This window comes from Nuphar pumila, chromosome 5 (genome assembly GCF_984573655.1).
Source record: "Nuphar pumila chromosome 5, dmNupPumi1.hap1.1, whole genome shotgun sequence".
NCBI lineage: Eukaryota > Viridiplantae > Streptophyta > Magnoliopsida > Nymphaeales > Nymphaeaceae > Nuphar > Nuphar pumila.
The window spans coordinates 95,585,023-95,657,111 of NC_143253.1; the positions used below are offsets into that span (position 1 = coordinate 95,585,023).

The 72,089-nt window shown below is 36.7% G+C and overlaps 2 protein-coding genes across 4 annotated transcripts; one reads left to right on the top strand and one right to left on the bottom strand.

The window, feature by feature from the left end:
• Positions 1 to 27,559: 27,559 nt before the first annotated feature.
• LOC149837857 (OVARIAN TUMOR DOMAIN-containing deubiquitinating enzyme 6-like) lies at positions 27,560 to 45,001 on the bottom strand. 3 transcript variants are annotated; one of them, XM_090006231.1, is made up of 8 exons: positions 43,731 to 45,001; positions 43,311 to 43,472; positions 39,322 to 39,399; positions 38,717 to 38,795; positions 38,458 to 38,603; positions 33,817 to 33,882; positions 29,170 to 29,347; positions 27,560 to 27,960 (listed from the first exon to the last, which is right to left on the bottom strand). In XM_090006231.1, exons 1-8 carry the CDS (start codon positions 44,436 to 44,438, stop codon positions 27,719 to 27,721), a joined length of 1,659 nt encoding a protein of 552 aa, XP_089862357.1. In that variant the 5' UTR covers positions 44,439 to 45,001; the 3' UTR covers positions 27,560 to 27,718. The 3 variants fall into 3 exon arrangements, with proteins under 3 accessions (XP_089862357.1, XP_089862359.1, XP_089862358.1); XM_090006233.1 differs by having other exon boundaries at positions 27,875 to 27,991; XM_090006232.1 differs by lacking the exon at positions 27,560 to 27,960 and adding an exon at positions 28,380 to 28,790.
• LOC149837858 (putative transcriptional regulator tpeD) lies at positions 34,314 to 38,078 on the top strand. Its single transcript, XM_090006926.1, has 3 exons — positions 34,314 to 34,374; positions 36,383 to 37,688; positions 37,787 to 38,078. Exons 1-3 carry the CDS (start codon positions 34,314 to 34,316, stop codon positions 37,929 to 37,931), a joined length of 1,512 nt encoding a protein of 503 aa, XP_089863052.1. The 3' UTR covers positions 37,932 to 38,078.
• Positions 45,002 to 72,089: the final 27,088 nt, after the last annotated feature.

A 72,089-nucleotide genomic window follows, 5' to 3' on the forward strand; every position in this document is an offset into this window, starting at 1 on the left:
TGAATGAAATAGTTATAAGACGCTGAAATTAAAACTAACTATGATGCTTAAATATGAAATCTATATGAAAAAAACAATAATAATAACAAAAATGATCAAGGAGGGTATGATCCATGTTTGATATTAATGTCGGCTATGGGTGAGAGGGATCCGATCCATGGATCAGACGGATCACCCCTCTTTCATAGCATTTCCATGAGAACTCAAAGATTCCACATCATAACAGCCAAAGAAGATGATCTCCAAGGCATATGAATCCAGTTTTAAACTGGATTCACTGGCTAGATTCAAATATCAACATGAGTAACAATTTCTTTTACCTTGTGAAATGGGAAGCTCCACTTGAATCGGCTGCTACCTCAAGATGGTCGGGGACTCTACCGGGAAAGGGCTGCTGCAATTTGGAGGTCTTGAAGATGCTGATCTAATGGAGGTGGTTGTTGTAACCAAGGGGTTGGAGGACTGCTTTGACGTGGCTGAAGCTGGAGCACCAAAGAGAGTTGAAGGTATGTGCAAGAGGTAGCTGGGCGTCCAATGAGAGGAAGAGAAAGAGATAGAGACAGAGAGCCAAGGGGGTTGAGCATGAGGTTAGAGAGGGTTAGGGCTGAGAGAATGAGAGAGAGAGAGGGGCCAAAGTGAGAGAGGGAAGAACTCAAGGGGGGTTGGGCGTGTAGTCCATGGGGAATGGAAAGTGAAGAGGGGTCTTAAGGTGGTTGGACCAAAGAAAGGGGAAAGAAAGAAAGGAGGGAAAGAAGGAAGGAAAGAAAGAGAAGGAAGAAGGAAAGAAAGTGAAGAAAAGGGAAAAGAAAAGAAAGAAGGAAGAGAGGGAAGAAATAAGAGGGGAAGAAAAAGAGAAAAAGGGGGTCTGGTCGACCAAGGGGGAGAAGGAAGAAGGAAGGAAGGAAAGAAGAAAGGAAAAGAAAGAGAAGAAAGAAAGAAGAAGAAAAAAAAAGAAAAGAAAGAAAAGGGAAGAAGAAAGGAAAGGAAAAAAGCGGGAAAAGAAAAGAAAAGGGAAAGAAAAATGGGAAGAAAATGGAAAGAAAAAGGAAGAGAGGGGTTCGACCCCTCTTGTGGGTCCCACCTCTCCTTGGTGGAATAAAAATAAAAAGAAATAAAAGAAATGGAAAAAGAAAAGATTTTTATTTTATTTTTTGCTTTTTAAAAACTCGAAGTATGGCACCATCTTGGGAGTGGGTCCGTATTCAATTTTAAAATTCATTTTGAAATCCATAGGGGTAAAATGGTCTCTCAAAAAAATTTTGGACGAAATGAGTTATTTTTTGCAGTTTTTGAAACGAGCTCAGAATTTGAAGTTCTGCACCCCGTTGCAAAGCAAATCCAGTTTAGAATTTGAAAAACCAAGTTTGAAAAGAATCCAGATTGTTTTCTCAGAAAAATATTTCCACATTTAGAATCCTGAGGGTAAAAATGTCAATTTTGGAAACCCAGGGGTTGAAATTGATTTTTGAAAACTTTAAAACTCGAATCTGGATTGAAATTTATAAAACTGGAGTTCTAGATCTCGAAAATGAAATGAAATGTTATGAAGTGATGAAAAATGATGAGAAATGACATGAAATGTTATGCGAAATGCTAACCCTGAATGAAGAAATTTGGATATTAAACCCTGATTGACAGTTGTACCAGTTCAAAAAGTGGTAAAATGGATCAAAATGGGGAAAATGGTTCAAGAAATGATTTTTGGTCTCTGTCGGGCCAGAGTAACACTGAAAATTGAGGTGTGAGCTGGATTGAACTGAAATAAACTGGATTGAGCTGGGTTTTAGGGTTTCAGAACTGAATTAGGCTGATAAGACATTGACTCAACTGAACTCCTGGACTGAATTATCAAGAAAAGCTGCCATTTTTAGAGAAATGGTCACTGGAGTGAAGTGAATTGTAGACCAGAGCTGGGTTTGAGCTGGAACAAAGATCAGTAATACTGAGATGAACTAAAATTAATGCTCGAACACTAGCTCAACTAACTGGACTCATCTCAATTTCAGCTGAATGAGCTTAAATGGGCTAAAAATGAGCTCTTAGACACTTGGAAGTGGTTTTGAACTGAAACTGGAGCACTTGAACTCCTGGTGAGCTCAAGCTAGACTCAGAGAAATATGACTGATTGAGAATAATTGACTCAGAGACAATTGGCTAGGATTTAAGTGAGAAATGAGCTCATTTCTAAAGAAATGATCCCATTTTGGCAGGAATGGTCAGAAATGGAAATGATTGGTTCATCGTGAACTCATATGAGCTTGAAATAACTGATATTCTAATTGTTCTGAACTGATCAACAAGCTTGGTTGACTCCGACTGACTGGGGTCTGGGATGACCAAGGGGTAAAATGGTAATTTTTTGACACAGACTCAGGGTTGGACTCCTGTACTGACCTACCAGGGTTGGCATTGCATGAGGGATGTGTTTGAGAATGGATGAGGAAAAATTGGGGTGTTTACAGCGCAATTTTTGAAAATGAGTGGTAGGTGAAACAATGTTTCCTTTATAAATAAATGATATATTGCACAAGTTCAGGAGGGTGTCGATTCACTTTGCTTCATGAGTAAGGAACAAACAAACCGATGTTTCCTTTATAAACAATGTATTCGTGGGTGAAACATATAACCTGTTTTATTACAAATGGGGTATGGCAAGGAAGGAGACAACGACAGCTACACGGTCAGGGACTGTAAATCAGGCATATATTTTTTAAACCTCGAGACGAGTTTCTTTAAACTTTATATCTTTTATGTCGTACATTCGATTTGTTTTGTGTACTGTAGAAAGAAATTGCAATATAATGTGACAGATCATTTATTAAATATTCTGCTAATGTCAGTGGAACATTCACAAAAAAAGATGCCCAAAAACTCAACAAAGAGCTCCAAGATAACATCAACAAGCTTCAAGATGAATTTACAGAAAGAAATACCATCAATAATTTTGTATGTATGAAACCACTATCAGTTATATATTTATGTATGCCATGGGTATGTATGTTAACGCATGCATATTTGTTGCAAACAGACTATATACGATTTCATCATGTATATTCAAAGCAACACAACAAGCAATACTAGACGCATTGTCACCCCTTATTTCATGGTATATCGATTATATTATATGTTTATTTTCTTTTTTGATTTACTCTTGTTGCTTCGTGTTTTAACCATACTATTATCACTGTTTCATTCAACAGAGTTTCATCCGCCGACTGCCATACAACATTGGATTTCAAGATAGACTACAATGCTGGGGTAACGATGATCACTGCAGAGACTTTTGGTCAAGTGAAAAGGTAAGTGAAGAAACCTGTTGTCCAAGGTTTATGAGGCATAACAATCCTAACACGATTTGTACTATCAATTTGTAAGATATTATATCGATTTAAGACATTGTTTTGATTCTTAATATCGATTTGCATGCTGATTCTAAGCTATCAATATGATTTTTTATATCAATTTGTAAGATATTTTATTATCGATTTGCAGATATTGATTCTTACATTGTGGCAATCTTCTGAGCATTGGGTCTTATACATGATGGATTTATGGAAAAAATAACTATGGTGTTACAACTCATTGGACTTTCACACTGGTATACAACATGATATTATGCATTTGGTAAGTTTCTATCTATAAGCATATTGTATCTTGTACGGTAGCCCAAAATTTACTTACTTCTGCATTAACCACAAGAGGGATTCGTCGAAGACGTCTTGGGTGTCGACATTGGTGAGTGGAGGTTTCACTGCGTACACGATGCGTCTTTACAAAATAATAACGTCGATTGTGGTGTATTTGTAATGAAGTATATTGAAGAAATATACAATAGACAAGAACCTATTTTTGATGTTGTATGCTCTACACTTAAATTTATATATTGGTGTCACATTACCTTTTTGTTGCAGGATGATATACTTGGATTCTACACAGAACTATGCAAAAAAATGACAGAGTTTCTAATTGTGGAAGAGAAAAAATCTCAACCGACAAAAATACCTAGAAGGCAACGAACAATGCAACCCCCTTAGGAGTAATATGATGTATAAAGATTTCTAACAGATTTTGTAGACTGTATACAAATTTTGTAAGACTGTTTATACAAATTATGTAAATTTCTCTGAGTTGAAATAAAAATTCAATTTTACTAAACATGTCAAGAAGTTGGACTGTTATTTGTAGCAAAAGGAAAATCGTTATCTCTGACATGGACGTCATTGTGTAAATCGCTATAGGACACTATCTGGTATAACGATTCAAATACAGTATATGTACAACGATTTGTCTTATCACAATTTACACAATGACTGATAAAAGGCGAAAAAGATAAAGAAAAAACAAATCGACACGATGTTTATTGGTGAACTACAAATCTAGGTAGATTGATAAATATAAATTGACTTACAACCAAAATTCTTTAAGTTTCATAATATCATAATATTTATCCTATCATGATTTACTTTTACGAGCTTTGTCTATATGAATGATATGTCCTATCACGATTTACACAATGACTGATTCATAAAAGGCAGAAAAGAAAAATAATAAATAAATCAACATGATGTTTAGACTTAGTAAACTATAAATTGAGGTAACTTCAAGGAAACAAAATATTGAGATGCCTATATGGGTCCTCATAAGCAAGGTCATAGCATTTGAATAATGTTGGCCTTGATCTCATATTGATGCGCTTCTGTCTCAGGTCTCCTAATGGCAGACGCCTGGGTGTAATGGTTAGGGATAAAGAAATCCCTCAATGGATGGGTCTTATTCCGTTGCTCCATCTGATCCGTCATTTGATCCAGACTTCTAGATCTTCTCAAGATACGCTCTGGTTCTGGGTCAAATGGGTGAAGAGGAGCTCTTAAAGGTCTCCACCTTTGCATACACCGAGTCAGCCTGGTGTATGGATCAACTAACTCTAACTATGCTAACCTATCTAACTAAACTAAATAAAATCACAAAAACACAAAGTAAATAACAGTAAACTAAGCTAAGCAAAGTCGAAACAATTTAGCTAATCTACGGAATTTAAAGAACACAATCTATACTAATTCACAAAATTAGCAAATATAGAAAATCACAAACTGTGTTCTCTAAAATCCACATGTCTATTCGCTCATTTGATTATGCAATTCAAATCGAGGTAACTTCATAAATACAAATCGACATCGTTCATAAAGACAAACACAAACATATCGTTGTTGCAGTAACTTTAAAACTACAAATCGATGTCATTTACAACCATATTTATTTATAAAAAATATGAGTATTTAGTTACAATACATCATGACCAATGGTTAGGCTTAGATACAATACATGACCATCATCATCAAAGAAAACAAACATCATCATCAACATCAACCCCACATCCAAATAGTGATGTGCTTCAAATGCAATCCAGGTGCACATGAAATCCATCTTGCTAGTGCAGAAAGCTTCGAGGCAGAGCTGACGAAGCTGCAGAATGTACGGGATCCCATCATCATCGATATATTTCTACAGACAGAGAAGATGGAACTACACTACTCTAGTATATTTGTCATTGTAATATTCTGCATAAACTTTGATATACTTCACAACAAATATGCCACAGTCGTGGTCTCCTCGTTTGTTTTAGATCGAGCACATATAAGGCTTTGCATGACCAATAGACAACCAAGCCCTTCGTTCATGTCTGCGAGCATTGATTTAGGGATGACGACTGTGTCATATAGGGTTTTAGACCTGGACAACGGGTTGGGTCGGGTCAGGTAGGGTTTTACATAGAATAGGGTTTTACACAAATCTATATTAGGGTTTTATATAAAATAAGGTTTTACGCACGTATACACAAATTAACATGATATTTAGACTTAGTAAAGTACAAATTGAGGTAACTTCATAAATACAAATAAATTTACAACTTGATACCTATTTAAGTAACAGTTGCAAATCGTTATCACTGTTTTATAAAAGAAGTGTTCTATCACGATCTGTATAACAACGGACATAAAGCGAAAATGATTTGTCCTATCGTGATTTGCATTTACAAGCTTTGTCTATGTGAATGATATGTCCTATCGTGATTTACACAATGACTGATTCATAAAAGGCAAAAAGAAAAAACAATAAATAAATCAACACGATGTTTAGACTTACTAAAGAAGAAATCAATTATCTTCAACAATACATTATGACCAATGGTTTGGCTTAGATACCATACATGACCATCATCATAAAAGAAAATCGACATCAACATCACCCCCACATCCAAATAGTGATATGCTTTGAATGCAATCTAGATGCGCAAGAAATCCAGCTTGCTAGTGTAGAAAACTTCGAGGCAGAGCTAACAAAACTGCAGAAGGTATGGATCCCAACAGGCAAAGAATATGGATCCCACACGACTGTAGCATATTTGTCATAAAGTATATCAAAGATTTGGCAGATATTTTTCTAAATACAAAGGATGGTTTGTGAACGATGGAGGGTCTGACAGTAGGAATAGATAAAATAAATGGTCATCAACATCACCCCCTGTCTATCATGCAGAATATTTGTGCTTGCTCTGGTATGGCAGCAACGATTGAGGATGATTATGGTCATTATATTTTGTGCAAACTTTGATATACTTCATGAAAAATACGCTATAGTCGTCTGTGTCATGAATATATTGATGCATACATAGAAGATAACCACTATAATCATCATCGAAGATTATCCATATCTTTTCTCACAACATGAAACAACTAGGTTATCAACATCAAACCCCATCTATCAAGCACAGTTAGAAGAAACACAGAAGAACAAAAAAGGAAGCAAAATACAAGAAAGAAGAAGAAGGAGAAGAAGATGAAGAAGAAGATGAAGGTAAAGGATAAAAAAGAAGAAGAAGTTTTGCTGCCACGGAAAAGAGGAAGAGAGGTTAAATAGATTAAGGTTTTAAACCTGGACAATGGGTCGGGTAGGGTTTTACATAGAATAGGGTTTTACATAGAATAGGGTAACTTCATAAATATAAATCAATTTACAACTTGATAGATCCAAAATTGTATTTATTTAAGTAGGATCAATTTGGAATTTAGATAGATTCAAAACTTATTATATTCTAGTGAAATTCATTTGTATATCAAACTAATCTAAATCTATATTTTTTTAAGTGGGATTCATTTGGGTTAAGTGGATCCAAAAAAAAATTATAGTACACTAAGAAGATTCATTTAGATCATAACTGAATCCAAATCTTGTTTTCTTAAGCAGGATCTATTTGTGTTTCTAATTGAATTCAGATCCAAACAAATTCATTTTACCATCATGAGATCCATTTAGGTCTCAAATAGATCCAAAAGCCTTATTTTGTTATTCGAATCCAATTGGATCTCCAAATTGGTCCAAATGTTAATTTACATAATGGGATATAATTGAGTCTTCAAGTAGATTTGATATCTTATTTTCTTAGATAATTCCAATTTGGTCTCTAAATGAATCTAAAATACTTTTACATTAGAGGAGATCTATTTGGGTCTTAAATGGATCCAAATCTCTTATAGGCCCGATCAAAAACCTTGATATGAGTCTAAACTCTTTCCATATTCATTTGGGTCAACACAAGTACTCTGCAAAGATCTTATAATTTTTTTAACTAAACATTAAATAACTTGAATAAATGTTGAAATATTATCCATAATGAATTTATACTACTAAATCGTGCCGATGGGCTACATGATATAGAGCTTTTACTATAAACGTCAATAAGTTAGACTGTTATTTGTAGCAAATGAAAATTGTTGTCTCCGACATAGACGTCATTGTTTAAATTGCTATAGGAGATTGTATGGTATAACGATTTATATAAATATTGGTACATAAAAAGTGTTCTGTATTTACAATGATTTGTACATGTGAAGGTCAGATGCGACAACATTTTTTACTTTAAATACAGTTTATTTACAGAATTTTTGTGCAACGATTCAAATACAGTATATGTATAACGATGTATATATGTGAAGGCTAGATGAGACAACGATTTGTACTTAAACTTTTACCGCGATTTGTAATAATATACAGTGCAATTTTCATCCAGTTTTGGCCAAAATAGACGTCATTGCGTAAATCGTGATAGGACACTATATGGTACCATGATTTATATACCAAATAAATTGCCATAAAGGCGATTTACTAATGGTATAAAAATTAAGCTACAACAATTTAACAGTGATCATGCACGGGTAGTAAATTTAACTCATCGATGTGGTTTACAACCACAAACATGTCAGCGTTAGTGATTTAATACTAGCAATTTATAAAAATTAGGATGTCGATAAATGCTATATTAGTAAGAACCCGTTATTATAAATCATCATCACGCGTTTAGCATTCATAAATAAAAATTACACTAAAAGGAAAAAAGTGTTTTGTATCTACAACATGAGACAACATTTTTTACCGATGGTATAAGCACTGAACAATGGTGATTTACCAATGGTATAAAAAATATAGATTTGTAGGCTAGATGAGACAATGATTTATATATGTGAAGGATACATATTACAATGATTGAACATGTTAATACAATCAAATACAATTATGTAGCTAAAGAATTCACACGTGATTCTTGTGTTCCATTGCTCACTTTTGAATTGAAATTAAACTGAGTCTATCATGAAACAAAACAATATAAGACAACACATTAAGTTTCACAAGAAATGCAAACATCCTCCCAACATTGATTACATACCAAAAGACTTATAAAACTGATGTCATCGTTCTACTCAAACTGGTCAGGAGGATTGAAGGTTCCAACATTGAAGTGCACGTCTATAGGATATTGCTACATATTGGAATTTACGCAAGTTAGATATTGATAAGTTACATGCAATGCAATTTACATAGAACGCAATATAATATATTACATGCTTGTTTATGCGAAGGGCTTGGTTGCTTTTGCTTAGGGGTTGGTTATTTCTTAGACCTTTTATTGCCAACCAATTCTAGTGCACTCTTTGTCCTTCGACGACTACGATCAAAGGCAAGTTTTCTTTTGATACCCTTCACTAGGTGAATTTTTTTATCATAATCTACAATGTTGACTCCTAATTTGTTGAAAATGATGTTTACACTTCGATGCAACTTCTCATGCGGGTCAAGGGAAGCATGATTTTTACCTTCGTTGTTTGCTCCCATTTTCTTGGACTGGTCTTCATGAGCTGCAACAGACTGATGATGAATTAACTACAAATTTTTAAGTAACTCCCTTGACACTTTTCTCATATATACGTAGGCTTATTCACTTTTTGATGCTAAATCCGCAACATGCATAAGTGACCTACATAGTTGTTGGTAACGGGAGGCTATGTGACACTTCTCATCAAAACCAGATGGACTGACATTATTTGTATCCCGAAGTTCAATCTTTGTTTGTTTCATCCATCTTCATATTAAATATCACTCAGGTATTTCTTGTATCTTCTCTTGATTAAGTGCCTTTAATGCATGATGACATAATATACCTTTGAATTCATACATTTTGCACGTACATTCAACTGTTCTATTGTCAACATTATACGTAACATGTGCTTCTTGCCTTTTTAGATGCTCTTCGCCCTCCCATAAAATATGGTATTTGTGCATATTCTTGGTTTGCATATGTCCTTCTATGTTGCAGTTCATGACCTGTATAACCTCCTTCTTATTTCATTCAAATACAGTTAGTGTATACAGATCTGCATGTCGCATCAATATTTTCATGCCCAAAGTTACAGGGCGTGTATTGAAGCATTTCACATCTTGTTTAAGCTCATTCTGTTTAAGACTGTCGATAGATAATTCATATTGTTCTATGAAACAAAACATTGTTAAACATGAATACAAGGTTTTCTTCAGTGTGGCATACATAGATTCAGCTCTTTGTGTCCTTATCATACCTGCACAAAAGAATTGTTTTTCATATGCTAATGTCCACTTCTCTTTATCTGCATATAAATTTTCTAACCACACAGTCTTCAAGGTCATACATCTGATTCATTTCCTCCCAATCAGACATAAAGGTGACCTCATCTACGCTCTCAAGTACACACATTGTAAACTTTTTATCAAACCCTGTCTTCTGATTAAATATGTGTCATATGTTCTTTGTTGTATTTTAAAAAATATGCCACAAACATAGGTGATGATGTGCATCTCGCCATATATGAGACACTGCAGCCGCAATTGCGTGATCACCATCTATAAGTACAACTTCAGGGTGATTCCCATTCATCGCTTGTGTAAATACTCTGAACAACCACTTAAAGCTTTCCTTTGTTTGGTCATACAAAAAAATGTCGCCTAATATGCAACTCTATGAGTGATGGTTCACTTCGACAAACTGCGCAAATAGCCACTATTCAGTATTAATCTTCACTGGCCTATAAAAAATAAGCACATCATTGAAGCATTCATAATCTACTCTTGATTTGAATCTGCTCAAAACATATTCACAACATATTCATCTTCATCCACTTGCATTGCACTAAAGAAACTAGGGTCATTGCTTGATTTCTTTTGTAAGTAATCAACCAAACAACATATTCCTCCATTCTTCATGTTATTTGTCATCTTCATTCTCAAGTGGTTTCTTAGATCCATAGGTGTGAATGGCACATTCTTGCGATCACCATTTATGTGCGCGCATAAATTGTATGTCTTTCTTGGTGAAATATCGATACTTAAGTTATTTCAACAATTTCAGCATGCACATCAGTTACTTTGCGATGTGACCTTAACATAGGAGTCATAAATGAAACTGTTAATTCATAGTTATGATCACTGATTAAAGTACGAACTGCATATTTCTCATTTAGAATCCTTCTTCACACCATTCTCGCTGAACAACCACATCATGAATCTGACTTGCTCCTTGTTGGATTTCCACTTGACTTCTTTCAACATTCCTTAGAACAAACATGTCTTTCTCACCATGACACCTTGTGCATTTTTTGACCAAGAATACCTTCTAACACTGAAGCCAAGTTTTAAGGCATAATCATTATCAAACTGCATTCCTTCTACGAGAATAAATTCAAGTGTACTATCATGTACATTCCCAGTGCCTGCACCTTTATCAAGTGTATTGTCATGATTGTCTACCTCATTATCGAATTAAATTTCTTTTGCTGGAACATTCAAGTTAAGAGTGAATCCAATGCCTACACCATTTTATCATGTGCATCATTAGTACACATGTTCACTTCTTCAGGTGAGTCATTAGTACAGATGTTCACTTCTCCATAACTTTTCAATGATTGAGATACATCATCTTCACTGCAACCAGATGATAAGCTCACCACTATCATAAGCAAGATATCAATTTGTGTTAGCCAACACATACATTTACTATGATTTACTCAAGATGCATATAATAATGAATACCAATTGAATGAATCACAATATAAAAGCAACAACGATTTGTTATTTGTTTATACTATGCATCGAGTTGTTATTTACCATGCCAATAAAAGAAACGATTTATCGTATATGTGTGTTGACGATAGCGATTCACGTGACAACAATTTAATTATATATACGACGTTGTGAAGCAATTTCAATAGAAATTGCTAAATGAGCAGCGATTTGAATATGCAAATCGCCACCGCAAGCATGCAACAATATATTTCAGCACGCACACGTTTTAAAATCATGCTACAAATATCTTACAAATCGATACTAGAAAACACATAATATCTTACAAATCGATATACACATCACATAATATATTACAAATCAATACGGCAATTCAGCATAATAGCTTACAAATCGATACTACAAAATACATAATATCTTACAAAACGGTATACATATCGCATAATATATTATAAATCGATACAGAAATTCAACATAATAGCTTACAAATCGATATTAACAAATAAAACAATATCTCACAAATTGATAGTATGTTACTACAACCGCGATTTGCGTTACATTGCATATACTGAGTGAATGAACGATAATGGATGGGGTAGAGGCCCTTCCTCACATATGTAAACAAGCATTCTTGTCAACAGGCCCCAACGTCTTACAAATATCTTTAATTTTCCAACCTTCAAAAAGACAACATCCACCTGTAATAACAAAACAATGCCTTAATGGCACTCACGATGACATATGTTCTTCAACAATAGCATGATGACATGGAAAGGTACTCACGATGCCTTAATGACACTTGTTGGAATGTTTGTACGTCATTGCTTTTTTCCATACTGCCTAACAAAAATGAAGAAGAAGAGAAGATTGTAAAAAGAGATATCCGACAAATGCCCCTATGACACCCACCAATGATTAAACCAGTCGATCGATTTATAGTTATATCCATGAGGTAGGAATGAACCCGGGAATGTTTTGTAACACAAGGCACAAATGTGTTGTAACACAAGCTAAAAATCAAGGTAGAAACCTAGACTCGAGACGACGGCAAAGGGTACTCCGACGGCAGCAGATGACGGTAAAAGGTGCATCATCAAAGGTAGCTCTTGTTACAGTAGATGATGCGTCTTCAAAGGGTGATCCGCTGGCAGCATAGGAGTTTACTGCTTAGGGAGAAAACATAACGTTTAGACTTTTTGAAGAGTTAAGATCAGAACTCCCTTTTTTGGATGGAGGACATTTTTGTTCTTTTCTCAAACCATTGTTTCATGACGAGAATGGCGGAAAAGGGTACTTAAGTCTTTGCAATCGCACCGGACTCTGACGCTAAGTGATGCCGACACACACGGGGATACAAGCCCTATGTGCTAATATACGTGGCGCTCATTCGGACCCCCGAACATGTACTGTGGTAAACCCTGCATCTTCGGGGGAGAACACACAACACCCTCTCGTGTTTTATTGAGATTGGGAACAAAGGTTTGGGATTGGGAACAAAGGTTGCACCCTTTTTAATCTCTTAAAAATAATAAAAGTCCACGATGACTGCAAAATTGATGGAAAGTTAGCTGCAGTTCGTGTGTAGGAAGTTATTGCGTCCGAAGGTCTTGTCTGTTTGTTCTTCTTTGCTTCTTTCCTGAAGGACTTTTCCTGAAAAATAAATGAAGTCAGAAACCTGACTACTCTTACGCATCTTCAAACATTATGGTTGCAGTCTGCCCACGCTACATGCACCCATGATCCGAACCTTCTAAAATTTTGTTTCAATGGATCGAATTTGTTTCCAAATTTTGCATGGTAAGCATGGTTGAAAACAAATGTTTTACATGCAACGAAAAAGGGTCAGATTTCAAATTGGCCTTGAAAGGATATTCATCTGAAATGAAAAACCTGAACCAGATGCATCTGCATCCGATTCAGATACACATTTTAATCTTGTTTTAAGATCCATTTCCAGGAAAAAGCATCATATCAGGTTCAAACATCTGAATCACATCTGATCCATTTGCCTTGTTGTTGTTCACAAGTTGGCAGTAGTCAATGGGTCAGGTTTGACCCAGACCCGACCCATACCAAACATTATAGGGTCAGGGTTTGGTGATAAATAAGAAGTCCTGATTAGAATCTGGGTCAGACCTTAAGGATCTAATTAATATATGGAGCCGGTATGGTTTGTGAAATTTCATACTAGACCCGGGCCCGAGTTTCTCTTATGGTGGGTTCGATTAGACCCAGGTCTGGACCCGGTACCATCATCTCAAATCAGGTTTGTGTCTGTTTTGACTTATGTCTGAACCAAACCTAACCAGTTGACACCCCTAGTCGGCAGCGAAATGACTTATTTCTTTCTCCCTCTAGTATCAACCCTAAAAGAAGCCACCAAAGATCGCTTTTGTTCAATAGCCGTGTAGATTCCCATATAACAAGTCCAAATAGACCCAAAAGGAACCCAATTTTCTGGTAGAATAATGCACCCTAATACCCACCAATTCTCGCTAGTTCAACAAGGCGTTGTTTTATTGCATATGACAAGGAGAAAGTTATCTTGGGCAACTTTTCCTTGACACATTTTGTTGTAGAGTGGGTGTATAACTGCCTTCTCCCTTAGGGTATGTTTGATGGCTTGTCCAAGATTGGATGAAATGAATAAAAAAGGTCGGACAACATTGATTAACATTGGTTTTGTTCATTTCATAACAACTGTACCAAGTCCAATGTTTGTTTAGGCTGTAATCAGGATGTTATCCTTCAAATGTCTGTTGTTTGATGATGTGCAGACAACTTGGACAGTCATGAATAATGGGTCAGATTACTTCATTTTAGATAGTATGACCCTATTCACCCACCATTTTACATGTTTTAACAAGTTTATTATGGAGTTCCCAATGAAAATCAGCTCCAGATTGGAATACTTTGCAAATTCTCAGCGATTCCAAATCCAATTGATTATGATTCTCAATTTTCCAGCAAATCGAAATCAAATCTGTTTTGTGCAGGTTCTGGCCAAATGTCTGAAGATTGAGCAGAGCTACACCTCTCTGCAGCAAAATTCAAAGTAAACAACTAGATTCAAGAAAAGTTGGTCTGAAATCCATCTACTATGAGATTTTTCTAAAAATTCATGTCATCCAAGACTTTGATCATGATACGAGTCAATCACCAAACATGCTCGCAGTTGTAAGACTTGATTTAACACTGTCCAAGTTACAATCTTCTCCAATCAAACTCCTTCTAAGATCATGACATCTACCACAATTCTAAATTGACAGACACAATACAGATCAGGCAGAGTCAAAATTCAGGGATTACATCTTTGTAGCTTGGTGCAACAATGGCCCAACTGATGATGAATTTTCATCTGAATTAACTTGAGAGTTAATGTCAACTAAAGGCGCAACAAGATCAGATTTTCTGCTTGTGTCTAGTGAAGAACCTGACATGAATAGGGTATAGCTTCTCAGTCAATAACTTGTCTTAAAATTCAGAATCTTTTATCAAAATCCGGCAACAGTAGGACGAAATACTCTATAGTTATAGGTTTTCAAAAGCCCCAAATTTGCAATGGAAAATAGATATGGAACATAATTTTCTAGACAGGACTGACAACTTCCTGCATATTATAGGTATTCAAAACCCTCGAATCCTAAAAACAAAAAACAAGAGAAATGGAGAGAAGAAGACGCCATTAGAAACATATTTTCCTCTGTACTCTTAGAGAGAGAGAGAGAGCCCAAAGAAATTCAACATTACCACTCATGAAGATCAACAAAATGTTGAACCCATGAACCAAACAAGAGAAAAGTCAAAACAAATAAAGAAAGCAGAAGAGAAAAAGAACATCAGACAGATAAAACGGGCTCACGCCGGAGTTGCTTGCCTAGATTGCGGCAAAAGAGAGGCAGCAGTGTCAGCAGGAGAGAGCGGAAGATCACTAAGATGCATACGCAAGATCGCATAAACATCTACCAAGATTTTATGCACCAGGTTTTGAATGTTAACCGAAATTTGACAAAAATGAGCATCGTTTTGTGTCATCCAAACAAACCATCAAGAAGTAAGCAACCACGTTCGCCAGATGAACCTCCACCTCATATTGCGCCTAATACAAACCGGGCCCAAGATCAGATCTAGCACAAAAACCTCCTCCTTAACAAACACTTCAGGATGTCTCCAGGTCCTGCTAAAGAGTTCCACAAATATTGGGCAAGACCAGAACAAGTGAAATGTAGATTCTTCTACAGCTTGACAAAGCACGCACCAACTCAGGAGTTGAATGTCCCACTTCTTTAAATTATTGTGGGTCTAGATCCTATCATGCAAAATTAACCAAGCCAGGACTCGAGAACGGGGAGAAGGACCCTTCACCCAAAGCACATCCTTGAGCAACCAATCAGCCCTCGGGGGGAGCAACGATCTGTAGACTTTTTTGGTGAGGAACTCTCGACTTGGCGCCAGCGCCCACTACAACCACTGACCAAAATTTCTGGAGTCCTCAAAATGGTCTCTAAAGCAGACTAAAGCCCTCAACCACGATTTACGCAAGTGCGAGAGCGTCAAACCCCGGGTTCCCAAACGAACCGGGATAAGAGCAGGAGCCCCATATTTAGCAAGAATCAAACAAGCACAAGGGTTATCCGGTTGGTGAGCCAACCAACATTGCTTGGCGACAAGAACAATGCTCCGCAGTCTGGGCGTAGGAATGCCTAAACCAGTCATACGCCGAGGTAAGACTACTGAACGCCAAGCAATCAAGTGACGTTTACCCTTGAGTTGACACCCAGACCATAGAAAACCTGCCAGCAAGCGCGTCAGCTGCTTCTCTACTCCCACAAGCATCACAAACATAGACATGAAAAATTCTGGAATAGTTGAAAGAACATGTCTGACTAAGGTTAGACAGCCGGCGATGGAGAGATAAGACGACTGCCACAAAAGCAATTTACGCTTCACTTTTTGAAGCGTCGGAGCCCAAGCAGCAGAAGAGATGTGCTTCACTTATAACGGCAAGCCCAGGTACATAATAGGCATGTCAGAAATAGTGCAATTAAAAATTCTCTTTACAGCTACAACCATATTGTCATGAACATTGAACACAGTAATAGAGCATTTGGTCTCATTTAGAGAAAGCCCAGATAGGGAGAGAAAGAACTGAATGATAAGCTTGAACCTAAGCATCTGCTGAACATTTGCACGACCAAAAATGATCATATCATCAGCATAAGCAAGAATATGACCCGAAAAGTCTGAAACCTGCAAAGGATCAATGAAACACAATATCGCAGCCCGCTTAAGCAAGACCACAATACTCTCAACAACAACATTGAACAACAAAGGTGAGAGGGGGCACCCTTGCCGCAAACCCCGCCCCAGCTTGAACCGGTCTCCTCTGACACCATTGATATTTAACATGGCTTGGGCATTTGAGACCAGTTCCCGTACCCAACCAGAAAAACGATGACCAATACCGAAATTTGCTAACATTTGAAATAAGAATGACCAATGCACAAAGTCAAAAGTTTTATGAAAGTCTAATTTAAGGATAAAATAAGGTTGACCGCTATGCTGCAAGGAATGAACAACCTCGGACGCCATGATGAACGAGTGTTAGACCCTCTTATTATGGATAAAGGCGAACTGAGAGCCCGAAAAAATCTGGTTAGCCACTGATTTCAGCCTATTCATCAAAACCTTGACAAACATCCGATAGAAAGCACTCATAACTGAGATGGGAAAAAATCGTGAAATATCAGTGACCTCATCCTCTTTCGAAATAAGCAAAATAATAGCAACATGAAAATGATAAGGCAATCTGGAGTTATGATAGAAATCATCAAACATGCTCACTGAAAGTGCACTAGGATCGAGGCAACGAGCACTAGAGGGGGGGTGAATAGTGCTTTTATAACTTTCTGCGGAATATTGAAGGATTTTGCAAATCTCAAAGCAAACATACAAAGAACACAAGATTTTATCCTGGTTCGGTCAAACCCGACCTACATCCAGTCCCCAAGCAAAACCCGCTTGAGATTTTCCACTATCAACCTTGTAAACTACAAGATCACACAGATTATAACTGGTCTCACTTTCAGTAACAATCCTACTGAAAGCAAACAACTCCTTTACACCAAGGAGTCCTTCTTTTTACATAAAAGAAATAACAACTTACAATACAACCTATGAGCCTTCCTTTTGAATGCAAATGAGATGCAATTGGCTTTTGAGGTTGTTGGAACACTCTACTCACGCCTTCACTATCTCTCAAAGTGATTTGAGTGAAAAACTGAAGTGAAAATATCACGTGAGTGAGAAAATCAATACTTGAATGAATAAGAGTGAAAAGCAAGATTCAAATCGATTGAATTGTTGTTTTTGAGTGTAAAATGCACTCATATTTAAAGTTAAAAGATTTCATACGTTGAGAGTATGAAAGGGTGTCAAAACGGTCCATTTCGAACGATCAAAACATTTGAAAAATGAAAAGACACGCCTTTTTGAAGTTTCAGGAAAACGGCAAAATTAGTCGACTGAAACATCAGTTAGTCGACTAATAGTTAGTTATTAGTAGACTGACAGTTATCGTCGGTCGACTGATCTGTTAATCGAGCCGTTTGAAAATCTGAACTTTTGAAACTTAGTCGACTTAAGAAAAGTTAGTCGACTGATAATATCATCAGTAGACTGAAAAACCTTTTAGTCGACTGCTGCTAAACACTTCTGAAAAATAAACATTATGTTCGGTCGACTGATAAAAAGCATTAGTCGACTGCTGTTAAATTTTTCAGAAAACACATGTTCTGTTCAGTCGACTGAAAAAACATTAGTCGACTGCTGCTAATTTTCCAGAAAACAGACATTCTGTCCAGTCGACTGATAAAACCTTCGGTCGACTAATTTGACAAGAATGACTTTTTAGAAAATATGGCGCGAAAGGATTAGTCGACTGATAAGTCTATTGGTCGACTAATAAACATGAAAATTTAAGAAAAGAGTTTTCTAAAAAGATTTTCAAAAGAGTTTCTTTTAGAAAAGTTTTTCTAAAGACTTTTAAGATGAAATGCAACCTAAATATGCACTCTAAGTAAGGCTCTTACAAGAATCTAAGACTTTTAATGAATTAAACATTTGCACACTAGTCTTCAAGGATTCTTCACTGAATTCTTCAATTTCTTCATAGCCTTAGCTGAAATGTAGTTGATTCCACTTGCTCATCATCAAAACCTTGTACTTGAAGTATCATGTATGGCTTCATTGTCGTAACAATCTCCCCCTTTTTTATGATGACAAACTTAATCAAAGATGAAGCATTTAGATGCATAGATGGAGATTTTACTCCCCCTATCAATATGCTGCAAAACATTAAAAGTTAGCACATTTAAAGCACATATATCACATATTGATTGGTTTGCATTTCCATTCATCATTTCTTCATGTATTTAGAAATACATTCATTCAAAGCTTTCTTTTTCTCTTAATTTTGCATTTCTCATGCAAGATCTCCTGTAATGTAATTGCTATCATCTTTTTCTCAAGATCTCCCTACAATTTCAAAGTAATGCTATCTTTATCTTTTTCTCCCCCTTTGTCAGAATAAAAAAGAGTAAGGGCAAAAATAGCATAAGCAAAAATAGACTTTTAACTCGTATCTCTATTTTAAAACACGACAAGAGAGTTCCGGCGTTTCAAGATCACGGCCAGAAGATTCCGGCGTCTCCTTGTTATGGTAAGAAAATCCCGGCGATGATGGAGTCGAACGACACTCCGAGGGTTTTTCGGAAGAGAGAGAGGCAAGAGAGAAAGAGGGGTTTAAGGGTTTCGTTTTTAAGAAAAACGAAAAGGTACGAAGTGAAACGATGCCTTCTTTTTAAAAAAACGGGTTTTAAAAACAAATCCAAGGGGTGTCGGGTCCCTTCATTTAAGATTTAAAAATTTTAGTCGACTAAAACTTTATCGGTCGACTAATAATGCGACTAAAAAAAAAATATCATCAGTCGACTAGAAATATATCGGTCGACTAATATGATGCGATACATTCCAAAATATAAAACATCAGTCGACTAGAATTTTATCGGTCGACTAATATAGTGCGATTTTGAGATTTTGTTCAAAAATCAGCATTTTTATAAATCCAAAAACGAGCAAATACCTAGTTCTCTCCTAATTCTCATAAAATCTTCATTTTTAAGAGGTTTAGTGAAGATATCGGCATGTTGTTCTTTAGTGGAAATAAAATTTAACGAAATATCTCCTTTTAACACATGATCTCTTAAAAAATGATGTCTAACTTCAATATGCTTAGTTCTTGAGTGCTGAATAGGATTTTTCGAAAGATTTATAGCACTAGTGTTATCACAATAAATAGTTGTTGTGGAGTAGTTTAAACCAAAATCTTTTAAGGTTTGTTTCATCCAAAGTACTTGTGAACATGCTAAACTAGCCGCTATATATTCAGCTTCAGTTGTTGAGAGTGATACTGAATTTTGCTTTTTACTAAACCAAGAGACTAAGGAATTTCCCAAGAAATGACAAGTTCCACTAGTACTCTTGCGATCAGATTTACTTCCTGCAAAATCTGCATCACTATATGAAACTAAATCAAAGGAAGATGATTTTGGGTAAAACAAACCGAAATTTGAAGTATCTTTCAAATAACGAAGAATTTGTTTTACTGCAGTTAAATGAGATTCCTTTGGATTAGCTTGAAATCTTGCACACATACAAACACTAAACATAATATCAGGTCGACTAGCAGTTAAGTATAATAGAGATCCGATCATACCTCTGTAGAGCTTAGTATCTACACTTTTACCATTTTCATCTTTATCAAGAGAAGTAGTTGTACTCATAGGATTCCTTCTTGATTTCGATGAGTCCATCCCAAATCTCTTGAGAAGTTCTTTTGTATATTTACCCTGATTGATGAAGATTCCTTCTTCAGTTTGCTTTATTTGAAGTCCAAGAAAGTAGTTTAATTCGCCCATCAAGCTCATTTCAAACTCTTCCTGCATAGCTTTAGCAAATTCTTTACAAAGAGAATCATTAGTAGAACCAAATATTATGTCATCAACATAAATTTGTACAATAAGAATATCTGAATTAAGATTTTTAATAAATAAAGTGGAGTCTACCTGACCAATGGAAAAACCAGATTGTTCTAGAAAATTTCGTAGTCTTTCATACCACGCTCTTGGTGCTTGTTTGAGTCCATACAAAGCTCTTTTCAATTTGTAGACCTTTTCTGGATATTTCTCATTTTCAAAGCCTGGGGGTTGCTCTACATAAACTTCTTCATTGATGTGTCCATTTAAGAATGCACTCTTAACATCAATTTGATATAACTTGAAGTTCATGTAACTAGCAAAAGCAAGCATCATACGAATTGACTCTAATCGAGCCACTGGTGCATAGGTTTCATCAAAATCTATCCTTCTTCTTGATTATAGCCTTGTGCCACTAGCCTTGCTTTGTTACGAATAACTTCACCATTTTCATCCAGCTTATTTCGGAAGACCCATCTTGTTCCAATTACTAGATGATCCTTTGGTCTATCAACTAGATCCCAAACATCATTCCTAGTAAATTGGTTAAGTTCTTCAGACATGGCTAAAAGCCAAAATTCATCATCACATGCCTCATTGATATTCTTTGGTTCTAATTTAGATATGAAAGCAACATTTGCAATATATTTTTCTAACTGCCTTCTAGTTTGGACACCACTCTTTATTTCACCAATAACTTGTTCATGTGGATGATTAGGAACTTCTTTCCAAACCGGTTGAAGAGGAATATTTTCTTGAGAAGTACTCTCTATCAAGGGTTCTTCTTGAAGTGTTGCTTCTTCTTCTTCGCTTAGAGGAATAACCTGCTCACAATTCTCATCAAATGCAACATGTAAAGATTCTTCAATACAAGATGTTCTTTTATTGAAAATATGATATGCTTTACTTCTAGAAGAATATCCAAGAAATATTGATTCATCTGATTTTGAATCAAACTTATCAAGATTATCTTTGGTATTTAACAAGAAACATTTACTACCAAAAATTTTGAAATATGAGATCTTTGATATACGATCATAATACAATTCAAAACATGTTTTATGTAAAATTGGTCGAATAAGAACACGATTTAAGACATAACATGCTGTATTAATTGCTTCAGCCCAAAAATATTTTGGTAAATTTTTATCTTGAAGCATGGTTCTAGCACATTCTTGCAAAGTTCTATTCTTTCTTTCAACAACTCCATTTTGTGGAGCTGCTCTAGGAAAAGCAAAGTTGTGAGATATACCATGTAAATCACAAAACTTTAGAAAAGATTCATTTTCAAATTCACCACCATGATCACTACGAATCTTAATAATAGATGTAGATTTTTCATTTGTAATTCTTCTATAAAGTTTAGAAAATTCTGAAAAAGCATCATTTTTGCTTTTTAGAAAAATCACCCATGTAAACCGAGAATAATCATCTACTATAACAAAAGCATACTTGCTACCATTCAAACTTTGAATTTTAGATGGTCCAAATAGATCTAAATGTAAAAGTTCAAGAGGACGTTTTGTTGAAACTATATCTTTAGCTTTAAAAGAACTCTTAATTTGTTTACCCCTTTGACAAGCATCACATAAGTGATCCTTTTTATATGGTATTCTAGGTAGGCCTCTTACAAGATCATTCTTGGATAATTTTGAAATAATTTTAAAATTAACATGTCCAAGTCTCTTGTGCCATAACCATTGAATTTCATTTGAAACAATAAGACATTTTTCATTAAAAGAGGGTAATTCATCTAGATATAGTTCATACACATTGTTTCTTCTTTTACCTTTAAAAATGATCTTTTTAGATTGAAAATCAGAAATTAAGCATAAATCATTTTCAAAAGAAACATGAAAACCTTTATCACATAATTGACTAATAGATATTAAATTATGCTTTAAACCATCTACTAAAAGAACATTTTCTATCAAGGGAAATTTTGGATTACCAATATTACCAATACCTATCACTTTTCCCTTGTTATTGTCACCAAAGGTGACGGTTCCTCCATCCTTATTTTGGAGGGTGGAAAATAACTCCGGCCTTCCAGTCATATGTTTGGAACAGCCGCTGTCCAATATCCATTTGCTCCTTATGTTGTGTACCTACAACAAAATCAGAAAACAGAGCATTTGACCCCTTTCTATTTTCGGGTCCATGAGAGTTAGTCTTAGGAACCCATATCCATTTGGATTTTGGTTTCCTTTGATAATAAATATTCTTTCTATAAAAGGATTTAGAATAAACATTTCTAGAATAATCATTTCTAGATGCATTTCTATTAGAACTAGAAAATTTAGTTTTATGAACAAAAGGTTGAGAATAATGTCTTTGATTTTTCACCACATAGTTTGGTCTATTTTGAGTATCAAAGAAGCTATATCCCAATCCGGTTTTATTAACCGAGCATCTTTGAGAACCAAGAAGTTTTTCTAGATTCTCTTGACCATTTGTGAATTTGGTCACTATAGAAAGAAGATCATTTGACTTTTCTTTAAGACTAGATATTTCCTTTTGTAAGAGATTGGTTCTAACTCCAATTTCTTTTATCTCAAGTGCTTGGCAAGAATTTTCCTTCTTGAGATCTTCTATTTCTTGAAGTAACACTTTATTTTGAGAGTCAAGAGTTAAATTTTCAGTTTTTAACTCTTTATTTTTAGAACTAAGACTCTTAAATTTAGCATATAAATCATTAAATGCTTCAAATAACTCATCATAGTCAAATTGACTTACCGAAACTTCTTGTGCTACAAAACACATGTTGACGACTTCTTCATTTGATTCTTCATCGGAAGAGGAGTCACTATCATCCCAACAGGCTTGAAATGCCTTTTTCTTCTTGAATTGGTCCTTGGGCTTGAATTTGAGAAGAGGACAATCTTTCTTGATATATCCTGCCTTTTTGCAGTTAAAGCACTTTACTTCATTGGGAATGGAAGAATCTACTTTCTTTGCCTTTCTTTGAAATCTTCCCTTTTTTATGAATCTTCTGAATTGCCTTGTGATGAGGGCAATATCTTCATCTTCATCTTCTTCAGAATCTTCTGAGTCAGAAGTAGCCTTAAAAGCAAGAGATTTCTTTTTAGGCTCTTCTTCTTGTCTGTCTTGAAGTTGGACCTCATATACCATTAGGTTACCAACTAAGTCTTCAAGAGTGAGAGTATTGAGATCATTTGCTTCTTCAATAGCAGTGGTTTTTCTCTCCCATTCAGGAGTTAAACACCTTAGAATCTTTCTGACTAAATCCACTTGTGAATATTCTTTTCCAAGGGATTTCAAAGTGTTAGTTATATCGGTCATTCTAGTTACCATGTCCGATATAGATTCATTTTGCTTCATTTTGAAAAATTCAAATTTATGAACTAAAGAAGCAATTTTAGATTCCTTTACCTTTGACGTACCTTCGTGTGTTACGAGAAGAGTATGCCAGATTTCATTAGCTGTAGAGCATTGAGAGATGCGATTGAACTCTACCTTGTCAACGCCACAATATAAGGCATTCATTGCTTTGGCATTCAGTGAAGCAGTCTTCTTTTCTTCATCGGTCCATCGGCTGAAATCAGTTGATGGAGTTTGGTACTTTTCTGAAATAACTCTCCAGATATCGAGATCCATGGATTGCAGGAATATTGTCATTCTTACTTTCCAGTATCCATAGTTTGTTCCGTCGAAGAGAGGAGAACGAACAGAGGAACTTCCTTCTTTGTGCTGAGATGTTGTAGTTGCCATGCTAGATGATGGTCAAATCAAAGTAATAGCAAACCTGTGCTCTGATACCAAATGAAAGTGCACTAGGATCGAGGCAACGAGCACTAGAGGGGGGTGAATAGTGCTTTTATAACTTTCTGCGGAATATTGAAGGATTTTGCAAATCTCAAAGCAAACATACAAAGAACACAAGATTTTATCCTGGTTTGGTCAAACCCGACCTACATCCAGTCCCCAAGCAAAACCCGCTTGAGATTTTCCACTATCAACCTTGTAAACTACAAGATCACACAGACCATAACCGGTCCCACTTTCAGTAACAATCCTACTGAAAGCAAACAACTCCTTTACACCAAGGAGTCCTTCTTTTTACACAAAAGAAATAACAACTTACAATACAACCTATGAGCCTTCCTTTTGAATGCAAATGAGATGCAATTGGCTTTTGAGGTTGTTGAAACACTCTACTCACGAATTCACTATCTCTCAAAGTGATTTGAGTGAAAAACTAAAGTGAAAATATCACGTGAGTGAGAAAATCAATACTTGAATGAATAAGAGTGAAAAGCAAGATTCAAATCGATTGAATTATTGTTTTTTAGTGTAAAATGCACTCATATTTATAGTTAAAAGATTTCATACGTTGAGAGTATGAAAGGGTGTCAAAACGGTCCATTTCGAACGATCAAAACATTTGAAAAATGAAAAGACACGCCTTTTTGAAGTTTCAGGAAAACGGCAAAATTAGTCGACTGAAACATCAGTTAGTCGACTAATAGTTAGTTATTAGTAGACTGACAGTTATCGTCGGTCGACTGATCTGTTAATCGAGCCATTTGAAAATCTGAACTTTTGAAACTTAGTCGACTTAAGAAAAGTTAGTCGACTAATAATATCATTAGTAGACTGAAAAACCTTTTAGTCGACTGCTGCTAAAAACTTATGAAAAAAAAAATATTCTGTTCGGTCGACTGATAAAAAGCATTAGTCGACTGCTGCTAAATTTTTCAGAAAACACATGTTCTGTTCAGTCGACTGAAAAACCATTAGTCGACTGCTGCTAATTTTCCAGAAAACAGACATTCTGTCCAGTCGACTGATAAAACTTCGGTCGACTAATTTGACAAGAATGACTTTTTAGAAAATATGGCGCGAAAGAATTAGTCGACTGATAAGTCTATTGGTCGACTAATAAACATGAAAATTTAAGAAAAGAGTTTTCTAAAAAGATTTTCAAAAGAGTTTCTTTTAGAAAAGTTTTTCTAAAGACTTTTAAGATGAAATGCAACCTAAATATGCACTCTAAGTAAGGCTCTTACAAGAATCTTAGACTTTTAATGAATTAAACATTTGCACACTAGTCTTCAAGGATTCTTCACTTAATTCTTCAATTTCTTCATAGCCTTAGCTGAAATACAGTTGATTCCATTTGCTCATCATCAAAACCTTGTACTTGAAGTATCATGTATGGCTTCATTGTCGTAACACTCACCACGTCTGATTTAACACAGTCCCAAAAGATTCTAAAAAATTCGATATGAAACCCATCAATGTCAGGCGCTTTCCAACCCGACAGATCCTTAATGGCCCTAAAAATCTCATTGTCAAAGAACCTCCTTTGCATAGATCTGGCTTGCTCAGGCTGAATTGACCAAACTAGGACATTACCAAAGACACCCTCTGCAGTTAATGAAACAGAATATAAATCCTTAAAATATAGTGAGACTGTCAGATTAACGTGTTGATTGAGATAGGAAACACCCCCAATGAAGATAGAAGGAACGACCTTTCTCCTATGACGATGAGAAGCATATGAGTGAAAAAAATTTAGTGTTCCAACCGCAATCCTTAGAGAGAGAGAGAGAGAGCAACGAAAAAGGGGGGGGAGGGGATGTGAGAATAAATAAGGGGAAAGACCGAAGAAGGGGATCCCCGGTGCCACCTCACCCTCGCCGGCCTCACACAATTGCTTCTATCTACAAAAGAGAGAGAGAGAGACTTTCCCAAACTTTTTTTTCAAAAAAGAACCTCGTACAATGTGTCCCTGTTCTTTTCATAACAGGAGGGTGAGATAAAAATAACATAAGAAAACGAACATGACACACCATTCCGCACATCCAACATTTGTTAGAAAACACGTTCTTGGTGTGCTTTTAGTGCGGCAGGACACACCATCAAACATACCCTTTGGTGCAAATAGCCATCGAACAAGGGTTTTCATGTTTTGTTTTTTTTTAATTTGTCTGTACAAATATAATACCGACTCTTGGATTGTCCGATTGTAACACGAGAAGGTTTATAAAAGGTTTGGAAACCAATCTTCCAATTTTTTCATAAATATTCTAGGCCAAAAAAAAAACATAATTTTCATTCAAAACACACGACCTAAGTGTTGGTTGTTAATAAATCGACCATGCATAACGCATCTACAAAGTCACATTTGCATAAAATACCTAGAAATCCCATTAGATAGCTGTTCACACTTGGGCCTTGTTTGGATGACAGAAAGCAAAACATCAATTTCTAAAACCACAAGTTTTGCTTAAAATCAGGTTTATGGCAAACTGAATTTGCCAAAATTCTTGCTTATTTTGTTGTTTGGATAACAAAAAGCACAAAAAACTTAGTTTTTGGTTGTCCAGAAAAGAAAAAGGTCAAAAAAAATGATTTGACCATTTTCTGGCCAGCCACCAGCGGGAAGTGGACTGGGCCAGTACTGTCCAACATGGTCAACACCAAAATGGGCGCTTTCCAGCAAGTGGCTGGCTGTAAAATGGCCATACATATTGACCAGTCACTAGCAAAAAAACGGCCGGTTTGGTGCCTTCCTGCATGGTGCCTTCCTGTTTTCCACCAGACGATAGCCAGTCGGGTGTCATCCATGCCACCGGACTACACTAGACCAACCGTTTTCCAACTTGTGGCAGGCCAGAAAACAGCTGACCAATGGATGTTGTACAATTAAAAAAAGGAAACTGTCCGACAGTTTTCTGGCCAGCCACTGACCGGAAAGTGACTGGGCTGGTGCTGTGGTGCTGTCTGTCTTGGACAGCACCAGCCTGGACACTTTCCAGCCGGCGGCTGGTCGGAAAGTGGCAGGACAAAAGTGGTGGGATAACAAGTTTATGGAAAGGATGGAATGCATAAGGGTTGAGAGGAGCACGTTAAAAAAGGGGCATTACACCTGGGTTTCAAATGAAAAACCTAGGTCTATAAACCAGGCTGTCTCCCAAACATAAACAAAATCTACTTAAGGTTTTTAAACTTGGTTTTCACCTAAAACCAGGTTGAGATTTTGGGTGTCATCCAAACAGGTCTCTCTCTCTCTCTCTCTCTCTCTCTCTCTCTCTCTCTCTCTCTCTCTTTCTCTCTCTCTCTCTCTCTCTCACACACACACACACACACACACACACATACCAGCCAATCAGTTTCAAAGGTGATCTATCAATAACCCTAAATCCATCAATATTATTTATAAACCATTACATTGGCATGATAAAAAGGTGCCTTTTTAGCTTCCAAGGAGGCGGTTATTCATGTGATGGTTCATGCATCAAGCAGCAGCCACCACCACAAAGTGCAATTCATCATTCAGTTGCCTTCCCTTTACGCCTGCTTTTACTGCCGACAGCAGGACTGCTACCTCCCATCTCCAGCAAATAACATACCATAGAATCCACATCATCACCAAATATGCTGTAAGCTTCAATAGCCTGCAGATAACTGAATCCCATGGACAACACCATTTGGATGCTGCTGCTGAGCATGGTATTATGAAAGATTTTGCTATCAACCCCACTCTCCAACTTGGACTCCTCAAGAAGTGGCCCTGTTGCAGGCATCATGCCAGTGGACTCATGCTATCATGTGTAGTTGCAGAAAGACAAACACGTAATTCATACCAAAAACTCAGGCAAAAAATACACTACATATTACAAATATTTGATCCTTATTCTAGTAAAAGAAAATTCTTTTTATAATTAAGCTGTTGAATTTGAACACAAGCATTAATAACCCACTGCTGCCTCAACTCTCTATCACTTTGTAAATGTCTAAAACACCACCATTTTTGTGCAAGTGCCAGAATTGGCCTTGGTTTTAGAACTCTCATTTTCCATCTCCCAAACCACTATTCTTCTCACAAGCAAAAAAGAAAAAAGGTGATAACAAAGAAATAGCAAAAGGAAAAATAGTGTGCTCAGTGCGCCAACCAGAAAAGGGGAAGGTAAGGATGCATTTGAATGCCTCAATTCTCAAATCCAAGGGATCAGATTTCAGAACCAAGGACATGAGATTCCTCACCTCTGGCATAACATCTATGAACCTCGGTTGAAAATTGAATCTCAGATCCTCAAAAGATGAGGATCCAAGATTCAAAGTTTGAATCGGCCCCACGCCAAATACAATCCTTCAGATCTAAAATCCAAGGAATTAAACAAGGAAAAAAAAAGGGCAATCATCAACAAAACAAAAAGGCAAGTCGGTAACTAGATGCAAGTCCACATTGGACTCATTAGTATAAGATGCCTTCTTCCACATTAAACTCAGATCCCTTTACAAAGACAAACCAAATCGACTAAAGACTTTGGCTCCGAGAAAATCCTTCAACTTGCCGCAACCCTGAATCTCCACCATTCTCCGTTTATGACTTGTCACAAGCTTACCAGCCAATGAAAAGACTAAGTTAACAAAGCATCCACACAAATTACCAAGACAATAGGTGAATACAAGACCTAATCCACTTCACGCGTAAGGCACAGCCTATCATATCCTCTCTGAATCTCATTTAAGTCCAAAAAGCATATGATCAAACTCACTAAATGTCCACTTGCCGGACATTCACTTCTTGCTTCTACAAGCTAGAAGCCCTATTGTGAATTTCCAAAGAGAAATAATTTCAAACAAAATCTGTGATGTAAAAAGTGTGGAGGGTTTGTTGTATAGGTGAGTATTTGAGGTCATAAACACTAAAAATTTCAGTCTAAGTATATTGCAGCAACCATTTGTTTGTTATCATATAAGTGTGAAGAGGACTTACTTGCCCCTGATGATGATGGTTCAGCACCAGAAGAGGTGGAAGATTCTCTACTAGCATGCTGTTGTTTGAACTTATCGTTAGCTAGATATTCAGCTCGTGAAGCTTCCATTACCATGCGTTCAATTTCCTTCTCTGTGAGCTCAAGATCTGAATAAAATCGACCCTCAGCCAAAAGTGCCTGACATTGGAACCATAAAAGATGACATCACAATTGAAAGACTGGCATGCATATCACAACCAAAGAAACTGCTTGAAGAAAATGTTTGTTCATGTGTTAATCTAGAATGAGCACTAAAAGCTAAAATGCCAAGGTCCCTAGCTCTCTATGATGTTCAGATACCACAAAATTAGATGAGATACAACATATTAATAGGAAGACTTCACAATTAAAAATAAAGCACTTTTGTTTTGACTTTCAGCAAATACTCCTGTAGGCTTCAAAAGAAGAAACCTACAAACAACAATTTCCAAAAGTTGTGATATGTTCCTACTAGGACGACAATTAATTATATGTTAAACATAACTTTCAGTCAACAGATTAGAATGGGATACCAGAAAACTATTAATCTGTATGCATTGAGAGAGAGAGAGAGATGAGGACTCGCTGGGCAGCTGGAGAGTATCAAATAAGCATTTCAAGGTAAAACTAAGAGCTAGTTCAAGCCCTAGCACATATCGCTCCCATAAGCATACCAAAAGTAAAACGAAAATAACGTTGAAAATAGGTGCATATGAACATCTGCATCAAAAATCCTATAAAAGCAAATACTCTACATGGCCAACTAACAAAAAATCCACTTGAATACTGTTTCCAATTCATAAGAATAGCCTTTGTCATTCATCAAACCTTAACTACAAAGAAAATCTCTACAATCAAGATCCTGATTCTTAGTACCTCAGTAACAGGCAGGGATTTACACAGTTCAAAAGATTAACTGGAATAACAATCTACGTCATAAACCTAAAATCAGCCAATGATTGTCTTGCCCTTCAGAGTGGCTAAAGTATACCTGCATACATATGGTACAGTGCATCCAACAACTCCTCCATCAAAGATTCAAAACCGATGTAGTCAGTATCGGCCATTAGAGGAAAACCCACACACCCATAGGAGACTTGAGAGCGTTTTGGGGTTCGATTTTTGCCCTCGCATAAGAGTACATTTTCACTCAAGGAAGTGAGAAGGTAAAAAATGTCCATTCTTTGCTTCATTTGTGTATGATTGAAGTTGAAAGAGGTTAAGCTTCTTTCTTTTTTGATGTTTTTAAAAGATATTACTTTACTTTTAATTTTTTCCCTTATTCTCATTTTGTGTGCCCTTAAAATTCAAAACTTGTTTTTAAGTGTAAACATATTCGTCCTGATTAGATTTAGTCATCCGTGCTCTAAGAGGTCGATGGAGGGTGAAGGTCTTGAAGGATGCCTCTCAAAAGATCCTACTTTGAAATATTGTACCCCAGTTGACTTGTAAATATGTTTGAAAGGAATAGTGAAGTGTAACTTTTGTGGTTTTGTAATGCATGGAGGATTGTATAGATTTAAATGCCATGTTGTGCGGCATAGCAACTCCACCATGAAATTATGTACACATCGCATTTCTTTTGATATTCATGTTGAGCTTCTTACTAGTATTATACAAGATGATAAAAAAAATGTACAAGTATGTGCAACATTTATGGGAGAAAAATTGCTAGAGGTGATCCCTAATTCAGAAGATATAAAGATGACTCATCATTATCTCAAGCCATTGAACGATGCAATAAACGAAGAAAAACATTGAGCCGAAGTTTGATATTGAAGATGTTTCTGAACTTTATGTCTAGTTAAATGTATTGTGATGTTAAATGTTAAATGGTTTGTGTTGTTAAATGTATTCTGCAATATGTGTTGTTAAATGTTTAATGACATATCTATGTTTAGTTAATCTTATTACATAAATATATTGTGTTCTTGTATTATATGATCTTTTTATTTTTTTCAGATTTTTTTAGATTTTTAAAGAATTTTTTAGTGAAATTTATGAATTTCTATGCTACGCTACGTATCTTACTTTTGGCCCAACTGATACGGGTTATAATACGCTAGTTACAACCTTGTCAGGCACAAGGAGTGTACAATAACTAAGAAAGGAAAGTGCTTTGATGAAAATAATCCAAGACATAAAACAACTATGGGAATAAGTACATTTTACAAAACTGGATGCTCCAGACAACGCTCTTAAACCATCTCATTAAGTTCATTGTCTATGTTGTCAAAGGCATGCCTAGGCGCTGGGTGCCACCCAGCTCGACTAGGCGAGCTACCTAGTCGGTTCAGTGTGTGTGTGTGTGTGTATATATATATATATATATATATATATATATATATATATATATATATACTGTTAGTTTATATATTGTTTATACATATATATTGAATGGTATATGTATATACATATATGTACTGAACAGTGTGTGTGTGTGTGTGTATATATATATATATATATTGTGTATGTTTTGTTTATCTACTTTATTGATTAATAATTGTTTGTTTTGAAATGTTTAATTAGAACAATGGAAGATGCAAACCCAAGTAATATTAATTGTTTGTTCGATGTTTAATGTCATTCACTCTTATGTTTTGACCCTTTAATATTAATTGTTATGCTTCATACATGCTTTATTTATCTCAATATTGTGTAGTTTATCTTTTTCTACATTGTTTGTTCTTAATTGTTTTTTACCGCCTAGGCCTTTTTTAAGGTCCACCAGGCCTTTTTTAAGGTCCACCGACTAGCCCCGCCTAGCACTTTTGACAACATAGTTCATTGTTCATAGAAAATTTTTAGATAGAAATCCTCAATATAAAATTCTTCATAACGTGCTTTAGACTTTCTGATTTAAGAGATCTCTCAAGATATTTCCCAGGAATAAAACTCTCCGAACTCCTCAACATTTATCAGTCCTAACCAGTTCAAGAAATGCCACTTGAAGATATCTCAATCAACACGGTAAGGCCTAGTCTACAAAGGGGGGAAATGTGCTTGTCAGCAAACCATCTCCAAGAGTTGTAATCTCCTTCCAGGTAATCATACACTACTTATTTTATGTTGGAAACTTAGAAAATCCTATTTAATATATGTGAAAGTGCTCCTTGGCTAAGAAGGTTATTGACTAGGGAATTTCTGATTTTGGAGGTGCTAGACAAGCCATTTGAGTTGCAAACTCCATAACAGCTTCAAAAGCAAGGTTAAACAGAAATAATCGAGATATTGCATTATGCTCCATAATGAAGCATTCCAACTTGTCCCAGTTTTTCGGATTGAGGGTGAATCCAAACATCCTCTTAGGAGTCAAAATGTTGTCATGAGAGGTCATTGAGGTGATGCAAATGACAAGCAGGCTGGTCTAGTCAAGTAGAAGAAGGATGAACCTGATGAACATGCCACTCAAGCTATGTATCAAATGGTTGAAAATTGCCCAGAAGATTGTGACGAGCAGTTAGAAAACTTAGCATGCTTGTGTTATATGTTCTGTTTTACAACTTGATGAAGTGAGGAGAAAGTAATGCAAAGATTTTGAACAGCTAAAAACCAAGCATGTAATCTTAATTGGAGACTGTGAATACTGAATAAATTAGCCATGGGTTGGCCAAGAATATACCCTACAACCAAGCACTACCCCATCAGGCAACTAAAATAGTAGTAGAACAAAGAAATGAGGTTTTGCAGCATTTTCTCATTGATAAATGATAGAAATGACCTTCATTTTCACTGTAACTTTATTCTCCCAATATTGGAAAAGACGCCTGCAATCTTCCAAAGTCTTATGTCTTAAAGAGTTTTGTTGTGCTCACTTCAGATGAGTAGAAGATAGAGCAATAAATATTGTCTTATATTAAAACTAAGAAATACCGGTGGATGACTTTCAAATATTTGGGATCTATCATTCAAAAGTATGGAGAAATTGATGAAGATGTAAATCATAGGATAAAGGTTGGGTGGATGAAATGGAAAAGTGCAACTGGAGTGTTGTGCGATCGTAGAATGCCATTGCGGTTGAAGGAAAAGTTTTATAGGACGACAATTAGGCCCGCTTTACTATATGGTACGGAATGTTGGGCTGCCAAGAGACATCATATTCAAAAAATGAGTGTAGCTGAGATGCGTATGCTTAGATGGATGTGTGGAAATACAATAAAAGATAAGATTCGAAGAAGGTAGGCGTTGCATCCATTGAAAATAAGATGAGAGAGAATCATTTACGGTGGTTTGGACATATTCGGCGAAGGCCTAATGATGCCCCAGTTAGAAGGATGGAGAAATGGGAAAATATATTAGTTAAAAAAGGTCGGGGTAGGCCTAAGAAGACTTGGATGGAGATGATAGGAAAGGATATGAATGCTTTAAACCTCACCGAGGACATGGCATTGGATAGAAATGATTGGAGGAGAAGGATTCATGTGGAAGACCCAGAATGATTTTCTTTTTTGGTTCATATCACCGACCCCAATTGTTTTGGGATGAAGGCGTAGTTGTTGTTGTTGTTGTATTAAAACTAAGAAGTAAATCAGTGAACCATGCATTCAAGAGATGCATTTCAGACATGACTCAACCATAAGGACGCAGTAGCAAAAGGATAGCATTAGTCAAGGTTTAAGAGATCTTACATTCTCAATTTGTTGGTCCTGCTGAGCTCTTATGGCAGCTTTTATCTGATCCTTGTCAATATTAGTCTACAAAGTGCACAAACAGATGAGAAGAAAATAGTTAACCTCAAAGCATAAAAAGACAAGGAAAACAGGGGATCAGATCAATTATTGCCAGAACAAAAAAACTGGTCATGAAAACAGAAAGCAAAACATCTTACAAGTCAGGCCACGTGATTAAGAAATACCATCTCCATGTCTACCATGAGAGTTCAGGCCCATTTCTCAAAGAATTTAGCAAAACCATCTTAGTGTTTGAATCAACCAAATTAAAATAGTGCAAAGCCATGGCCTATTCACACACACATCATCCCCCTCCCCCCCAACCCACCTACACACAAAAAGAGTGACATTTCCACTATCGAGATCCATCTAAACTGTAATTAGAAGTCACCAGATTTTCCATGGCACAGTTTCCAAGTTCAAACCAGTAACACATGATAAAATCTTAAAATACAATGACTTCCATAAGCATAAGGAATATTGGTCATGACATTCTACCTATGTCACAGGGACTCGGCAAAACAGGTGCCGCACCCGCGTCGACGCGACGCGGGATCGCGTGCGGGTGCGGCACCGGGTGCGGTCAACACGACCCTGGGTGCGGTCAACGCACCCAGGGTCATTTTTGTCCAAATTTTTGGGCAAAATTTCCCCCCCCCCGATGAAAAGGAGGAGGATTAGGGCAAAAAAATTTTTTTGCCCTAATCTCTCCTCTCTCTCCCCCTGAGCTCGAGCTCTCCCATCGCCGCCCCAGCTCCGCCGCCCCCAACGTCGCCGCCCCCAGCGCCGCCGCCCAGACTCCTCCTCTCGGCTCCTCCTCTCGGCTCGCAGGTATGTCTCTCGTCTTCTTGGGTCGGCTGGGGAGGGGCCGAGCACCCCCCCCCCCTCTCTCGGTCTCTTGTTGGGTCGGCAGGGGAGGGGCTGAGCCTCCCCTGCTCCCTCATTTTTCGGCACAGGAGGGGCCGAGCCCCTCCCCCATCCTTTTTTTTTTTTGGGTCGACAGGGGAGGGGCCGAGCCCCTCCCCCATCTTTTTTTTTTTTTGGGTCGACAGGGGAGGGGCCGAGCCCCTCCCCCATCTTTTTTTTTTTGGGTCGACAGGGGAGGGGCCGAGCCCCTCCCCCATCATTTTTTTTTTTGGGGTCGACAGGGGAGGGGCCGAGCCCCTCCCCCATCTTTTTTTTTTTTTGGGTCGACAGGGGAGGGGCCGAGCCCCTCCCCCATCAGTTTTTTTTTTTTTGGGTCGACAGGGGAGGGGCCGAGCCCCTCCCCCATCTTTTTTTTTTGGGGGTCGACAGGGGAGGGGCCGAGCCCCTCCCCCATCAGTTTTTTTTTTTGGGTCGACAGGGGAAGGGCCGAGCCCCTCCCCCATCTTTTTTTTTTTGGGTCGACAGGGGAGGGGCCGAGCCCCTCCCCCATCTTTTTTTTTTTGGGTCGACAGGGGAGGGGCCGAGCCCCTCCCCCATCAGTTTTTTTTTTTGGGTCGACAGGGGAGGGGCCGAGCCCCTCCCCCATCTTTTTTTTTTTTGGGTCGACAGGGGAGGGGCCGAGCCCCTCCCCCATCAGCTTTTTTTTTTGGGTTGACAGGGGAGGGGCCCCCATCAGCTTTTTTTTTTTGGGTTGACAGGGGAGGGGCCGAGCCCCTCCCCCATCTGTTTTTTTTTTTTTTGGGTCGACAGGGGAGGGGCCGAGCCCCTCCCCCATCTTTTTTTTTTTTGGGTCGACAGGGGAGGGGCTGAGCCCCTCCCCCATCTGTTTTTTTTTTTTGAATTGAATTGAAAATTGTAATGTATTTTTTTTTTTGTGTTTTCAGGATAAAAATGACGGATAAAGGGAAAAAACTTGCGTCATCCTCATCCCAACATGTGAGTTCTGCTGCTAGTTTTGCTGATAGTTGCAGTGGGATTGATGATGTGGGGCCACTATGGATACATGTAGATAAACTTGCAAAAACTGGAGAAGGAGGTGGTGGGAACAAAAGATTTCGATGCAAGCTCTGCGAAAAAGATTTTGTTGGGTCTTACACAAGAGTGAAGGCTCATTTGTTGAAGATACCAGGACATGGCATTTCAGCTTGCAGAAAAGTTGATGAGTCAATGCGAAGGCAATACAAGAAAATACAAGAAGAATATGAGAAGAGAAAGGCAATGGCCGATTCTTCTGCAGTCAGTGTGTCATTTGCAAGCCATCAAGAAGATGCTGAAAAAAAAAGAAAAGTCAATCTAGGAGGTAGAGGAACGATACAAGCAGCATTCAATACATATGGAAGAGAAGAATTGGATAGAAAAGTTGGGAGGTATTTTTATTCTGGTTCACTCCCATTTAATGCGGCTAGAAATCCTTATTGGAAGGATTTAGTAACATCCTTGGCAAATTGTAATTTGAGTGGTTATGTGCCTCCAAGTTCAGAAAAAATACGAACCACACTTCTTGCAGAAGAGAGGGCAAACGTGGAGAGGTTGCTAGAAATTAAAAAATATTCATGGGAGCAAAATGTTGTTTCCATTGTGTCTGATGGATGGACAGATATTCAAAGGCGTCCATTAATCAATTTCATTGCTTGTTCGCTTAATGGCCCAATATTCTTGAAAGCAGTTGATGCATCTGGGGAATATAAAAATGCAGAGTATTTGAAGGGATTGTTTATAGAAGTGATAAAAGAAGTGGGTGATCAGAAAGTGGTACAAATCATTACAGACAACGCTCCGGTTTGTAAAAGTGCAGCGTTGAGTTTGGAGAGTGAGTACCCTCATATTTTTTGGACTCCCTGTGTAGCACACAGCTTAAATCTAGCCCTAAAGAGCATATGCAACCCCAAAGAAGAAGAAAATTCACAAGCATATGCTTTATGTTCATGGATTGAAGATTTAGAAAGAAATGTCAAAAGCATTAGGAATTTTGTTGTTAACCACCATCGTGCTAATGCTATATTTAATAGGCATTCTGATTTGAAATTGTTGAAGGTCGCTGAAACACGTTTTGCGTCCATCATTGTGATGATGAAGAGGATTAAAAGAGTGAAGAATGCTTTGATTAACATGGTGACTGATGAAAATTGGACATTCTATCGTGTTGATGATGATATGAAGGCTCAAGAAATTAAGAAATTCATTCTTGATGATGAGTTTTGGGACAGAGTGGTATACTTCATTCAATTTACGCAACCTATTTGGGAAATGTTAAGAGAAGTTGATAAGGATGAGCCCATGCTTCACAGAGTTTATGAAATGTGGGATAATATGATTGAAAAAATACAAGCTATAGTTTTCATGCATGAAGAAAAAAATCCTGCATTGGATGATTCAGATTTTTTTAATCATATTCATTCAATTTTAGTCAGAAGATGGGATAAGAGCAACACTCCTTTGCATTGCATGGCACATTCTCTTAATCCAAAATATTATGCAAATAAGTGGCGGGCTGGTGGTATTGGTCGTGTCCCTCCAAATTTAGACCCAGAGCTATCAAGACATAGAAATATGTGTATGACAAGACTTTTTCCAGAAGCACATCTTCTACATCAAGTCACACAAGAGTTTGGAAAATTTTCATCTTCGAGATTATATGCACCGGCATTATTCGCGAGAGAAGAAGATAATATAGATCCTATCACATGGTGGTCAACATTTGGATCGGAAACACCTCTTCTGCAACGTCTTGCATTAAGATTGCTATCGCAGCCTGCTAGTTCATCTTGTTGTGAAAGAAATTGGAACACATATTCTCAAATCCACAACATGAAGAGAAATAAACTCACCAGCAAGCGTGCAGAGGATTTAGTATATGTTCATTCAAATCTTCGATTACTTTCGCGAAGCAATGATGAATACAGGTACTAATTTGCTCTCTTAGTTATTTGATTATTTCTTAGTTTTCATTTAAATATACTTGTATTGTATTTATCATTTTCAAATTGGGTTTATAATGCAGACAAGGAACATCCAAATTTTGGGATGTAAACCCAGAAGAGTGTGACTTCGAGGGAGAACATGAATTCAACGTAACAAACATGGATTTAGCTGAGCCCAGTATTCCTTCTAATGATGCATTTGATGATGAAGAAGAAAATTATTAGCATCCATTACTTCATCAGGATATACTTTGGTATGTAATTTAGTTCTTTTATGCATACTTATTTGATTGATATTTAGGTCGATTTATGTAATTGCTTTACTTATTTGATTGATAATTTGATATTTAGGTAATTTGATATTTAGGTTGATATACTACATGCATGATAAATCATATTATGAGTTTATGACAATGTTTACTGTTAAATGTTAAAACTGTTAAAACTTCAAAATTATATATATATATATATATATAATTTTTTTTTTACATTTTTGCCCCTGCCGCACCCCCGCACCCGGGTTTTTTGGAAGTGCCGAATCCCCGCACCCGCACCCGCACCCGCTCCCGCACCCGCACCCGCACCCATGTGACATAGCATTCTACCGATATCAAATTTTCAAGATAACATAGCCAAAATGATAGATAAACCAAAAATGTGAAGTGATTAGCAAGAGAATTTATAGAAGACTTTCTATCACAGAAAACCATAAAATATGTCATAAAAATACATATTATTTGACATGACTCACCCCCTGAAGACTGCTAAATCCAAGGCCAGATCCAATTGTTAACCGACGTGGATCAACAAGGGAGTTGTAGTGATTTCCATGATGGTAACTCAACCGTATTGGTGGTGTATCAGTGTTGTAGCTTCCATGAAAGATATTTATGGGTTCTGAGTTCCAAAATCATCAAACTGTTAAGTAATTTGCCATATCTTTTGAAACTCGGCAAACTTCTACAGTAACAGCTAAATGAATATCACTGAATTCTGGAGAATAATGGCACCTGTACTGTAGCAATATATATGGATAGGACGATTATACATCTCCGATAAAGCTTGAATTTCTGCATTGTTGCCATAGACCTGTTTTCAAAAAACAAATCATTGATTTGAATCAAATACAGTGAAGATGTGCATGGATGAACACCAGACACAGACACAAGCAAGTGAACACATGAGAACTGATCTAAACACAGTTTCAATGTAACAAATTTTGATTTGACAGAAAAAAAATACAGATGAAACTTGACACAAATAGTGAGGCATCAATTTCATTCTTCAGCTTAGAATAACTTACACCACTCCAACTCCAATGTTAACTACTTCAGCACATACTACCTCAAGTCATTTGTTTTAGAATAAAAAATTTTCTTGTCCATATAAGGACCAAATGCATATAATCCAATACTAGAAGTAAAAACACGTGCAAAAATTTTCCCAATTCCAAGGCACAACAAGCAACAAGAAAAGCAACTGATAGAATACAAATTGAATAATAGAAATTACTGAAGCATACAAAAAACAATGAAGAACATATGGTTTACGAACTCTTGAGGTTCATAGAGCAAAAATCTAGATGATGACTTCAAAACTTTGTGGATGTGTATACCTTGTCCCTCCTCTTTCTCTTACAATACGATGTGAATCCTTCTGTAATAAACTGAGAAAAGTGATCTCTTTCCCTCTCCTGAAGAAACAGAGGCAGTTAATCATTAACATATAGCTCTCTCAAAAGAAAAAAGGTAATAACAAAAATTCCCCATTACTTGTACTAAAAAGATTCTCAAACAATTCATCATGACAAAACTACAGATGTGACATACAATCCAAACCAACCCAACCCAAACCCCAATCCTCCCCACCCCACCTTCCTAAAAACACACCCACCTACTCACACATGCACACACGCAAGCATTAATGCATACACACATTAAGTAGGCAATGAGGGTTCAACTGAGTTATGGAAATCTACAAAAACGGAATGGCAAGACAACAAAAAAGCTCTTGACTTAGTTTTGAAAAATATCATGTCCATAAAACCAAACAAAAAGGCTTAAAAAAGAAACATAAAACGTAAAAGCATTTAACTGACCCTCTCTCTAACTACTTAAAAGTACAAATTTTCAAAAGAGAACATATTTATAAAGGGGATTAAGCCTGCAGAAAGCATTTCATCACTTAAGCTGCAAAAGGCATAACACCATTTCATATTCTAACCAATGATTTTTGGCCATGACAATAAAGGTTTAAGGTCATTAAAATAGAAAGGAATCTAGGAGGCTATTGTGTCACGTGACAACCAACTGCAGTAGGCTTCCTCTTTTTTCTTTTTTTGTGATTGAGAAAAACTCACTTCACGCACACACACATGCATGGCACCCCCCTCCCCCCAAACACACACTCACTCGGCATCAATGACAGCAGAGACAAACACACATCAGCAAGCTAGCAAATAGTTTTTCTTTCAGGCATGCTTGAAATAGATACATGGGCTACAATTTTGTGTTTCCAGCAAAAAGAACTCGCACAAGATACCAATTTGTAACATTTTAACATGACAATTATTGAGAAAAAGCAAGGCTATTAAATGATGTAATACTGCAATTGAAGATAATTAAATAGTTTCAATAAAGGAACCAAATTTGAATTTCCATATGACAAAAGGGATCAACACAAATGGAAACAAGCTTTATGTAAATGGAGAATGAAAGATCATCCTGATAACCAATGTTGTAAGTATCGTAACGATATGGTACGATACATATCGCTATTATGAAAAATAATGATTCGAGTGTGTATCATATCTGTATTGTACTATACATCCCTATATTGTAGGATACATGGTGTATCGTATGATACACCTACGATGCACTTTAAAAAGGGCTGAATCATAAATTTTTTTTGCGTTTTAAAGACCTCTTGAGGGCCGACTCACTCATTTGTGTAGAGGCCGTTAGATGGGTATCCACGCACCTTAGGAGTTGTGAGAGCAATTTGGGGGCTGATCCGTGGGCAAGGGAGACGGCTTTTGCAGTTTACTCTAATAAGAGTGCATTTCCATCATTTTTCCACTCAAGGAAGTGGATTGAGGTAAAAAATATCTATTATAAGTAGAATTATAAAACTACCCACCAAAAAAATTTTGCCTTGAAGGGAGTTACCCCCTCTCCCCGCCAACTTACCGCAAAGTTGGATCCTCGAAAATTATAGATTTATATCAAGGTAGCTATGTCACATGGGCGGGTGTGGGTGCGGGGGTGCGGCACTGTCAAAAAAATTTGGTGTGGGTGCGGGTGCGGCAAAAATAAATAATATATATATAAAGTCCAAAAGTTGGACATAAATGACCCTGGGTGTGTTGACCGCACCGGGTGCCGCACCCGCGTTGCGTCGCATCGGTGCGGGTGCGGCACCCAATTGGCCGAGTCCCTGTGACATAGCAAGGTAGAAATCAGGCTTCACACTCTTCCAACAAAGATAACATCAAATCTGTCACAGGGACTCGGCCGGGTGCGGTCAATGTAACCCTGAGTGCAGTCAACTTGCACTCAGGGTTATTTTTGTCCAAAATGGACTCGATCAACTTTGATCGAGTCCATTTTAGTACATTAAAAAAAGAAATTTAAAAATATTTATTTTTTTGTCCCATCTACAAAGCTTTGAAAGTTTGAAACGTTGTGCATTAAATGTTCTGAGCCATGCACATTCTTTTACTGTTTTAAAAGGCTTTGTCATAAAAAGTTGAGCCATGTACATTCTTTTATACTTTTTATAGAGCTTTGTCATAAATGCATTAATAAAAAAAGTGACATCTGCATTATAATGGATTTTTGTATTAAATGTATATAAATCCAAATCTGATTAAGCAATACTTCTGAATTTTTTAGTGTTTATGGTGAAAAATATTTGTTTTCATTGGAAGCTTGCTTTATGGCTAAGTTTATATATATATATATATATATATATATATATATATATATATATATATATATATATATATATATATATATATACCCTCCCGCACCCAAGTTTTTTTGAAGTACCACATCGCCTTACCCGCACCTGCACCTATGTGACATAGCATCAGATGATCTGGCATGGCAATGAGGCACTCAAGTAATGAGTGAAAACCGATTGAAAATCGAGTGCAACTATTGCCATAATATTTTTATTTATGTAATATGAAAGTATGAGTCTTGTGGCATGTTCTTAATTGCAATATTTAATATTCTGCATTGTTCTTGTGAAATAGTTGATGTTTGATGATGTCTTATGCAACTCATAGAGACATAAATGCTTCATATGAGATTTTATGGTTGTATTTTGTGCAATTCATCATTGTTTCATGTGTTATGATTTTTTTAGAAGTTTTGCTAATTTTTTTTATTTTTCATGACTTTTTTTGGAATTTTTGAAAAAATTTTGTAAAAAATATTATGATTTTTTATGGTACGATACAATATGTATCTTATTTTGGGTCTAATCGATACAGTTAACGATATGATACTTACAACCTTGATGATAACTACTTGACAGTTATCATGAGTTTACCACAGGCAATCAAGAAGTTTGTATTGGCAGTTGTGCATAGTGGCCATTCGAAGTTTTTAAGACCTTGCTGCAGATAAGGATCAGATTTTCTAGATACAACTTATGTCCAAGAGTTTCTTAAAGCCTTTGTAAGATTATCTTTACTAGTGGTGGTTGCCAAACTATCAAACTACTTTTATTTCTTGTCTATTTTAGACATGGATTCTGAATGCTGTAGCAGGAAAAGGATTCAAGAGGAAACAAGAAGGTCAACATTAAAATAAAAAAGCAACAGGAAATTGGGATCAATGAAATCAAGGGTGATAGGTGGATGACACCTTGAGGCTAACCAAGGATGGAGATTGAAGAAGGGTTTGATGGGTGTGACATCACTGGCCAAATTGTGGCAGTTGGGTGAACAGGGTAAAGGTAGGTTGAAGACGGAGTTTACAGGCAAGGTATAAACAGACGGTGATGTTGAAGTCCAAGATGGAAATATTGTTGGTCAATAATAGTGACATAGCAACAGAGAAGAACAGAAGAATGTGCATGAATTAGCAGGATAGTTATACTAAGGCCTAAAATGAAGAGAATCATACAAAAAATCACTAATTTCAACCTTCCACATCCTGCTTATTTATACCAAGTGTAGGTATCAGATGATCCATATTATCGCAGGACTCTCCTCTCTACTTGTTGCATATGCCACTTCTATTTTCCTAATGAAATATTTTACCTTTTCGGTAAAAGCAACATAAAATTTGGAAAAGAACACTAACCAGCAATTACAATTGACTGGCATGATTATTAAATCCCAGCAGCATGGAGCCAAAATGATTAAACTTCATTTAAAGGTGGGCTTACTGAATTTTATACCCTGAAGCTAAACTGACAGTAATGCTAAGAGGAGCATAAAAGGAAATAAAATCAAGTCAATTCTCAAAACACCATCAATTCTCCTAAGTCATTTAAAGCAACTGGGTTAACTATTTGTCAAAACGAGTTCACTTTTAAGGGAATATATCGTACTCAAGACTGAAAGTTTCCAAGAGATAAATATGTACTTACCATGTAATCGATGCACATTTGCCTAGTAAGATCATACACTTCAGCATCCCCATAAACTTGATCAGAAACAGCACGAAAAAGACAGTTTCCATCCTCTACCATTCTCCTCACTTCCAGCCCCTTTACTCTTCTAATTTCCAACTCAAATTGGCGCTCTCTTTCCTGAAATTGAGTTGAACCCTAGTGTTATATTCAAATTTTGAAGTGAATTGCAGGCAACAACAATTTAGAGGATTCATTGCAAAAAAAATTCAGAAGTATTGAAACAGTAAAATGAATATTTTATGCCAAGGAACAATTTCTCACAGGCTCTTAAAAAGTTTCCAAAATCAACTAAACAAACATCTATATGGTTCACAACATCAAAATCCAGAGAAATGGATTTACCAACGAACGCATAGAAAAAATGGGAACTTTTACCGCATCATCATAGGAGGTGCCAAAACAAGTGCCTTGTTCATCTGCGCTGTTGTAACCTTCGCTATCAACATGACCCCTAGGGGAAGTCGGCCGGGACCCTGAAGGTGAGGTCCTAGCCAACACAACTGGCCAACCTGAGGATCTCCTAGAAGAACCAATCCTCACAAAACCACCCGAACCTGTCCTCCTTGCACCAAAACTTGCAGAAGGCTTGGGGGGTGGGACAGGAGGGGGCGGCGGATATGAGCTCCCCTGAACAAGTTGTGACGAACCAACACCTCCAGAAAAAGCATCTTCATTCAATTCAGACCTTTCAGCAGCAATCTGAACCCCAGCCAAATCCTTCATTGCCTGCCCCAAATTGAACTCTGAACTAGCACTTGCATCTTCATCTGATTTCTCCAAACCCACCACCAAAATTTCATCTCCTGCACCCTCAGCTCTGTTTCCATGACTACCATCTGGTAAGAAATCACTGATCTTCTGAGCTTTCTCATCTCCACTGCCACCACCATCACCATCACCGACCTCATCCGACGGCGTCCTCACTTCACAATCCTCCTTCTCCGGCTCGTCTACCTTAACAGGGCCCGACGGAGCAAAGGGCACATAAGGCAAGGGCGGCGTAGGAGCAGAAGCAGCAGAGGAACTGCCGGGCACCGAGGACCGGTTCGAAGAAGAACCGCGCTGAACCAATATACGAGTCATCCTGACCTAAACCCCAAGCTCACGCATGCACTAGGTCCCCAATCGCACGTTTGCCGCGGGTTCGGACCTTCCGAGAGGTGATGCCGATCCCTCGGTAGACCGATTTCTCACAACCCGGCAAATCCTGATCACCAATTACCCATTTCTGCATCCCCCTATCAATTCTCATGAGACCACAATATAAGAAAAACCCCGATTTTCCGATAAAAAAAAAGCGAAACCCTAATCGAAATTTCACCTCGGAAATCCTTCCCGCGATCCTAAATCATCTATTCACATGGAAATTAGGCCTAAAGAATTCGCCTTTTTGCCGAAAGATCACAACTTTCGAAGGAATGCAAAAGAAACACCGCTAAGTTTTTCCCTGTAATGTTTTACCTGAGAAAGATTGGAACCGAAGAATTCCCTCTCCTTGGGACGTAGGAAAACAGAAATTCTAGGGGTTTCTAAGAGAGAGAGAGAGAGAGATTTCTAGGGTTTGCAGAAGGGAAACTTAGAGTGTAAGCAGAGTGAGTCTAGAAAGAGAGAGAGAGAGAGGACGGAGAAAAGAAGAGGGGGCTCCTGCGCTACTGGTTCTCCGGGAATCTACCAAAATGCCACGGATTTTTTTTCTATGGCAAAACTACCCCTCGACTTGTCCACTAAGAGAGAAATGGATCGGACCCAGTGGGTCCGGATGTATGTTTGATTACCTAATAAGCTTACAACTAGGGTTACTCGACTAAAGGAGCTTATTATGTGGCTGTATCCGGGTTCTGGCCCTGACTCAGTGGTGAGTTTGGTTCATTAGATTTAGTGGAATTGGAAACCATTTCAGCTACAAACTGTAACTCATTGAAATTGATTCCAATTCCTCTGAATTTTATACATCCAAACACATCATTTGCCTTAAAAGAATGGAATTGGTGAAGAGTGCTGTTCTCAGGAAATTATGTTATAATTATAAATCCCCTTATAATGGTTCTGAGTTTCAATGATCTGACCCTGATCCAATGGTGGTTCCCAAACTGCCAGATTGGTTTATGTGTTGATAAGAACAGATTGGGGGCATTGGTAACTCCAAAATTATAATAAGCAGGGTTAAACCCAGTGACATTTTCAGTTGAAATTGGGTGATGGTAAGTGTAGCACTCAAAATATCAAGTTTCCAATAAGTTTTTCTTCTTGGCCAAGATACAAACCAACCCCATATCATTAGCAGGTCTCTACCCTGACACTAACCATATTTTTTTAGATTTATAACCCGAAGAAACAGCACTCAACACAAAAGACCTGGTCGTGCTGGCTCAGCCTGACATACCTACTGTCGTCGTGCCAGTAAGACCCCTGCCCCCATGGGACCTATGCTAAGCATTGGCTTGCACAGGAGGGAGGGCAAGGCCTATGAGAATCAAAGCTTCACTGTTGTGGAGCCCAGCCCAAAAGCAGATGAAGGGCAGCCAAGTGCAGAGGCACACTCAAAGAAGTGTACCATGTGATGGCACCTGATCATGGCTCCTCACACCCAACTCAACAGGATTCAAATCAATTCGGATATGCTTTAGTTTTAAGAATTGATTTAAATTTTGGAGTTGTGAAACCAGGGCAGGTACAAATTGGGAATGGGCAAATCTGCCATTTCATGGAATGTGAGCCCTTGAGGAATCGAAATCACGATGAGGATTTTGTCAACAAGATGAATATATATTTTGGGGATGCAAAAATTAAAGGGGAAATTAAACAAACGGCAAAAATCATTAAAACCTTTTATTCATAGTTTATTCAATTTTTATTGGTATAAAAAACGAAAGGGCGACCCCTGTATTACTCATTATTTATAAAAATTTTATTTATACAAAAAACGAAAGGACGGCCTCTGTCTTATTATTTAAAAAAAAATTTTATTGTACGAAAAATAAAAGCACCGCCCCTGTCTTATCGTTATTTACAAAGTGGTGATGGCATAATAGAAAACAGTCATATTTTTAAGTCTTTTTGCAAAACAGTTCCTGTTGTATCTTATTTTTGGCAAAATGGTTCTTAGTGAGGGCCCAATAGTCAATTTTGCAGATCAGTCCCTTCCTTGTTTGTTTTTTGCAAAATGGTCCTCTGTGGAGGGCAGAAGAGTCATTTTCTCTCATTTTTGCAAACTAGATCCTTTCTTATTTTGCATTTTGCAAATTGGTACTCTAAAAGGGCAGCAATATCAAATTGTCTACCTTTAAAAGTTACCAAAAACAAACGGTTGTTAACTCTCGGGATGATTTTGCAAAAGGTTTTATGAAAAAAAACCCTAAAAAATGAGCAAAACCCTCTCACGCACCAAAAATTACTAGAGCAACCTCTTCTTCTCTACTTTCTTACCCAATAGAAACATCTCTCTCTCTCTCTCTCTCTCTCTCTCTCTCTCTATATATATATATATATATATATGAGAGTGAGCGATACCTACTCTAATCCACTCGTGCTTGATAAAAAAACTTGATCTTTATAACACTCACCATTTTTTTATAGCAAAAACTATATTTAGTAGCATTGTTGAAGTGTCACAACACAAGAGGAAAGCACATGTGTTTGGGGGTCCGAATGAACGCCACATATATAAGCACATGGGGCTCGTATCCCCGTGTGTATCGACATCACTTAGCATTAGAGTTCGGTGCAGTTACAAAGACTTAAGTATCCTTTTTCCGTCATTCTCGCCATGAAACGATGGTTCGAGAAAATGACAAAAATGTCTTCCATTCATAAAAAGGAGTTCTAATCTTAACTCTTCAAAAAGTCCAAATGTTTTATTTTTGCCCTAAGCAGTAAACTCTTATGTTGTCAATGGATCACCCTTTGACGACACACCATTTGCTGTAACAGGAGCTCCCTTTGACGATGCACCTTTTACTATCGTCTGTTGTCGTCGGAGTACCCTTTGCCATCGTCTGTTGTCACCGGAGTACCCTTTGTCGTCATCCTGAGTCCAGGTTCCCGCCTTGGTTTTTAGCTTGTGTTACAACACATTCTCGGGTTCGTTCCTACCTCATGGAGATAACTATAAATCGATCGACTGGTTCGATCATTGGTGGTCGTCATAGGGGCATTTGTTGGCCATCTCTTTTTACAGTCTTCTCTTCTTCTTCATTGTCGTTAGGCAGTATGGAAAAAAACAATTACACACAAACATTCCAAGAAGTGACATTAAGGCGTCGTGAGTACCTTTCCATGTCATCATGCTATTGTTGAAGAACGTATATCGTCGTGAGTGTCATTAAGGCATTATTTTGTTATTACAGGTGGATGTATTTTCAACGGTTGGAAAATTAAAGATATTTGTAGGGTTGTGGGACCTGTTGACAAGAATGCTTGTTTATATAAGCGAAAAAGGGTCTCTACCCCATCTAGTATCGTCCATTTACTCAGTATATGCAATGTAATGCAAATCACAGTTGTAGTAACATAATACTGATTTGTGAGATATTGTATTGTTTGTTAATATCGATTTGTAAGTTATTATGCTGAATTTTCGTATCGATTTATAATATATTATATGATATGTATATCGATTTGTAAGATATTATGTGTTTTGTAGTGTTGATTTGTAAGTCATTATGCTGAATTGCCGTATTGATTTATAATATATTATACAATTTGTATATCAATTTGTAAGATATTATGTGTTTTCTAGTATCAATTTGTAAGATATTTGTAGTATGATTTAAAAACGTGTGTGTGCGGAAATACATCGTTGCGCGCCTTTGGTGGCGATTTGCGTATTCAAATAGTTGCTAATTTTAGTGTTTTTTATTGAAATCGCTTCACAATGTCATACATATAATTAAATTGCTCTCACATGAATCCTTATTGTCAACACATATACGTTAAATTATTTCTTTTATTGGCATGGTAAATAACAACTTGATGCATAGTATAAGCAAATACTATGATTCATTCAATCGTTTTTTTTACTTGCTTAACTAATTTGTATCCGTTGTTATATGCATCTTGAGTAAATCATAGTAAACGTATGTGTTGGCTAACACAAATTGATATCTTACTTATGATAATAGTAAGCTTATCATCTGGTTGCAGTGAAGATGATGTATCTCAATCAGTGGAAAGTTATGGAGAAGTGAACATCTGTACTAATGATGCACCTGAAGAAGTGATGCACTAATAATGCACATGATAAGAAGGGTGCATGCATTGGATTCACTCTTGACTTGAATCTTCTAGCAGAAGGAATGCAATTCGATAATGAGATAGACGATCATGACAATACACTTAATAAAGGTACAGACACTAGGAATGTACATGATAGTACACTTGACTATGTTCCTATAGAAGGAATGCAGTTTAATAATAAGGAAACTGCATATAAATTTTACAATGATTATGCCTTAAAACTTGGCTTCAGTGTTAGAAGGTATTCTTGGTCAAAAAATGCACAGAGTGTTATGGTGAGAAAGACATATGTTTATTCTAAGGAAGATTGGAAGAAGTTAAGTGGAAATCCAACAAGGTGCAAGCTAGATTCAAGATGTGGTTGTTCAGCGAGAATGGTGTTAGGAAGACTTCCAAATGAGAAATATGCAGTTCGTACTTCAATCAGTGATCATAATCATGAATTAGCAGCTTCACATATGAGTCATATGTTAAGGTCACATCGTAAAGTAACTGAAGGGCATGCTACAATTGCTGAAATAGCTGATAGTGCCAACATTTCACCAAGGAAGGCATACAATTTGTGTGTGAACATAGATGGTGGTCGCGAGAATGTTTCATTCACACCTATGGATCTAAGAAACCACTTGAGAAGGAAAAAGACAGATAACATAAGGAAAGGAGAAATATATTCTTTGGTTGATTACTTACAGAAGAAATCAAGTAATGACCCTGATTTCTTTAGTGCAATGCAACTGGATGAAGATGGATATGTTGTGAATATGTTTTGGGCAGATTCAAAGTCAAGAGTAGATTATAAATGCTTCAATGATGTACTTGTTTTTTATACGACAGTGAAGATTAATACTGAACAATTGCCATTTGCACAGTTTGTCAGAGTGAACCATCACTCACAGAGTTTCATATTAGGAGACACTTTTTTGTATGACCAGACCAAGGAAAGCTTTGAGTGGTTGTTCAGAGTATTTACACAGGCAATGCATGAGAAGCACCTTGAAGTTGTACTTACAGATGATGATCACACAATTACGGATGCAGTGTCTCATGTATGGCCAGATGCACATCATCACCTATGTTTGTGGCATATCTTTCAAAATGCAGTGAAGAACATAGGACATATTTAATCAAAAGACAATGTTTGATAAAAAGTTTACAAGGTGTGTACTTGAGAGCGTAGACGAGGTCATCTTTATGTTTGATTGGGAGAAAATGATTTAGATGTATGACCTTGAAGATTGTGTGTGGTTAGAAAAATTATATGCAGACAAAGAGAAGTAAGCATTGGCATATGGAAGACAATACTTTTGTGCAGGTATGATAAGCACATAAAGAGTTGAATCTATGCATGTCACACTGAAGAAAACCTTGTATTCATGTTTAACAATGTTTCACTTCATGGAACAATATGAATTATTTGTAGACGGTCTTAGACAGAATGAGCTTGAACAAGATGTGAAATGCTTCAACACACGCCTTGTAACTTTGGGCATGAAATATTGATGCGACCTGTAAATTTGTATACACTAACTGTATTTGAATGGATTAAGAAGGAGGTTATACAGGTCATGAACTGCAACATAGAAGGATGTATTCAAACCGAGAATATGCACAAATACCATATTATATGAGAGGGCGAAGAGCATCGAAAAAAGCAATAAGTACATGTTACGTACAATGTTGACAATAGAACAGTTAAATGTACGTGCAAAATGTATGAATTCAAAGGTATTTTATGTTGTCATGCATTAAAGACACTTAATCAAGAGAAGATACACGAAATACCTGAGTCATATTTAATGCGAAGATGGATGAGACAAGGAAAGATTGAACTGTTGGATACAGATAATGTCAGTCTATCTGGTATTGATGAGAAGTGTCACATAGCCTCTTGTTACCAACAACTATGTAGGGCACTTATGCATGTTGCAGATTTGGTATCGAAAAGTGAAGAAGCCTATGTATGCATGAGAAAAGTGTCAAGGAACTTACTTGAAAATATGCAGTTAATTCACCATCAGTCCATTGTAGCTTATGAAGAGTATTCTAAGAAAATGAGAGCAAACAACGAAGGTAAAAATCATGATTCTTCTGGCCCGCATGAGAAGTTGCGTCAAACCGTAAACATCATCTTCAACAAATCAGGAGTCAATGTTGTAGATTATGATAGAAATATTCACCTAGCAAAGGGTATTAAAAGGAAACATATCTCTGATCGCAGTCGTCAGAGAACAAAGGGTGCACTAGAATAAGTTGGCAAGAAAAGGTCTAAGAAATAACCAACCCCTAAGTAAAAGCAACCAAGCCCTTTGCATGAACAAGTATGTAATACATTATTATATTGCTTCCCAAGTATTTTGCATTATGTGCAGCTTATCAATATCTAACTTGTGTAATTTCTAACATGCAGCAATACCCTACAGACGTACACTCTAACATTGTGGCCTTCAATCTTTCCGACCAGTTTTAGTGGAATAAAGGCATCAGTTTTACAAGTCTTTTGGTATGTAATGAATGTTGGGAGGATGTTTGCATTTCTTATTAAACTCAATATAGTGTCTTATATTGTTTTGTTTCATTTCAGGCTCAGTTCAATTCAAATGCAAGCAATGCAACACAGGAATCGTGTGTGAATTTTTCAGCTACATAATTGTATTTGATTGTCTTTTCTGCATGTTTGATCATCATAATATGTATCCTTCACATGTATAAATCGTAAAAACAAATCGCGATAGGAAAAAAAATGTTATTCTATGAAACTTAAAGAATTTTTGTTGTAAGTCGATTTGTATTTATCAAGTTACCTAAATTTGTAGTTTATCAATAAACATTGTTGTGATTTATTTTTTCTTCCTCTTTTTTGTATTTTATCAATCATTGTGTAAATCACGATATAAATCTTTTCTGCTTTATGTCTGTGGTTGTATAAATTGTTACAGTGAAATTGATTTGTAATTGTTACTTAAACTGGTATCAAGTTGTAAATCAATTTGTAGTTTACCAATAAACATCATGTCAATTTATTTTTCCTTCCTTTTTTCATCTTTTATCAGTCATTGTGTAAATCGCTATATAACATTACGTTGATATAGACAAAGCCCGTAAAATCAAATCGCGATAGGACAAATCTTTTCCGCTTTATGTGTACAAATCATTACCGTGAAATCGATTTGTAACTGTTATTAAACTGGTATCAAGTTCTAAATCGATTTGTAGTTTACCAATAAAAATCATGTCGATTAGTTTTTTTCCTCTTTTTCATCTTTTATCAATTATTGTGTAAATCGCTATATAACATATCGTTGACATAGACAAATCCTGTAATAGCAAAATCGCGATAGGATAAAAGTGTTTCAACCTTTTATCAATGTTTATGCAAATCATTTCAGCCTTTTATCAGTCATTGTGTCAATCATGATGGTACAAATCATTTCGGACATAAGAAGAAGAATAAAGAAGTAGGAGAAGAAAAAAGAACGACATAAAAAAAAAGAGGTACACGTGCGTAAAATCCTAATCTATGTAAAACCCTACCCGACCTGACCCGTTCACTAGGTCTAAAACCCTAATCTATTTAACCTCTCTTGCTCTTTTCTGCGGCAACGCAACTTCTTCTTCTTCAATCCCTTTTTTCACCTTCACCTTTATCTTTTTCTTTTTCTGCTCCTTATTCTCTCTTGTATTTTTCTTTCTTTTTTGTTCTTCTGTGTTTCCTTTTACCTGTGTTGATATCTTAGTTATTTCACGCTGTGAGGAAAGATCTGGATAATCTTCGATGATGATTATGGTGGTTATCTTCTTTGTATATATCCTCCACAGTTGAAAAAATATTTGTCTAATCTTCGATATACTTCATGACAAATATGCTACAATTGTGCGAATTTATCTTCTCTGCCTGTTGGCATCCATACCTTATACAGATTTGTCAGCTCTGCTTCCATACTTCTCTATAAAGTAGTGCATAAGAGTGGTGAAAAAATAGCGCAGTGGGCTGCAATTACTAATGAGCTCATTTGCTTGTAGAGAATGTGTCCTCAGTTGCACATAGAATCGCTTTGCAGCAGGAAATGAACTCGACAATGAACGTGGGTTTCATACTGGTGATGAACGTGGGCTGCAATACTAATATTTTTTGTAAATGCATGTGGTTGTAAATCATGTGGATTTATAGTTATGAAGTTACCGCGACAACGATATGTCTTTGTTTGTGAACGAAATTGATTTGTATTTAAGAAGTTAACTCGATTTGTATCATTGAATTTATCTTGATTTGTACTTTACTAATTCTAAATGGGACGTTGATTTATATCGTTGAATCAATCATTGTGTAAATCATTGTAGAACATATCGTACAAATTTCTATAGCATGTAGCCTTCATATGATCAAATCGATTAATCCATTTATTAAATTTTGTGCAAATCGTGACAGGAAGACCGTAAAAGCAATCATGAATATTGCAACGATTTGTTCACTAGACACAACGCTAATCGCTTTTAGGATTTTCATTTACGAAGGATGAACATTACAACGGTTCATTGTACACAACGCTAATCACTTTTAGGATTTTCATTTACGAAGGACGAACATTACAATGATTTGTTCACTATACACAACAGTAATCACTTTTATGGTTTTCATTTATGAAGGGTGAACATTACAATGATTTGTTCACAGTACATAACGCTAATCGCTTTACGATTTTCATTTACGAAGGAAGAACATTACAACGATTTATTAACAGTACACAATGCTAATCGCTTTTACGAAGGGCGAATATTACAATGATTTGTTCACCGTATACAATGCTAATCTCTTTTAAGATTTTTATTTATGAAGGGAGAACATTACAACAATTTGTTCACATAGACAAAGTTCGCAAAAACAAATCACGATAGGACAAATACTATTTGCAAAATGCCGTCTATGTCGGAGACAACGATTTGCCTTTGCTACAAATAAGAGTCTAACTTATTCGCGTGTTTAGTAAAATTAAAATTTTATTTCAACCTAGAGAGATTTACATAATTTGTATACAGCCTTACCAAATTTATATACACAGTCTACAAAATCCGTTAGAAATCTCTGTATATCATATTACTTCTGGGGGGTTGCGTTGTTCATTGCCTTCTAAGTATTCTTGTCAGTTGAGTTTTTTTCTCTTTCGCAATTAGAAACTCCATCAATTTTTGGCATAGTTCTGTATAAAATCTAGATATATCATCCTGCAACAAAAAGGTAATGTCACACCAATATATAAATTGAGTCATCAATAATAAAGGATAATAAAATATGTTTAAGTGTAGAGCATACAACAGTGAAATCAAGTTCTTATCCATTGTATATTGCTTTAATATACTTTATTACAAATATGCCACAATCGATGACATTATTTTGTAAAGGAGCATGGTGTGCACAATGCAAGCTCCACTCGCCAATGTCAACACCCAAAATGTCTTTAGCGAATCCCTCTTGTGGTTAATGCAGAATCAAGTAATTTCTGGGCCACCGTACAAGATATGATACACTTATAGATAAAAACTTACCAAATGCATAATGTCACGTTGTACACTAGTGTGAAAGTCCAATGAGTTGTAGCATCAGAGTTGTTTTGCTCGTAAATCCATCATGTATAAGACCCAATGCTCAGAAGTTTGTCAGAGTGTAGGAATCAATATCTGCAAATCAATACAATATCTTACAAATCGATAGTACAAATCATGTTAGAACTGTGGGGCCTAAACCTTGGACAAGACGTTCCTTCACTTACCTTTTCGCTTGACCAAAAGTCTCCACAGTGATCATCGTTACCCCAACATGGTGGTGCATCTTGAAATTTAATGAAGTATGGCATTTGACGGACGTAAGTTTGTTGAACGAAACAATGATAATAGTAAGGTTAAAACACAAAGCAACAAGAGTAAATCAAAAAAGAAAATAAACAAATAAGAGAACCGATATATTATGAAATAAGGGATGACGATGCATCTAGTATTGCTTATTATGTTGCTTTTAATATACATGACGAAATCGGATATAGTCTGTTTGCAACAAATATGAACTTGTTAACATACATACCCATGGCATACGTAAATATATAACTGATAGTGGTTTCATACGTACAAAATTACTGATAGTGTTCTCTTCTGCAAATTCATCTTATAGCCGATTGATGTTCTCTTGGAGCTCTTTGCAGAGCTTTCAGGCATCTTTTTTTGTGGATGTTCCACTGACATTAGCAAAATATTCAATAAACGACATTAAAATTCCTTTCTACAGTATACACCATAAATCAAATATATGACATAAAAGAGGCAAATATTGAAGAAACTCATCATGAGGTTTAGACAATATACGCCTGAATCACCATCGCTGGTCGCGTAGCTATCGTCGTCTCCTTCATCGCCATCACTGGCCGTGTAGCTGTCACTGTCTCCTTCATCGCCATTGTTGGACGTGTAGTTATCATCGTCTCCTTCCTCAACATCGATACCCCCTTTGTGATGAAGCAGGTTATATGATTGATTCACCAACACATCATTTATAAAGAAAATGTCAATTCGTTTGTTCCTTAATTATGAAGCAAAGCAAAGTGACACCCTTCTGAACTTGTATGATGTGTCATTCATATATAAAGGAAATGTCATTTCACCTACCGCCCATTTTAAAAAATCATGCACATATTAATTGCATTGCGCATTAATTAAATGAAAAAATGTTGTTTCATTTGCCTTTTACAAAATTAGTCAACACGATAGGACGTATCAAGCAAATTGCGATAGCACTTATTGTTACAGTGAAATTGATTTGCAACTAAGTCTCCATTTGTAGTTTACTAAATCTAAACATTGTGCTGATTTGTTTATTGTTTTTCTTTTCTGCATTTTATGAATCTGTAATTATGTAAATTGTAATAGGATAAATCATTCACATAGACAAAGCTTGTCACGCAAATCGTGATAGCATAAATCGATTTGCAACTGTTACTTAAATTGGTATCAAGTTGTAAAATGATTTGTATTTATGAAGTTACCTCAATTTTACTTTATCTAGTCTTAACATCGTCTTGATTTGTTTATTGTTTTTTTTTCTGCCATTTATAAATCAGTCATTGTGTAAATCACGCTAGGATATATTGTTCACATTGACAAAGCTCGTAACAGCAAATCGCAATAGGACAAATATTGTTAAATTATAAAACTTAAAGTATTTTGGTTGTAAGTCGATTTGTATTTATTAAGTTACCTAGATTTGTAGTTTACCAATAAACATCATGGCGATTTGTATTAATGAAGTTACCTTAATTTTTACTTTTTCTAGTCTGAACAACGTCTCGATTTGTGTGATGGGTTTAGGTGGGAGAGTGATTGGATTGGGTTATTTGTGAGACCCATTTAGCTATCATGAAATCCAAACCCAATCTACATCCTAAACCCTAAACTCCAAAACCTACATCCTAAACCCTAAACCCTAAACTCCAAAACCTACATCCTAAACCCTAAACCGTAAACCATAAACCCTACAACATAAAGCCCTAAATCCTAAACCCTAAACCCTAAACCCTAAACCCTAAAACCCTACAACATAAAACCCTACAACCTTGAACCCTAAACACAAAACCCTAAAACCCTAAACCCTACAACATAAAACCCTAAAACATAAAACCCTAAACCCTAAATCCTAAACCCTAAAACCCTACAACATAAAACCCTATAACCCTAAACACAAAAACCTACAACCCTGAACCCTAAAACCCTAAACGCTACAACATAAAACACTAAAACCCTAAAAGCTAAACCCTAAACCCTACAACATAAAACCCTAAACACTAAAACCCTAAACCCTAAACCCTACAACATAAAACCCTAAATCCTAAACACTAAACCCTAAAACCCTATAACATAAAACCCTAAACCCTAAATCTATATCCTAAACCCTAAACATCAAGCAAATCACATTAGTACGTAGTCTTTATACGTACAAATCATTTCAGTCTTTTATCAATGTTTGTGTAAATCGCGATAGGAAGACTGTTAAAGCAAATATCGTGATTTACACAATGACGTTTATGTCCGCCACAATGATTTGCCTTTGTTACTATAATATTGTTAAATCGATGTTGTAAGTTGATTTATATTTATCAAGTTACCTCAATTTGTTCTTTACCAATAAACATCATGTCGAGTTGTTTGTTCTTTCTCTTTTTTGCCTTTTATCAGTCATTGTGTAAATCACGATAGTACAAATCATTACGGACATAAGAAGGAGAAGAAAAAAGAATGACATAAGAAAAAGAAGAAGAAGAGGTACACGTGTGTAAAACCCTAATCTATTTAAAACCCTAATATAGATATGTTTTATACTCTGTTCTATGTAAAACCCTACCCTACCCGACCCATTCTCTAGGTCTAAAACCCTAATCTATTTAACCTCTCTTGCTCTTTTTTGCGACAACGCAACTTCTTCTTCTTCAATCTCTTTTCTCTCCTCCACCTTTATCTTCTTTTTCTTCTTCTTCTCTCTTGTATTTTTCTTTCTTCTTTGTTCTTCTGTGTTCATTCTACCTGTGTTGATGTCCTAGTTGTTTCACGCCATGAGGAAAGATCTGGATAATCTTCGATGATGATTATATTGGTTATCATCTGTGTATACATCGATATATTCATGACACATACGATTATGGCATATTTGTCATGAAGTATATCAAAGTTTATGCAGAATATAACGACCATAATCATCCTCAATCGTTGCTGTCATACTGGAAAAACCACAAATATTCTGTATGATATACCGAGGTAGATGTTGATGACCATCTATTTGATCTATTCCTATTGTCGGACCCTCCATCGTTCGCAGTTGAAAAAATATCTGCCTAATCTTCGATATACTTCATGACAAATATGCTGCTGATGATGTTTGTTTACTTTGATGATGATGGTCATGTATTGTATCTAAACCAAACCATTGCTTCTGATGTATTCTAAACGAATACTCAATTTTTTTTAAATGAATGTTGTTATAAATCACGTCGATTTGTAGTTTTGAACTTACTGCGACAACACTATGTCTTTATGAACGAAATCGATATTTTATTTATAAAGTTTCCTCCATTGTATGGTTGAGGTTTCCTCGATTTTTATGTTACTAAGTCTAAACATTGCGTCGATATGTTTATTGTTTTTCTTTTTTGCGTTTTATGAATCAGTCTTCATATAAATCATGATCTGTTATAGAAATAATTATATAATTATAGAATGTCATGTTACAACAAACAATTATAACTGGTTGCAAGACAATAAATATCAAGCAAATCGTGATAGCACGTAGCCTTCATACGTATAAATCATTTCAACCTTTTATCGATCATTATATAAATCACTAAACGTGATTAGAAAGCTCATAAAAGTAAATCATAATTTCCATAGTACACAAGGCTAAACGGTTCTTCAATTTTTATTTATGAAGGCCACATTTGTCTCCCTATATTCTGCATCTGCTCGTAAAAGCAAATCGCGATAGAACAAATCATTTATGCTTTATGTCCTTGGTTGTACAAATCGTGTCAGAACACTTCTTCTAAAAAACAAATTGCTATCTGTTATAGAATGTTTCGTTATTGGTACCAAGCTAATCGGTATCAAGCAAATCGTTGTACATGTACTGTATCGGAATCGTTATATCAAATATTATCCCAGAGCGATTTACACAATGATGTATGTATCCTTAATGTTAACTCGATTTATACTTTACTAAGTCTAAACATTATGTCAATTTATTTATTTTTCTTTTTCGCCATTTTTGAATGTCATTGTGTAAATCGCGATGGAATGTATCGTTTGCTAGGACAAAGCTCGTAAAGGAAAATCGCAATAGGATATTCAAACAGATTTGGTTCTATTATTTGATGGGTTTAGGTGGGATGGCTATACAGATCGTGATAGAACACCTTCTATAAAAAATGAATTGTGATCTCTTATACAACTGGTCGCAAGCCAATCGCGATCTCTTATAAAAAACAAATCGCGATCACTTTTATTTATGAAGGCCGAACATTACAATGGTTTGTTTAATGGCACTTGTGTGTTACACTTATTAAAAAAATAACTAAATAATTAAAGAATATCATATTACAAAAAATAATTATAGAATTACAATAAAGAATTATCGGGATAAAAAGAATCACTATCATTTATTCAGTGGCACTTGACGACTCAGATGGACTATGACATAAAAATCATCTCTTTCTTTTTCTTGGTGGACTCTCTATCATCGGTGGCCTCTTGGTTCCCTCGATCTTATTATAAACATTGGTCATCATCTCTACCAGTGTATCATATTGTGACCACATTTGTCTCCCTAAATTCCTTACCTGCTTCCGCAAGTCCTTATTCTCCCTCTCCAACATCTCTAACCTTGTGGCAGAGACTACCTTCTCTTTTGTGAGCTATGTTCGCTCCTTATCGTGTACTGCAACTGAGGTAATCGTTGTTGTAGCCGGGATGAAGAAGATGAATGTGTTTTCTATGCTAGGAGATGACATGATGGGGGACAAGAGGGATGCATGGGTTCCCAATATTTTTTAAAATAGTTGGGATCATATTGTCGTTATTTATAATCATACGCTATGGCACAAACACCTCCTTTGTTCCAGCTATCTAATTATTCCCTGTAGCATTCGTGCCAATCTATGTTTCTGGCCCCACCACTATTCATCTTCCTTCTCACTTCCACAGACTTCTTTGGGGTAGACTGTCCCAAGCCAGATTGTAGGAGAACTTGACTACCATGCTGCAACTCAGCTTCATAATTGCTAAACAGTCAAATATCACAGTCAGACAGTCTCACAACCTCAGCAACAACCTCTTGGTTCTTGTCCTCCCCATCTCCATACGGTCTCCACACAACCTGTACATTGGAGATTATGGTTTAGGTATAGACAATTATTTACGCTAATGAATGCTAAATATTAAAATGATTTATAATAACAAGTGCTAAATATATTACAATGACTGTTACTAATAATGTAAACGATTACAATGATTTACACTAATGAAAGTTAAATGCTAAAGCGATAACGATTTATACTAAGGAATACAAAATTCTGCAACGATCATTACTTAAGAATGCAAACAATTACAAGGATTTACACTAATAAAAGTTAAATGCTAAAGCGATAATGATTTGTACTAAGGAATACAAAATCCTGCAACGATCATTACTTAAAAATGCAAACGATTACAATGATTTACACTAATAAAAGTTAAATGCTAAAGCGATAACGATTTGTACTAAGGAATACAAAATCCTGCAACGATCATTACTTAAGAATGCAAACAATTACAACGATTTACAGTACTGAAAGTTAAATGCTAAAGCGATAATGATTTGTACTAAGGAATACAAAATCCTGCAACGATCATTACTTAAGAATGCAAATGATTATAATGATTTACAGTACTGAAAGTTAAATGCTAAAGCGATAACGATTTGTACTAAGGAATACAAAATCCTGCAACGATCACTACTTAAGAATGCAAACGATTACTATGATTTACAGTATTGAAAGTTAAATGCTTAAGCGATAACGATTTGTACTAAGAAATACAAAATTTTGCAAAGATCATTACTTAAGAATGCAAATGATTACAACAATTTATAGTACTAAAAGTTAAATGCTAAAGCGATAACGATTTGTACTAACGAAGACAAAATCTTGCAGCGATGATTACTTAAGAATGCTAAGCATTTCAACAATTTATACTAATAAATGATAAATGTTGAAATGATTGTAAACGATTTTAAACCATTTACCTCATTTAATTGCAAGCCATATAAAATAAACTCAGCATTATTCTCTTTGACATTTATTCTAGCCCACTAACCGATCTTTGGAAAACCATAAATCGCAGGGCCAAACTGAGGACGCAACGCGACAATATGCTCCCACGCCCAGGCCTACAAAATCAATATATTAGTAAGACACCTTCAACGATCTTAGTCTACAACTACCAAATATGTAATAAACAATTACCTGGACAAATGGCCAAAACTCTGTGATGGTTTTTGTACCCTTACTCGCACAGTAAAGTTGACTGTACAAGTGTGTGAGCATAGCAGCACCCCATGCATAGTTGTTGACTTCATCAAAGTCTTCCAAGAACTGCAGTCACAGGTAACTTAACCTAGAACCAGACAAATCCAAAAATAGAATAAGTTCAAAAAAATAAAGAAAGAAGTCGTGCAACTCTTGATCAGTTGTTTTAGATGCATATGTAGCGGACCGGCCTTCCTATTTATTACGAAAAGAAGAATCTTTCATCGATATGGAATTGCTTTCACCAGAAATACATTGACCCAGTCCTCTATCAACATTCTTAGAAAGTCGTGCACTTGTCCCTTGTGTTATAATTTGAATCCCGTAATAGGACAATACTTTCGTGTCACTTAAGAGCCGTAATCCGCATCACATCTTCTAGGGTCATGGTGATCTCAAAAGAATCAAACTGGAATGTGTTCGTCTTATGATTCCACTTATTTACTAGGCGGGTCATGGTGTTCTAGCATATTTCAAAATAATGTTGGTCCAGAAGGCCGCCAAAGTGCATATTTTGTAATCGATCCTTCTGATATTTACTCAGTTGTCCATACCATGATAGAACTATAGGCCACTAACACCACTCTCTGAGCTTTTCATTTGGTGTTCTACTTCTCTTCCGACCTTCCTATAACATAAAATAGCATATTATTCATATTAATTGTAAATTAGTCTCATTTATACTTCTACACGTCACTATACATAGTAATCGCTATAAATAATAATCGTTGCACACACGCTATCACAGTAATCGCTATTATAGTAATCATTATATAGAATCATACATATAACAGTAAATCGTTCATAGTAATCGCTATACATAATAATCGTTATCACAGTAATCGCTATACATAATAATACCTATCACAGTAAATCATTCACAGTAATCGCTATCACAGTAATCGTTATCACATTAATCGCTATACATAGTAATCGCTATCACAATAAACTGTGACAGACATGATCGATTTATGTACCTTGGTCACACTTTTCTCTTTTTCATCCCCTCCCTCCATCCTTTGCCTTTTTTGTTGCTCCACTACCTCCATCTGCTTTTCTACTTCTTCCTTCCTTCGCTCCTTCACCTCCCTCCTCTACTTTTCTACTTCTTCCTTCCTTTGCTCATTCGCCTCCCTCCTCTGCTTTTTAATTTCTTCCTTTTTTTTCATTTCCTTCTCTTCTTCCTCCTACTTTTTCCTTTCTCTTTTATTCTCTTCCTCCTCCTACTTCTTCCTTTCTCTTTCCTTCTCTTCCTCCTCCTACTTCTTTCTTTCTCTTTCCTTCTCTTCCTCCTTCTCCTTCATTTGCCTTTCATTCTCTTCCTAGTCCTCCTCCTTCTCCTTCCTTTGTCTTTCCTTCTCTTCCTCATCCTGATGCTTCTTCCTTTGCCTTTCCTCTTCTATCTTCATCATTTGTCTTTCCTTCTCTTCCTCCTCCTTCTTCTTCTTCAATTGCCTTTTCCTCTACTCCTCCTCATCCTTATTTTTTTTTTGCCTTTCCCTCTCCTCCTTCTTTATTTGTCTTTTCTTCTTTTGCTTTTCAAAATATTTCTGCTTCATCATTTGCCTTTCCTTCTCTTCCTCCTTCTTCAATTGCCTTTCCCTCTCCTCATCCTCCTCCTTATTCTTTTTTTGCCTTTCCCTCTCCTCCTCCTCCTTCTTCATTTGCCTTTTCTTTCTTTGCTTTTCATTCTCCTCCTCCTTCTTTTGCCTTTCCCTCTCCTCCGCCTTCTTCCTTTGCCTTTCTCTCTCCTCCTCCTTCATTTGCCTTTGCTTTTCATTCTCCTCCTTCTTCTTCCTTTGCTTTTCCTTCTCTTTGTCATCCTTCTTCTTCTTTATCTTTAGTTCTTCCTCATTCTTCCTTTGCTCTTCAGCCTCAATATCTGATGGATAATCTTCCACATAATACAATTCCAACGCTTTGTCCCTATCTTTATCATTCTCAATCTTCATTATATTTCGGTACCTTTCATAACGCTCATATAGATGTGACTGGCAGATAACTTCTCTAATAGTCATCCCATAGAATGATAGGAGATTTCTTGTCTGACGAGCTTTAGACATTGCTAACCTGCACAACACATAAATTTAACCGCATCATTATATGTTACAACCGCCTCCCCAAGTATATAATAATACAAAATTATCCCATTCATTAAACAATCACCAACATTATAAATTGTCATAATATTTGGCTTCATAAGTAAACATCGTTGTAAGATTTAACAAACTTAAGTATAAATCGAGGTAACTTCATAAATACACATTGCTACTACTTTCAATGTATAAATCATTGCTGCTTCAAACTTACAAATCATTGTATAAATTGTAACCTTCATAAGTACATATCATTGTAACATTTGGGCTTCATACGTAAACATTGTTGTACTATTTATCAAACTTAAGTATAAATCGTGATAGTTTCATTGAATCGTTACTACTTTAAACGTATGAACCGTTACTACAACGAACATACAAATCGGTACTGATTTAAATATATAAATTGTTCATGATTCAAACGTACAAACCGTTGTAGAAATTTAGCCTTTATAAGTACATATCGTTGAAATATTTGGCCTTCATAAGAACAAATCGTGCTAACTATTTTTCGATGCCCAAAAGGTAGATAGGTACAAATTGATTTGTTTCAGTATAAAAATAGGTGTTATTTAGCATGAATAGTAAAACCAGTTATAAGATTTAGCATTTAGATTTACAAATTAATTTGTTTGCATAACGAAAACTTACACTAAACTCATTAAAACGATACGAGTTTTGGTAATCCGACAGTGGAGGAGAAACACCCAGAAGGTAGATGTAGTCGATGGTGGCAACAATGCTACCACTGCACAGATGATGACAAAAGATGCTTTGGCAGCAACAAACAACGACAAAGGGTGCTCCGACGGCAGTAGACGACAGCAAAGGGTGCTCCAGCGACAACAGACGATGACAAAGGGTGCTCCGGTAGCAGCAGACAATGGCAAAGGGTGCTCCGGTGTCTGCAGACAACGACAAAGGGTGTTCCGACGGTAGCAGGCAACGACAAAGGATGCTCTGGCAAAAGCAGACAACGACAAATGGTGCATCGTCAAAGGGAGCTCCTGTTACAGCAGATAGTGCAAAAGTTTACTTCTTAGGGCGAAAACAAAATGTTTGGACTTTGAAGAGTTAACATCATTCTCAAACTGATGTTTCACTTTTCTAGATTGAGGATCTCGAACCGTCGTTTCACTTTTCTAGATGAAGGACATTTTTGTCCTTTTCTCAAACCATCATTTCATGGCAAGAATGATGGGAAAGGATACTTAAGTCTGTGCAACCGCACCAGATTCTGATGCTAAGTGATGCCGACACACACAAAGATATGAGCCCCATGAGCTTTTATATGTGGCGCTCATTCAGACCCCGAACACACATTGTAGCTAACAATCATCTTCGGGGGTGGGGGGACATATAACCTGCTTCATTTTGTCTTTCATATTTTAAAAAAAGATTGGTATCTCAAGCCAATACTTTAAAAGCTCGAAATCCAAATCGTTGTTTAAAACAAGTGAACATGACAGTAATAACATGAGTTAGATAAGGGTGCACGTCTCTAAACTTAAGGCCGAAGCAGCAGGCTCCTTGGTGGACAAGAGAAACAACCAAATAGTTTTAGAGCTTGTTTGAAATCTTCGCGCTGGGATGAACATTCATTTGGTGTTCCCGAGTAAAAATCTTGGTCAAATGCCCATAGTGGCCCGTTTTAAATCTCGAAGGTAGGATGGTTGTTTATGCAATTGGGATGAAAAGTTTGGCTCTATCTCCATTGTATTTACACTAAAGAATGGATTTGGTGGTTACCACCTCCTAGAGGTGATAGCTGGTTCCTTGAATGCATAAACTTCATAAACGCCCGTCCTAGCTACCCATCCAAAACAGACCCTTAACCCTTTAGAGATGCGCCATGCAACAAAGCAATTTTTCTAGTTGAACCAGGATTTCTGCTTGATAAATAAGAAACAAATAACATAAAAGAGATAACCATCCTCAGTGCATGTTCGGGGGTGCACATATAACCTGCCCCCCCCCCCCCCAAACACAAGGTGACATGCACTAGCTACTCCTACCAGACAAGCAGAGCCCCCATTGGTACGATGTTGGTAATTACTATTGAACAAAACTCAATTGATGTTCATTGAAGCCTTTTCCAACATTTATGAGATATTATTGTAGGTGACCTCTGCCTAGCCATCAAGACAAAATGACGCAGTTTCACTGTGCAATGGCCTATACAAAACCATCTCATCCATAATGGTCAATCGGATGAAGATAATTCTTCCATGCATTATCTCACATTCATTCTTACGAGGAAGAACCATCCAAGAAAGCATCCTTCTAGCACACAAGATGGTAGATTTTCTATCCCACAACAGAAAGAAGGCCATTATTTTCAAAACTGACACTGTCAAAGCATACAACAGAGTTGTTGGAGGTTCTTGAAAGTCGATAAAGTTTTTTAGTTTTGATCCTAATTGAATTTCCTTGGTGATGGAATGCATGCCCTCAACCTCATACTCATTTGCTATAAACGGGGAGCAGGATGATAGTTCTCAGGCAATTCGGGTATTCACCAGGGTGACCACCTTTCACCTTGCCTTTTCTTCATAGTGATGGAAAGGTTGAGTAGGAGATTGTTGTTGTATGTTGAAGATGATATGAACAACTCACACTCACACAGATCAAATTAGCTGTTATGAAGATAGAGATTCTAGAAATAGGAAGCCACCTCAACGTGATCGTGCTTCTTGAATCAAAGATAAGGATATTCGGTGGTTATTTACATTTGTTATTTTTGTTATATTTTTTAATCCCTACAATCAAGAGAATCATTTTCACGCCCGTAATCTACATATACTCCTTTGTAAATGTGTATCGATAATTGATTCTCAACAAAAAATCTAAGATCTCATTCATCAATATGGTATCAGAGTTGTGACTAATCTTAGAAGTTTCATCATTTTTCTCCTACCTCATCTAGTTCTTTGACTTCCCTATTGCATCCTGACCCATCATCATGTCCAATGAAAATGTAGATTCAACCTCTAATGGTTCTGGTAATGGGGAACAAAATGACAATTTCTTCTTCCTTCATCACTCTAATAACCCAAGTCAAATCCTAGTCTCAAGTCTTCTGACTAGCGATAATTACCCGTCTTGGAGTCGAGCTATAAATGGGTTTTATCGATGGGTCTATGATCAAATCAGATGCATCATCACCCAAATTTACTGCATGGACCATGTGTAACAACATGGTCTTTTCGTGGTTGTTAAACATATCATGAGAGTTATCCGAAAGCATCATCTTCAATGAAACAACAATGGATTTTTGGAATGATATGAAGGAGTGTTGAGAACTTCAAGTTGCTCTTAATCTTGAAGTGAATGTGGCTGTTGTTGTTGATGGCCATATGAACTAATCTATGAAATATATGAGCATGGTTGTTGCTGCTGATCAACATGAACTGGTTCATAAGGGAAGGTCAAGAAAGAGGCAGGACATTTAGGGAACATTCAAAATGTGACCATTGCAGAAGACTTGGTCACACAAAGGACATATGTTATGAGCTGCATGGGAACCATACCAAAGTTAACATTGCACAAAGAGGAGAAAGCTCAATGCCTAAAGTTGCACCATATCTAACTATGAAACAATATACACATCTTATTTGTCTTGTGTTTGTATTCATTCAATCTTAAATTTGGATTCTTGATATGGGAGCAACCTATCATATGTGTTGCGTTCCTTCTATGTTTTCTTGTTTTGACACTCATTCATCTCTAAAACCCATTAAGCCTTCAAATGAATCATATAGTCTAGTCACTCACATTGGAAAAGTCTATGTGGCATCCAAAATAAAACTGGATAATGTTCATTTTTCATCAACATAGTTGCATTGCCAAAACCGAGCTTTGCTATTTCAAGCAAATTTACCTAACCAATTTTGGAGAAAATGAATGCTTATAACTACATATATTATAAATTACATCCCAACTTCATCTTTGGAAAATGGGTTAGACAAAACACCTCATGAATACACAAAAGCAAACAAAAATACTCTCACTTAAAGGTTTTTGGATGCTTTTGTTTCGCACATAATATATACTACAAACATAAATTTAATCCTCATGCTTGTAAATGTATATTTGTTGGTTACCCTTTAAGGCAAAAAGGATATAAGGTTTTCGATCTTTAAAAGTAAGAAGTTTTTGTTAGTAGAGATGTTATTTTCTACCAGGAAGTTTTTCCATACAAATTTGAAATTAGTCCTCAAAAAGAAAATTTTGTTTTACCTATTCCCATCATGAGTGAAACATATAAAGAATTAGCCCTTTTTCAAACATCTCATAATCATCATCAAGAGGGGGAGGCAGTTCATGAAATCGATGAGTAACAATCTGAAATCGATGTTCATGAACCACAACCTAAAATCATCCAAAATCAAGATCAATCTAGACGTTCAAGTCAGTCCAAATCTTGGCTCACATATTCAAATGATTATCAATGTGACTTAGCTGCACTATATGACCACACATTGTCTTCATCAACATCAAGAACGCCATTTCCTATTTGTTATTTTCTATCATTTTCTTAGTTCTCTCAAGAACGTAAAGTCTTTCTTGTTTTCATCTCCTCCCACCAAGAGCCAAGAGACTATCTAAGAACCTTGAGAGATGAGAAGTGGCGAGTAGCCATGTCAGCTAAGATCCAAGCTCTCAAGCAAAATAAAACTTGGACACTTGTGAATTTGCTCCTGAGAAAGAAACACATCAGGTCCAAATGGGTATTCAAAATAAAGTTCAAATCTGATGGAACCATTGAACAATATAAGGCCTGACTCGTGGTCAAAGGATGCACTTAACAAAAAGGGCTCGATTATCATGACACTTTTGCTCATGTTGCTCAACTTGTTACCATGTGATGCCTTTTATCTATAGATGCAAAATTCAATTGGTCGTTACATCAATTAGATGTTAACAACACATTCCTTCATGACAATCTTGGTAAAGAAATTTACTTAAAATTGCCATTTGGTTTCACGTGCAAGGGGAAGACACAAGTATGTCGATTGAATAAATCCATATACAGATTAAAATATGAATCAAGGCAATGGTTTGCCAAATTTTCAAATGCCCTGAAGAAAGCCAATTTTCAACAATCATTAGCCAATTATTCTCTTTTTTGCTTATATCATGGGACAAACATATATTCATCCTTGTCTATATTGATGATGTTATCATCACAGGCAATGATGATGCAATGGTGCAAAAGTTAAAGAACTTCTTGAATAAATGTTTTCATATAAAAGATCTTGAAAATTTGAAGTTATTTCTTGGAATAGAGGTGGCTTGATCAAAGAAAGAGATCTTCCTGAATCAAAGGAAGTGCACTATTGAACTATTGAAAGATGTTGGTCTCCTAGGATCCAAGCCTAGTAAGATACCTATGGAACAAAATCATAATTTGGATCATAATGGTGAAGTCATCAAAGATCTTACAATTTATAGAAGACTTGTAGGTAAACTTATATATCTCACTATCAGTTTATGCAAGAACCTAGGCAACCACACTGAGAGGCAACCATCAAACTCATAAGATACTTAAAATCTACACCAGGTCCAAGAATTCTACTTGAATCTGGGAAGAATTTGAATTTGTCATGTTAGGTGGACTCTGATTGGGCAAGATATCTTTTTGCTAGAAGATCCACCACGAGATATTGCACTTTCCTTGAAGAATCTCCCATTTCTTGAAAATCCAAGAAACAAACTACAGACTCATGCTCTCTGCTAAAGCAAAATATTGGGCCTTGGCAACTGACACCTATGAGATCACATGGATTATGTATTTACTTCATGATCTAGGAATTTGAAAAAAAGAACCTACTTAGATATTTTGTGATAATCAAGCGTCTTTGCATATAGTAGATAATCTCATTTTTCATGAACGAACGAAGCATATAGAAATAGATTGTCATTTTGTGAGGAAAAAATTACAAGGAATCATATGCACCAATTTTATCTCTAAAAAGTCAAAGGGTCAACATCTTCACAAAAGTAGTGGGACGTGATCAGTTCATTCAATTAATTAGCAAGATGGGTATAATGAATCTATAAAGATCCATCTTGAGGGGGCAATGCTGAAGATGATCCAAATTAACAAATCACACTAGATCAGATCAGTTGTTGAAGATAAAGATTCTATAAATGTGAATCCACCTAAACATGATTGAGCTCCTTGAATCAAGGATAAGGATATCTGATGGTTATTTACATTTGTTATTTTTGTTATCTTTTTGAATCCCTACAATCAATGAAATCATTCTTACATTATAATCTATATATACTCATTTGTAAAAGTGTATCGACAATTGATTCTAAAAAAAAAATCTAAAATCTCATTCCTCAATAGTATAGGAAGACATGCAAAATCATCTCTTGCAGGATCAATGGTTTTTCCTATAGTCATTCTTTCAGCGCAGATGATGCTCTCTTTTTCTTTAGAATAAAAAAAGGATCTATTAAAGCCTTTATGCAACTTCACAACGAGTTTGAAAGCAAATCTAGCATATTCATAAGTAGGGAAAAACCAACATTTATGGCCTTCAACCTTTCTCTTTGCAGAATCAATGTAATTGAAACTATAATGGGTTGGAAAGTGGATCTTCTTGCCAAGTAACTCGGCCTCCCTCTCTTTAAGGTTTCCATAACTTATTGTGAAGGGTGTGGGATGATGCTCATGTTTCACTAAATGTGCCTATCTTTGTGCTAAAAGTATCCTATGTAAATGGGTGTAGTGGGTAGTTGTTCTTAGTGGGCTGATTCGTAGGAGTTATGGGATTGTGTTTACTTTTTGTGATTACCACTTTTGTAGGAGGTGGTTTGCTAACTTTAGGAACCACTATGTGGCCAAAGTTTTTAAGGGTTAGATGTGTGATGCGTTTGTGGAAAAGTGGGTGTTAGTTGTCTAAAAAGTAGGGAGTGACCCAGGCATGTTTTATGATTTGCTCTACTATATGATGTAGTCAAGTTTTGTTCTTTTTATGTTTGAAATGAAATATTTGTTTTGAGTGTATTTTTTAATGTAATATTTTTTGTATTCATCATTTTGGTGTCTTAGACTACTCTTACGTGAAAACCAACATTAGTGGTATAAGAGATTGATGCAGGCCAAGTTGGAGGAGGAGTGAAAAACAGCAGCCCACCGTGAATCGGTGTGGCTCCAACTCTTTATTAATCTCAATAAGGTTCAATAATCAATGGGGAAGCAATCAACAGTAAAGAACTGAAAGGAAAAGAAAACAGAATGCAAAAATAATAAATGAGGAAACAAGAATGCTGAAAAGAAAAGTGACAACTGAGCCTTTTTTCAATTTCTCTGCCCACGCAACCCTAGGCATGAGCCTTTTAAAGGCTATTTAGTGGACCCGGGTCGCGGGTCCAGACTTGGATCCGACCCGCGATCCGGGTCATCTTCCATCTGCTGCTAGTTCTGGGACGTGCGAACTCCACCACGTCTGGAGTAGGTGCGCAAGGGTACCTCCCTGCATCGTGGCTCCGTCCCTGCAAGTGGATCATACACGCGAGGTAGCTCATCTATCTTTTGTGGTAGATCGGGTGGCACGATGGGTCCAATCAGGTCCTGCCCTGCATCATTCTCCCCTGGTTGGGAAGAAGTCAGCTCTGACGACTTGTTGTTGCCACAATAAGCATATAGATCAGCCACATTAAAAATAGGGGAAATATGCCAATCATCGGGCAGCTCAAGGAGGTAGGCATTCAAACCCAACCGCTGAAGGATCCTAAAAGGGCCATACTTCTTAGGACTTAATTTGCTATAGGTGCCTACAAGAAAACGCTCTGGACGCAAATACACCCAGACGAGTTGACCGACCTGGAAGTGTACATCACGACGACCCTGATCTACGAAAGCTTTGTAGGCCTCGTAGCTTTCAACAAGTTTGGCACAGACTTGTCTGTGAATGTCACGCATATATTCGACGACATCAAAGGCATCCGGAGCTGGAGCTGAGAGATCTGACACAGGGGCTAGGTCAACGACATGGGTGGGTGACCGACCATACACTACTTGGAACAAAGATTTACTAGTAGAACGGTTAATGGATTTGTTATATGCGAACTCGACTTGAGGCAATACGAGATCCAAAGTTTTGACATTTTCCCCCACTAGGCTCCGTAACAAATTTCCTAAGGTGCGATTCACAACTTCGGTTTGGCCATCGGTCTGGGGGTGATACACACTACTGAATTGAAGCTTAGTCTTTAACAGGGCCCATAACGATTTTCAAAAGTGACTCATAAAATGCGTGTCACGATCATAAGTGATTGTGTGGGGTAGACCATGGAAACGGGCAACGTCCTTGAAATAATAGGAGGCGACTAAAGAGGCATCGGTGGTTCGCTTACACGGGACAAAGATAGCCATTTTGGAGAACCGGTCAACAACTACTAAAATTGAATCAACACGACGTGGTGTTTGTGGAAGGCCCACGATAAAATCCATGGATATGTGCTCCCACGACCGTTCAGGAATGGGTAACGGAGTGTACAAACCACTATTCTGACAATGACCCTTGGACACTTGACACACATGACACCTTTGGATGAACTTGACAACATCTTTGCGCATTTTGGGCCAAAAGTATCATTCATCTAAGAGAGCGAATGTCTTATCATGCCCGAAATGCTCGGCTAACCCTCCTTTATGTAATTCAGAAATCAACTAGAGCCTAAGGGAGAAATCGGGCACACATAATTTGTTCCCACGGAAGAGGTAACCATTATGAATACAAAAACGGGGGTCGAGGGTGTGATCTGAAGAGATGCACCCTTCCCAGACTTGGTGAAAATCAGGGTCCGTGGGATATAATTCCTTGCATTGTTCGAAGCCAATGACCTGCACTGACATAGTCATCGGAAGGTTGTTCTTCCTACTAAGAGCGTCAACCACCTTGTTCAGGGTACCAGATTGATGGCGAAGCGAAAAGGTGTACTCTTGCAAGAAGCTGACCCACTTGGCATGACAAGCACTCAACTTCTTTTGACTATTCAGATATTTCAAAGCCTCATGGTCCATGTACAAAACAAATTCCTTATAAATGAGGTAATGTCGTCAATAACGAAGGGCTTGTACAACGGCATAAAACTCAACATCGTAAGTGGAGTATTGGCACTTGGCCTAAGTCAACTTCTCACTAAAGAAGGCAACGGGTCTGCGATTCTGACTCAAGATAACGTCAATCCCCACTTTGGAGGCATCACACTCAACCTCAAAGACTGCACTAAAATCAGGGAGAGCTAAGATAGGGGCACTGGTCATTTTTTCTTTGATGATCGTAAAGGCTTTT

What these genes read in the sequence shown, in the direction of transcription:
- LOC149837857 (XM_090006231.1), bottom strand. Translation starts at nt 44,438, where the DNA reads ATGACTCGTATATTGGTTCAGCGCGGTTCTTCTTCGAACCGGTCCTCG. An exon ending in GCACCTCCTATGATGATGCG is followed by an intron (nt 43,473 to 43,730) that starts GTAAAAGTTCCC and finishes ACTCAATTTCAG; the next exon opens with GAAAGAGAGCGCCAATTTGA. An exon ending in AGAGAAAGAGGAGGGACAAG is followed by an intron (nt 38,796 to 39,321) that starts GTATACACATCC and finishes TTTTGAAAACAG; the next exon opens with GTCTATGGCAACAATGCAGA.
- LOC149837858 (XM_090006926.1), top strand. Translation starts at nt 34,314, where the DNA reads ATGACTTCCATAAGCATAAGGAATATTGGTCATGACATTCTACCTATG. An exon ending in ACCTATGTCACAGGGACTCG is followed by an intron (nt 34,375 to 36,382) that starts GCAAAACAGGTG and finishes ATGGATGGACAG; the next exon opens with ATATTCAAAGGCGTCCATTA. An exon ending in CGAAGCAATGATGAATACAG is followed by an intron (nt 37,689 to 37,786) that starts GTACTAATTTGC and finishes TTTATAATGCAG; the next exon opens with ACAAGGAACATCCAAATTTT.